Source organism: Dermacentor andersoni, chromosome 1, assembly GCF_023375885.2.
Source record: "Dermacentor andersoni chromosome 1, qqDerAnde1_hic_scaffold, whole genome shotgun sequence".
Taxonomy (NCBI): domain Eukaryota; kingdom Metazoa; phylum Arthropoda; class Arachnida; order Ixodida; family Ixodidae; genus Dermacentor; species Dermacentor andersoni.
Genome location: NC_092814.1, coordinates 318,412,343 through 318,484,431, shown reverse-complemented (window position 1 = coordinate 318,484,431; position 72,089 = coordinate 318,412,343). Strand labels below are relative to the sequence as shown.

The 72,089-nt window shown below is 46.6% G+C and overlaps 1 protein-coding gene and 1 long non-coding RNA gene across 2 annotated transcripts; both read left to right on the top strand.

Moving 5' to 3' along the window:
* Positions 1-21,746: 21,746 nt before the first annotated feature.
* Positions 21,747-26,671, top strand: LOC126548042 (uncharacterized). The gene is made up of 2 exons (XR_011892295.1): positions 21,747-23,017; positions 26,146-26,671. It is a non-coding gene; the product is annotated as an uncharacterized lncRNA (long non-coding RNA).
* A 4,290-nt stretch (positions 26,672-30,961) lies between these two features.
* Positions 30,962-37,506, top strand: LOC126548412 (uncharacterized). The gene is made up of 3 exons (XM_055063101.1): positions 30,962-31,535; positions 33,265-33,507; positions 36,961-37,506. Exons 1-3 carry the CDS (start codon positions 31,114-31,116, stop codon positions 37,019-37,021), a joined length of 726 nt encoding a protein of 241 aa, XP_054919076.1. The 5' UTR covers positions 30,962-31,113; the 3' UTR covers positions 37,022-37,506.
* Positions 37,507-72,089: the final 34,583 nt, after the last annotated feature.

Sequence of the window (72,089 nt, the reverse complement as noted above, 5' to 3'; positions counted from 1 at the left end):
ATCATCATCATCAATAGCATCATCATCATCATCATCCTTTTTATGTCCACTGCAGGACGAAGGACTCTCCCTGCGATCTCCAATTAGCCCTGTCCTGCGCCATCCGATTCCATCTAGCGCCCATGAATTTCGTAATTTCAATACTTGCCCTATTCTTCTGCCGTCCTCGACTGCGTTCCCCTTCTTTTGCTACCCATTCTGCAAATCTAATGGTCCAATGGTTATCTAAACTGCGCACAACATGACCTGCGCCACTCCATTCTTTACTCTTGATGTCAGAATATCGTAAATACCCGTTTGCTCTCTGATCCAAACCGCTCTCTTTTTGTCTCTTAACGTTATGCCTAGAAATCTTCGTTCCATGGCTCTTTGCGTGGTCCTCAACTTGTTCTCAAGCTTCTTTGTCAGTCTCCATGTCTCTGCCCCATATCTCAGCACTGGTAAAATGCACCGATTGCACACCTTCCTTTTCAATAAAGTACAAATTGTACGTAGTCCGAAAAGACCCTTTGATCAATGGCTGGCTGAACTCTCCGCACTCACCCTAGCGCTGTTCTCGAAAGCAATTTTGGAAACACAGTTACGCAAATTCCCATGGCACCTTCTTAATCCTAAGCTTATCATTGTTGCACCGTCGGAAGCAGATACCAACCGGTTTAATCGCACGCTCCTATCGCTGCTTGTGAAGTGGGTAGCGCTTCACTTCCCCGGTATGTTTTTCAGCCAGAAGCGACTTATTTCTACAGTCTCCCCACAAAAAACGGAAACAAGAACTCAAACTTTAGTTTCGATATTTTTTTACAGTGTTGCTGTTGAAATATTGTTATAAAATGTTGCTTTGGAAGAGACGTAGCAATCTATTGCACATTTAAAAAGTATTCGTGCTTATTTTAAGAGCGTATTCCTTCGCCAACATAACTAGGTACATACATGCGTCTTTGTGCTACGTATGTAAAAAATAAAGACAAAGAAAAGGTACTTTGCCATTTCATGAGCGAAATGCACCTAAATGCAGAATTTGACCCGGCCACTGAGAGCAAGCAAAATACGTTGCTCGAACGCTGCTTATACAGGCCTCTATAATTGCTGAAGAGAAGTGAAATAGCAAACGGGCGACCAATAAGGTAAATCTATTCCAATGTGTTTTTATCCAATCTCCTGACGTCATATTTACGTAACCGTCGACGCAAGCATTGTTCGGTGACCCATGGCGTTGTTTACAAAGGTCAATGGAAAGCTCTCGTAGTTATAGGAGGTCACATTGGTTTGCTTCTGAAGCGAATAGCATAGCCTACCATGACACCTTTTTCTTGTCTAATTAGCGGACTAGAGCACAGGAGTATATAGTAGTGGAGAGCGTTTCAGTGGGGCCGAGCTACCGCCGTGAAAGTATTTAACCGCACGAGGATGGAAGTGCCGGCGTCGGCGCATTGGCCCACTACCCTTCGCTTAGCTTTCGCTTTCTGGTAGAATAACGCGGGGACGTGCTACGGAAGGGTAAAAATGCCGCTGAAACGAACCCTGATGGTAACAAAGGTGGTAGAGCAATGTCGTATACCCGTGAACAAAAGTATGCGGAACACGGGGTCGCCAACAAAATGGCACGCGTAAACGGAAACTAATGAGAGCGCTAGAACACTCGTAATGGCAAGTTTGGACTGCTGTCTTCAGTTTCATTCTGCATTCACAGACACAGGGCAAAATGAGTTTTTTTCGGGAATCGCTTTTCCGTACAATTTTAGTCAAGGGTGTGGGTGCCGAAAGGGCTCGACAGAATCACCTGCCACGCATATCTTATTATACACTTACTATTATTAACTTATTATTACTATTATTATTATTATTATTATTATTATTATTATTATTATTATTATTATTATTATTATCTTATTATCCACTGCAGCTCTGAGCATCCAGTACCGTAGGTATCGGCGGGCAGCCATCATCTATTCATCTCGGAACGGGGGAGTCTCCACGTATTCCGAAAAAAAATTATTGTTACGTCACTTGGCAGTGGCGAATTTTCGTGGTTTTGTGAGATTGCGTGACTAGCAGGCGCAGTGGGCACAGCCCAAACACACTTGAGGCATAGCGGACGGCTGATGATGAAGAAGCGCAGAATCTGAAATGGGTATTCTTGTTTTATTCGGTCTAATCAATCATATTACGTCATATGAGTTGAAAAGTTTTCCTGACGTCACGTGACACACAAACGGAAAGGGGGTGGCCCCCCCAAAAAAATTCTGACCATTCGTGGAGGCCTCATTGCAGGAATGGAACAGAAGAATTTGGAATAGCGTTACGTTATTGCGCCCCTGCATGTTCGGGCAGGTCAGGGCCAAATGAAGCGAAGGCAAGCAAAGCGAAAAAAATAACAAATTAGTGCTAGGCAGTCGTACCTCAAAAGCACTCGTCGTACTTGTAAGAGAGATCGCTCTCTCTTAAGTGAGCAATACATTTTTGCGCCTTACCGCCTAAATCATATGCGATTTCATTTAAAAAAGAACCGCATGAAAACTTCGGGTCGTAAAAATGTCGTTTTTTAAGAAAGCGCGGGTAAGAGCAACTTTCGCGCAAAATATTATATTTTAAGTACAAGTAGGCGTTTTAGACACCGAAACCGATAAAAACGCCTCTCACTCGCTGAAATGAAGCAGACCTCAGATCACTGAGGATGAGCTCACTTGACCCTTTGACAAAATCTGAGAGTTTAGGCATCACGCGGGAACAATTGAAATATGGCAGGCCGTGGTTTGGGATTTGCGGCACGCGCCGTCACCTTAAATGCCACTTGCGGGCTCTAATACAAAAAAAAAAAAACGCAGACTATTACCGGCCAATCTTTTCAAACACTGCAATCATAGCCTGGTGCTACTCAATTAGAATCAACCTAGCCAAGTCGAGACTTCATTGCGGCTGGGCTGTAAACGGGACATGCAGCCTCATTTGGTTTTGAATACTTTAGTTTCGAAGCGACCTCGACGCCTCAGGCTGTACGGACTGTGAGTCAGGGCTCAGTTTTCCATCGGCATCCAGATGTATATATCTGCGCGAGGGACTGGCCACTCAGCTGAGTGTCTGGATTTTTCTCAAGACTAATGAACGGGAAGATCAGTTGCGCAATATTTAGTATGCTTGCTAAGAGAACCAAATAACTCTGTGTCGCGTTCTCCTGGGTGACGCGTTTTCTTCCACTTTCTGCTGTCTTCAGTACACCCACATTATACGCTGTGCATGAGGCTGTTGACATCGGAAACCCCATGTCAGCCAAGGCACATCACCTAGGCTGACAAAGACGCATGGGTTTCGTTTATCGCTTCGTTCTACAGTCGGGTGGCTAACAACTTTGCTTTACTTTCGCTCCTTTGAGGACAGATTGACAATAACTCGTAGTTTCCACAAGGCAGTACTTTTTCTGTAAGACCATGCTTGACCACCATATGGTCTAGCGACTGGTCTCACGTAAGAATACAGATTGCGAGGCAAAACCGCCTACAGCGACTTTTGGCTTTCGCGTATTATAAACACGGCGGACCGAGAACGCGCTGGAACACTTTCTCTATAGCTTCATCTTTAAGTTGGCGTGCTTGTTTGTTTTCCCTTCGAAATATTTACATATCAGTTGTATGATTATGGTATTTCTAAAATAAATAATTATGGGGCTTTACGTGCCAAAACAACGATCTGATTATGAGTCACGCCCTAGTGGTGCACTCCGGAAATTGGGACCGCGTGGGTTTCTTCAACGTGCACCTAAATCTAAGTACCACGGGTGTTCTCGCATTTTGCCGCCGCCGAAATGCGTCCGCCGTGGCCGGGATTTGATCCCGCAACCTCATGCTTAACAGCCCAACACCGTAGCCACTAACCAATTAGGGCGAGTGTATCCCACTTCTCTTTCTCATCCTGCGCGCTTTTATCTATAACACGTAGTTTCGTACGAATTTTATCGCATTTATTACTCCTGTGATATTGCGTCTTTTTCATGGTAGGCGTATATGGGTCAGGTGTCGATAGAGAAGTCAAACAGTAAACAAGCCCGCAGCCTCTTGCTTTCCTTCTCGTCTTCGCATTCACAAAAATTACCAGTGGTGCTGTCCGCTTTATGACTCAATACATGCAGATTTTAGAGATATATCTTTTATATGTCACTCAGCTACGAAGTTGAAGACTTGGTTCAGCTTTTTATCTTATATCTTTTTCTCAGCTTTCAAGTTTTATGTGACTGGGAGAAAAGACTGATTATGCGAACCAGAAATTTGCTCTTCACAGTCTGTATATTTATACATTCTCGCTCTCTATCTCCTCAAAGCTTTGACTGTAAGGCCAAATTGCCCAGAACTGGATGCTAACGAACAGGCTACATGCCCCTCTACAAGCTCCGACATCGGTATTTGACGAAACTGCAACAATCCATTTTCTGAAAGTATATTAACTTTGAAGGATTACGCTACATGATTACCTCAAACCGGCCTAGCCACTAGTTCATCGTGACACGTTGGCTTGCACGACCAAATAGTCGACTTCCAATCGCGGTGTCTCTTACGGGATAAGATGGCCTAACTGGAATAGTAATAAAATAGGCCGCACATTGACTGGGGTGTTTTAGCTGGACTGGTGTTTGGCCTACCTCGTGTGTAGCCTCCAAATGCAGCTGCTCGGTCCAGCCACGCCGTACGTGTCGCCGTTGCTCTCAGCCTTGAAGGCGTCCAGCATCGTCGACGCGCACGGCAGCGTGTCACGTGGGTGGATGCGTAGCCTACAGCCGAAGACGTCCTGGCGGTACTCGGCAGAAGGCACGTGGCCGCACTCGACGAACGGGCCACTCATGGTCGCGGCCGCTTCCACTCCACGCGTACTCCGATCTCGCGCACTGTGTTGACAACACATGACGACAATGAACACTGATGTTGAATTGCACATTCGTCTAGCAAGGCTCCGAGGAACGCTGCAGCTCGTCTCACAAAACGTGTCCTGCTTTATTCTAAGTAACCAGCGCCTTCCGAATCGAAACACTAACGGTGTCATCGTCCATCCGGGAAGCAGGAAAAATTGTGCTGAATGCACACAGTAATGTTGGTTCTGGAAATCCAACTGCCATGTATTAAGATACAGCATAATTTATTCTAACTCATCCTAACCTTACTGAAAAGGTTTTATGGATTGCCAAAACATTATTCTGCGAGTTCCAACAATTGCTATTTTCCCTTGTGTTTAAAGCTTGTTCTTAACGCGCGACCGAAAAGTGCTCAAGGAGCTGTACTCAAGGTTAGCGTTTTTCTATACGATTTTAGTTGTTCAGACACGACTTCATTCCAATCAATAAAGAAATTTACAAAAAATAAAAAAGTGTCCTAACACAATACTTCCCAGGTGCACTGAGATCACTACCTCCATGCACCACTCGCTTTACTGTCAGTTTTTTCTGCCGTTGTTGTGTGTTAAACTTTGGAATTTTTTTCATAAAGGGGCAAAAGCCTGCACTTCATCCTTTTATACGCCGCATTTGTCTATGGGACACAGTGAGGTGTCTCCTCTAGTTAAACTTACTCTTACGGAATGGAGGATTTCAACAGGGACAATAGCGTAGACACCTCGAATTATATAAAGCAAGGTAACATGAAGTACCTACGCTTCGTCGTGATGTTTGCGAGGCATGTGACGTTTTACCAGCGGCGATGCATCGAGGATAAAATGAAATGCTGCGGTTTTACGTGCCATAATTCCGATCTGATTATAAGGCACGGCGTAGTGCAAGAAACTGCAGATATACAGATTAATTCTACAGTCTATGGACTAATTTCAACCACCTGAAGATCTTCACCGAGGGCCCAATGCATGGTACATGGGCGTTTTTGCATTTCTCCCCCATTCAAATTCACCCACCGCGTCTGGGATTTGATTCCGCTACCTCGTGCTTAGAAGCAGAATGCCAAAGCCGCTAAGCAACCACGGCTGGCGCAAACGCAGAGGATAGGACGCACGTCAAAGTTACGGTTAATAAGCAATACACGTGTCAAAGCCACACAATTCGTGGCAGTTGCATACTCTGCCTCGGAAACTGATAACGATCAACGCATAGTTCCAGATGCTGAATGACCGCACATCGATGTTCCGGCTAATCGTGCGAGAGACTAATTTAAAGTGACTTTTACTGAATTCGCGTAATAATCATCAGGGCATCTAAACATTGCGCTCCGCTGGATTATGAACGTATGCGTGCAATGTTTGCGGCTGCCGACGCATTTCATTTCTTTAAATATCATAAATGTTCTAATATTAAGCGTACTGTTAAGAAAGTGAATTCATTGAAACCATACAAAAACCGTCTGTTAGCTTAACGTGTTACAACGTGTACAATCTCGCCCACCGATCGTGTTATTGCGCAATAACAGCTGAATTATGCGCTACATGGCCTATTGCTACATCAGAGGTATTATTGATTTGTACTACTCTGTACTATGCAACAAGTTAAACGCTTTCTTTCTATTGTTTAGGAGGCACAACAAGCTGTCAGTGGGATTTTCACTACAGTATAGAAACAAAATAAAATTTGTCGGTCGACTGAGGATGTTCGCAGCGGTCCTGATATTTGACATAAAAAAACACCGAATTCATCGTTACCTCTGTATGATTAGGAGCACGGTGAACGTCGAGGGTACCACCGTCTGGTGCCAGGCTCGTTGCACGGTCCGTGGTACTTGCATGGTCTTACACTGAGCCACGGTGTCCTTGACGCCCATATCAACGAGAGAGTACCACTCGGCCCTCGGGAACAGCCTGCTGGGATGTCCTGTGAGGCTGCCGCAAGTGCGTTCATCAACCTTGTACCACGGCTTGAGCACAAGGTTCCGATTGTCTGCGAGGACGTGCTGGATGGCCAAGTTGCCGAACACGTAGGACACGTCATCCTTGGCCGCATCTGGAAGTGCGGCGAGTGAAATCGAGGAAGGCGTTTTGCGGGATGGCGTCTCTTCCCACATGGTTGACAGGCAGCCTTGCAGGAGACGGTGAATTTCGGTGCCGCGAGGTACACCGATCCCCATGACAGGCAGTATAGGACGATGCCGTTCCTTTCTGCGATGGTTCTAAGTGCGTCGGCCACGATTAGCTGCGTGTTCGAAAGCGCGAGACAGATTCTCGTTTGTCGCGTGGGCCTCGCGTGAGAGCGCGCGAGAGAGTCGCCTCCGTGTCCTTCTTTTTCCTCTCTTTCATTTCTAAACCTTGTTTAGCGAGTCATGGCGCTTTGCTGATAGGCTCTTTTTTGGCCTACTCGCGAGCTCTAGCGGTGAGTGAAATCAGCTGAATTAAGAGGGTGTGAAAACCGGCCGCCAGTAAAACAAAAAAAAAAAGTGGAGGGGGGCGACAAAATGGCGCGCATATAGACTATTCGGATTTCCGTATTGAAAGACATGTAAAACGAAGAAATACTTTTATGAGGCAACCGCTTTGGAGATTTGGGCAAAATTTGCGGCATTTAGTAGATAAAGTTACAGGCTATCTAGTTCACCAAGCACAATATCAATTTATTGCGGTGCATATTTCTAAATATGATTGATAACAACCGCTAAGTCGGAAAAGAATACACACGCAAATTTTATACATCTATAATTCTCCAGCACGAACACACAACGCACTTCTATCCAGCGCATCTCTTAGAGCACATAAAGCGTGCAAACGGGATGTATGAAATCATAGTGGTATACGGGAAATTGTTCCAATGTTTACAAGTCTGTTGCGAAAGTCATCATAAAGAATAGTGGTAGAGCTCAGAAAGGTGTGTCATAGACCACGTTTATCTGCTCTAGGTGTATTATTAGGTGTAGTTTAGTGATTGGTAATATTGTTTTTCATTGCAGAATTACATAGTTGTAAACATGTCGCTTGGCTTTCTTGTATTTTGATAATATCTCACAAAATTGATATTACCTTTTTCTTTGAAATGCAACAAACCGCATCGAAATTACTGTTGTGGTTGCCGAGTAAAAAGAAATCTGGCAGTTACGCACGAGGCGAAGCATCGATATCGATAGCAAATTATTAGGCTGCTATACGGAGGGAGGATAGTAAGTACTTTTATCGGCAGTAAACTTCTAAACATTCACGTATTGACTTAATTCACAAGGATGCTTTTATGCGCGCACAGGGAAACATGAACACATCTCACTCGATGACCGCGGACACTCGCTGTCAAAATGTTGGCGTCAAGAAGAGCGGCATATGCCACAGGAGCGAAAAAGCGCGAGCAGACGTGCGATCGAAGGGCTCCGTCGACTACGGCCGCTCGAGCACAAGTTGGATTCGACGGTCTTGGTTTCTAGCTGGAATCAACAGCACTCGACGAACGGACACCGAGGATGTCAATTTTTCCAAGGTTGGCCCTCGTTTTCCCACGGTTCTGAGACTTTGAAGTGTTCGATGCGCTGCATGGAGAGCTAAGCCTAAGGTTCGGCAAAGCGACATAGCGGCATAGCGACGCGCCTGACAGTGTTACATCCGACCACTTGATCTAGTTCATAGCCCAGGAATACGACTGGAAAGTGGTGCTTACAGAACATCACATGCCGAGAGCTTATTCGTTTAATTTAATGAACCTCCTTTACAGCATCGCAGAGCGCTACTCTTTCCTACATTCTAAAAAAGCAGTCCTCACCATAACACATATGCATACAACCTCGCCGCACAGTGCAACTCACGCTTACACTACACAAATCAGAACTCTTCTTCTGCGATAGGATGAATACTGTCGGATTTATGACATTCCTCATGTGCTCCTTAAGGTTGCTAACAGGCTACGACGACTACCACCGTAGTGCGAATTCATACATTTGAATGATTGCGCATTGGTACCTCTAAAGAAAAATGACACCCCGCTCGAACACATCTTACAAGAATTCCGCGCTCATCAGGACAAATGTCAAAATTACATGAAATTATACACTGATGCCTCGAAAACAAAATAATACGTGGGTGTGGGTGCCGTAACGGAAAATTGGGAAAAAAGTATTCGATTACCACAGCATGCCTCTGTCTACACAGCCGAACTTTACGTAATATCTTCTGTAGTTAAAAAGATCATCGCTGGCAAACACGAAAACACAGTCATATACACTAATTCGTTAAGCACACTGAAGCCTGTAGACGCGAAATCCGTATGTGAACCCCTGCTAGGGATATTTTAAACATAGTGACTACAAACAAATACGGCAGATCAATTAGGTTTTGCTTAGTACTAAGCCATGTTGGGATACTGGGTAATGGAGCAGCGGATAGATGCGCATCAATTGCATCGTACAGAGACATAACGAACAAAACTCTTCCATGTATAGATACTATCACTGCGATTAGGAAGGCCCTGAGGTCAAAATGGCAACATGGATGGGACCATTGTATAAGCAACAAGCTACATCTTACTAAACCAGCAATTGGCGAGTGGAAGCCGTGCACTCACCAGCAATAATTTTAGGTGGTGATCTTGGGTCGACTTTGGATTGGACACGTGTCTTACACACAATTTTCTCCTTCGAAAAAAAGCCCGTGGACTTGCGAAAAAATGCCATGAACCATTTACAGTGATTCACGTCCTTATGACATGTCCATAGATTGAAACACACAGACGGAAGCTTTTACACAACATATATAATTTATATATACCTTTACACCCTGCCTTATTACTGGCAGAAGAGCCGCTACTGCCATTTACTAACTTGTTTTACTTTTTAGAGACAACTCGTTATATACATAAAAGAATAAAGTAAGGCTGATCTATCTGTTTCATCGTTGCGTTTTCTATTTTGTTGTGACCTACCTAGCATTACCTGAGTAGTCTTTGCGCCAATAAACCCCAGCTAACCCCAGTTGAAGATGACAACAGAGGTTGCCCTTAGTACTACAGAAATTTCTTTTGTACAACAGCATTTTGCTGTAGTAACTACAGATTCCTGATGGAGCGACATATTTTTATTATGTACAACAGACATTTCTTGTTGTGGCTACAGAAGTACACTCTGTCGTATGTCTGTTGTTAGAACAGAATGCTGAAGCTCTACAACAGATTTTTGTAGTACTACAGGAAAATTTGTCATCTCAACAGGCACCCTGTTGTCCCTACAGAAATGTTCCTGAAGCTACAGAGAGCTGTTGAACTACTTCAGAAGCCTATTGTGGCAACAGGACCCCAATTGTCACAACAGAAGTGTTCCTGAAGTAATGCGACCAACTTCTGTTGTACTACAGAAAAATGTTGTTGTACGACAGAACCCTATTGTCGCAACGTGTACCCAATGATGACAACAGAAATGCACTGAAATTATGCGATGCGACAAGCTTCTGTAGTGGCCAGTTGATAAAGACAACAGGAATTCCTGTCGCAACTACAGAAATTTATGTTGTACGACAGAAGTTCCTGACGTTTCTGTAGTTGCGACAGACATTTCTGACGTTACGACAGAAATTCTGATGTCGCAACAGAAGCGTTCTGTCGCGAAGACCAAGAGTTCTGAAGTCGCAACAGAAACGTTCTGTCGCGACAAGAGTTCTTAAGTATGAACAACAGCTTTCCATCGTTACAGCGACTCTGAGGTTACGACAGGAATTCTGACGTCGCAACAGAAACATTCGGTCGCGACGGCCAAGAGTTCTGAAGTCGCAACAGAAGCGCTTTCCGTCGCGGCCCTTAAAATTGTATCTCAGTTTCGCATCAGTGGTGTACATTGTACTTTTCTCTTGCGCGGTATTCAATCGTGCTTCTCTGAAGCCTGCAATGCTGACAGCACCGACACCGGTGTCGAATTCGACGTGGCCAATTGTTATAATTATGCCGTGACGACGTGGCACCAACAACGCCCTACTGGCCTCCTCAAAATCGGCCGCTGATCAAAATCATACCATCTGCGGGAATGGCTGCGTATCCATTTTGTTTTATTTGGTAAGATGTGGCACAGAGCCCTGTGGACTTACATAATTACTTACTTATATAATTATAATACAAAATATTCAAAAGCATACTTCTTTCATGCATAATACTGCGCTCAAATTTCGCATTAGGGAGTATCGTAATGATCGGTGAAATTTTCGCGTGAGGACACTGTCGCGAAATATCCCGAAGAACTAGAGCGTAATATCTTCGGCGTAAGAAAAAAAGAAATATATCAGCTACCACTTTTTTTTTTCGCATCCTACGCAAAATAGCGCATCTCCTTGGAGTTGACACGCAACGAACGCCGATAGCTCGTGGTCCGAAATGGAGAGCGCGTGTTGAGGAGTGTGCGGTCTTCAGTCCACGAGTCCCGCGGCTCTGTCTTCTCCCGCGCCCGCCACACGAGCTCACTTTGGTCACGTGGGTGCCACTATACGAGTATGGAGTTTGTGATGGGGGAAGGAAGCGGGGGAGGGGGCCGAGTGAGTGTGTGCGTAAGAAATCCACGGTTGTGTGATTAAAGGATTGGGCAAGCGTCATAATGTGGACATTTGTAGAAGTGCAGGGTGGCAGGCATTGTAGAAAAAAGCATTACATAGGGAAAGGGGTTTGTAAATGTCGCCAAGGGCGATCTGTTCTTTAAAAAAAATATTAAATTACGGGGTTTTATGTGGCAAACCCTCTTTCTGATTATGAGGCTCGCCATAGTGGGGTATTCCAGAAATTTCCACCACCTCGGGGTTCTTTAACGTTCACCTAAATTTAAGTACACGGGCGTTTTCGCATTTCGGCCCTATCTAAATGCGGCCGCGGTGGCCTGGATTCGACCCTGTGACCTCGTGCTTAGTAGCCCAACACCATAGCCGCTAAGCAACCACGGTGTGCCGGTGTCCTCTTGTGTGAGAGACTCTGAAGGCGGGAATAAATTTGGCCTGAGAGGCAGTATGCCCGTCGAATAGGTTTTATTGGGGGAACATAGGTTCCATTGTTATGGCAGCGGGCTCTTTTTTTACGGTCCTCGGCACCGTGTGTTCTAGCTACAGCGTGTACGCGCTAGTTACCGTGACAAGATTCGTGTTTGCTGGTCCATACAGTGATTATGTCAGGTTTCGTTGGTAATGCGTGCTGGAAAATACTTTGGACCTCGATATTAATGCGACTACGGGAATCATTTCTGCAGGTAGATTCAAAAAGGCAGATTCTAAATATTGTAACTGGGTTAAATAGTTGTAATCTGTCTCTCTGAATCTGCATATCTATATTCATGAGAAATAAATCGAGGAAATATGGTAGGGAGAGCATAAAATAGCAACAATGAAACACAATGAAAACACATGAAAATAACAATGAAATCCCCTTTCGCAGAAGTAATCGGAGACGGATTAGAAAACGCTTCAATTGCTGTAGCCCAACACCGATGTTAAAGGCGATGTCGGGCTACATTTTACTGCCTAATGTCCTACCCAAGTTAAAGAAGAAAAAAAAGAAGAAAAAAACCACTATGAAGTCTCAAAACCACATTTTCTTACCCTGTATTGCGAACTTTGCTTTTGTGCGTCTCCATTTCTGGTCGTTTCCCTACTTTTCTTCCACCAATCTTCTACTCTCCTCTTACTAATCTCTATTGCGGACATGTTTACTTTTCCCCTGCTCTCGATGAACCCAAGAGCTTCAAGGAGTCGAGTGGAGCCTAAATCGAACTCTGGGCAGACGTTTTCACATTCTAATAAAACATGCTCCGTCGTTTCCCTAGTTTTACCATGGCCAAGTACCATGCTTATTCTTCCTTCGTATATCTCGCTTTATAGGTGCTGCTTCTATGGCATCCTGACCTTGCCTCGAAAATTCTTGCCTTTGAGTTATCATACATTGTTTCATTTGGTATTTGACCTTTGGTACCCAGCACACACCGTGACGCCGTCACCTTTCACCATCGCCACATGAAAACGCTGGTGGATATTCGTTTAATAGCTTCACTGCAAAATTAAGCGGTGGGATGGGCTACCAGACCAAGCTAAGGTTTATAATGAAACTGCACATCGCCTTCTGGGACGTATAATGTAATATAATGTATATGTAGAAATACTATGCATGCTGTTAGTTACAGGCATTTCCTGTCCTCGTTAAAAAAAAACTTTCGAATATGAAATTAAAATAAATTCCGGGGTCCTATGAGCTTTAACCACGTTCTCATTATGAGACGCGCCATAGTGACCCGAAGAGGTCGATAAATTTTGAGCACCGGGGATTCTTCATCGTGCACCCAATGCGCGGTGCACGGGCGTTCTTGCATTTTGCTCCCATCGAAAGCTATGTATATCTAACCGGCAGTGATATAAGTAATAGTTGGAACGTGGAAGCATAGTGACCACCGTGCGATGAAAAGCACGTGCAGGTGAAATGGTCATTCCCTTAAGATGAATTGCTCGGTGGCCTGGTAGCCATAGTAAGTGAACTAAGCAGAAATGATGTGAAGCTTATGAATAACGTGTTCCAAGGGGCCGAATTTTGGTCTTGTCTATTGCACTGCATACAAAAACAGAATCTGTGACAACAATGTTTCTCGTAGCTTTTATGGGGAATTTTCAAAAGCTAAAGCCATATAACCAAGTGTTCTGCCTGGAAAAGTGCGCGTGCATTCAGGAAGACGAAGCTTACTAGATAGGCTAGTGTAGAGAAGCCGAGTACAATCCTTCGACTGCCTGCTCTTCACATTAGGATGCTTCAATCACTTTCTCATGCGCTTTGAGCAGCTATAGAAAGCCCTTTCATAAGGTTTGGTGGCGCTGGCGTGAAGTGAAATCAATCCAATCTTCCAGTCACGGATGCTTGAGACGACGACGGAGTACACGCGCCTCGTATGGGCTCCATATATTTCAAACTCTTGTGGCCAAATAACCACCGCTGGACCCAAACTAACGTCGGAACCAGTTTTCGGAAGTGGTTAGCTACCGATCAAGACCAGTTCCGAGGCGAGGGACCCAGGACAAGGGTTTCTACGACCACAAGATTGCTAACCCTAACGAGATCTTTAGCTGCACCGTCTGGCCGAGAAACAGGTGCGCCGCAGCTACGAAAGTGCGCGGTGTCGCTGTCGCCATCCCGGTTCCCGAGGACATCGCCCAACGAGTCGTACCCCTGTCAAATCAAGTAAGCGCAGCCCCTCCCATCGTTATGGAGGTAGTAGAGGCTGAAGGCACGGAAATAGCCCCTGAAGAAATTTCCCTTGAAGCAGGGTGGCTTGTCAGCCACCGTAAGCAACGACAGACTACGCAGGCATCATCCCTACTCATACACGAATCCTTTAGTGCAACAGCAAGCGCACGCACCGAGAGTACCCAGCAGTCCGCACTACGCCCACGCGCACGACGGCAACCACGACTTCCGAAGAACGATATCGAGATCGTAATTCGCCCAAGGGACGATTTCAACGTATCCAAACTAGGAGAAGCAATATACGCGACTCATTACTACAGATCACGGGCATTACAACCAAAGAGGCAGAAGACGACATTTACCGCTCATGCACGGATAATAACGTCATTGTAGTTAGCACGCCAATCATGTCTAACGCCGAAAAATACTGCCGCATCCGCAGTCTCTCCATCGGAGCAGTCCGCTACGCTGCCACAATATACGCCACACCGCCGGAGGACACAGCCAAAGGAGTTATATATAATATCCCTTCATATGACACGGAAGTAGACATTACCAACAGTCTCGTTTACAAGAAGAACCCTACGACTCTGCAGGCCCGACGCATGGGCAATACTAATTCAGTGCTCATCGTATTCGACGGGAAGCAAGTACCGTACCATGTCTACTACCGCGGAGCAGAATGCAAATGCTAGCTATATAAGAAGCGCATCTAGGTCTGCGACATCTGCGGGACCGTCGGCCACAGGGCCCATGTATGCCCCACTCCAACCCAGAAGAAATGCAAGAGCTGTCACACTGTAAATCAGCCGGCTGATCACCCCTGTCGCCCTTGCTGCGCGCTCTGCGGCAAAGAGGACCCGACTGGGGATAAGGGCTGCCATCGCCGCTTCCAGACACCACACCTCCTACTCCAACGACGATGGGAACGCATACTACTGGAACCGCAAGGAGTGGACCAGGAGACGGGGCCATCGACTTCTGCAAGTGGAGACTCAGCTCTGCCAACACTGAAGTCGACGCCACAACCGCAGACTCCCGAACGCAGCAACTCACGAGGACGCAGTCGGTCTCGTGGGCGCAGCCGCTCCCGGGGTCGCAGTCAGTCACGGGAACGCAGCCACTCCCGGAGCGGACCGGATGAACACCGACGCAGCAGCAAGGAAACGCCAGCCTTAGAACGACCACAGTTAAAGTGCAAGATGCACCCCCAAGGTAAGCTGGGCTAGCATTGTCTCCCACACAAGTCACACCACACAACCTATAGAAACCCCAGTCAACACAGTTAGTGACGCTACCATGCACAGCTTCATGCAGGAGCTCCGATCCTTACGTGCTGAGGTACAAGACCTCAAGACAGAACACGCTAAGCTGAAATCACAACTTGCAGATACTCAACCCAAACACTTACCATCAAATGCAGACATCCTTCCTGTCCCTGCAATAGATTTCCCGCAAACCACCCAACAACCAACCCCGGACAAACGCAACGCGCTCGAACAAATCTCAAAAAACAGCAACACCAGCATACAGTTAAGAAGGAAATTTCAGCTGTGAGGCCCTCACTCAGCTGCAACAGCGGATAGAACGCAACCTCAGCGAAGCATTAGACTGTAAGCTTGCTCGACGCCTCCACATTGCTCGACGCCTCCATTGCAAAGGCTCTTGAACACGCAATGGACACCCTCCTTACTGCGAAACTCGAAACGCTACTAGTTCCCAGAATTGAGCAAGCCTTTGCGGCAAGAGAACAACGGCGACAGGAAAAAATGGACGACATGCGCAAAATGCTTCAATACATGGTCGCGCCTCTGGGTGAAAATCATAACACCCATTTGACAGAATTGGAAAGCACCCTACTCCATCCCAAAGCAGGTCCCCTAAAGAAGCCGTACTCGCGTCCCGACAAAGATGGCTGCGAGTAATCCCGAACGACTTACCTACTGCATTTGGCAGTGGAACAGCCGGAGCTTCCGGCAAAAACGAGCACACTTCATTACCTCTCTCGCAATACATTACCTCTCTCGCACCACATACTTCCCCCGATGTTATCGCATTATAAGAGACCGCAGAACCGGCTAAGCTGTCGGGATACGCGGCATACACCACAGTTTGCGTGATAACCGCAGGCCCCAAGTAACCACACTGGTTAAGCGAAGCATTCTGGTTATACAGCATCACACAGGCATTGATACAGCAGCCCACATTCTCATGGAGATCATCCCATCTGCAAGGCGCACGCAACAGAGGCTCTTCATCCTCATTGTGTACAGCAGCCCCAAACCACAACATAGGTTTCTACGACTTTTCACCAAAGCGGATCAAGTAGCGAGGGGAGCCCCCCTGCTCACCGTAGGGGATCTAAGCGCCCCTGTGGTGGCATGGGAATACCCAATGGACCGCCGAAAGGGAAGACAACTATGGCCTGACGGACAGAATCTAGGTCTTACTCTTGTCACGGATCCAACTTGACCCGTTCGTATGGGAAGCAGCGTCGAAGCAGGCGTTAAGCGCTCCCCATACGTGGGCCGATCCCGAAGATAGTGAAATACCGGCTCGACCCACGTCGAAGGTGATGCAGGCGTTAAGCATTTCTCATACATGGGCCGATCTCGAAGAAAGTGCAATAAGGCGGAGGTGAGCAGGCGTTAAGAGCTCCCCATACGTGGGCCGATCCCGAAGATAGTGCAATACCAGCCCGACCCTCGGCGGAGGTGAAGCATAAGCGCTCCCCATACGTGGGCCGATCAGGAATATAGTGCAATGCCGGGCCGACCCAGCGGCGGAGCTGACCAGGCGTTAAGCGCTCCCTATACGTGGGCCGATCCCGAATATAGTGAAATGCCGGACCGACCCGCGGCGGAGGGGAAGCAGGCGTTAAGCGCTCCTCCTACGTGGGCCAAACCCGAATATAGTGCAATTCCGGGCCGACCCGCGGGGGAGGTGAAGCAGTCATTAAGCGCTCCCCATCCGTGGGCGGATCCCGAACATAGTGCAATGCCGGCTCGACCCACGTCGGAGGTGAAACAGGCGTTAAGCATTTCTCATACGTGGGCCGATCCCGAAGATAGTGCAATACCGGCCTGACCCTCGGTAGAGGTGAAGCAGGCGTTAAAGGGGCCCTGAACCACTTTTCAATCGAAGTGGAGAAGAACATTTGAAGGGAAGATAGGCTATTTCAGAATCACTTTGCCGCAAAAATACTTCAATGCGTTCAGCAGAAGGGGAGTTATCGGCAATCAAACACGGCCTCAGCTGTGCTCCCCTTCCTCCTCCAATGCCTTGCACTGCGAAGGCTGTAGCTACGGCGGACACTTCACCGTGGCGCGCAGTTAAAGTTTCGGATTTTGTGCGTATGCCGCGCTAAACGTAAGGCAAATGCGGCTGTCCTCAAAGAGCCGCAGTGCGCTTAGTTACTGGACTCGTGGCGGCACCTCGCAGCGGCCGCGGTGTAGCCGAGCGCAGCGACCAATAGCAGCCACGTATTGGAGTGTGCTTTATGACGAAATAAAGCGCACAAAAAAGAGCGAGGATCATGGGTTTTTTGAAACGAGAGCGTTTGAGAGAAAGGTGACTTCACGCTCCGCTTGCGAGCTCCACGGACCGCGTACGACAGCAGAACTTGGCTGGAATGTTCACAGCAGCGTATGCTACCCGCGGACTATGTTATTTCACCAAGCCCGAGGGGTGGTTCAGGGCCCCTTTAAGCACTCCCCATACGTGGGCCGATCCCGAAGAAAGTGCAATGCCGGGCCGACCCAGCGGCAGAGGTGAATCAGGCATTAAAGGGAAGCGGAAGAGACTGTCTAATTCAATAAGACGCTCACATACGGATGCGGGAACCTTATAAACCATGTAGGTAAAATTTGTGGATTTTTTTTCAATTAGGAGCGACGTAATCGTCGATTGAAATTGCGCTGTAGCTCCGCCCCCCATCGAATGCCGCGCGCTGCTGCTGACGCTGACGATGCGAGCGGAGACCGGAAACCGCGGTGTTGTGACGTCAACTCTAGTGTTTCGTTCCTTCGCAGAGTCCGCGGCCGTGCCTGATCGCGCTTGTTTCTGCGTGCGTGCCATCGTAATCTGCTTCGATCGACCCTGCATCCCTTTGTTGGTGCGTCTGCGTGTATGTAGAGTGGTAGTCAACGTGCGTGGTAGTCAACGTGAGTGGTAATCAATGTGAGTGGTAGTCAACGTGGTAGTCAACAGATGAAGGTCGCTACACGTACTATGTGAACCGGGAAGCTTTTCACGCGTTTAACCCGTCTTTGTAGATTGCCGACAGCTTTGGACAGCGCACAAATGCCGATGATCGCATCCCCGCTTACGTTCCACGAAGAGGCATGCACGAACACAACACTACAGTTGTTTGACCGGAAACGAGCTCACTAGATCGGCGAAAGATCGGCGAGATCACTAGATCGCTTTGCAAAAAACATACTCGCCAAAGAGCATTTCCAACACGAAGAGACCCCAAGACTTTGCTTTCGTTCGCGTCGGAAGCACTGCTCGCACCAGCATCGTTTGCTTCTTCGAGAGGCCGGCTCTTCGCAATCGGCTCGTACATGTAGGGAGTAACGCCGAACTTTTCAGAAAAACGCAGTCTCTCTAAATTTGCCATTACCGTCTAAGAAAAACAGCACCAAACTACCTGGCACCGCGCTTCATGTGTAGCGGCAGCGGTCGGTTACTAGTGTTAACGTCACGAGGCGCCCTACCAATCACAGGCGGAAACGAGACGCGCGAGCTGGGCGTGTCCGCTGCTGCACTTTTCGTCGAAATAAAATATATTTGCGCTTTCTTTCACTCAATTTCGATACGATATTCGAATTCGGAGGGTTGAAAACATTATGTACAGATGTTCACTCATTTTTCCTGGAAAACCTTTCAGCTTCCCTTTAAGCGCTCCCCATACGTTGGCCGATCCCGAATATAGTGCAATGCCTTGCCGACTCAAAGCGGAGGTGAAGCAGGCGTTAAGAACTCCCCCTGCGTGGGCCGATCCCGAAGATCGTGCAATGCCGGACCAACCCACGTCGGAGGTGCAGTTCGCCATTAAGGGGCCCATATACACAGCTTCGCTGGTGATCCTTCTTCACTGAGTGGAAGGGCACTGAGATTTTTTCCTCTTTCCCATTGGGGAGTAAGCTGCGTGGTCGCCGCCGAAGTTCGTGGTATGCAGTGTGCCATTGCAATTGTCTGAAGGGTTACCATGGTCAGCACACATCGGGCAAGTTTCTCGATGGCTTTGTGCCTGGACCCTTGCTATAAAGTTGGCATTTCAGTCCCTTGCGAGGTGTCCGGGAGTATGGCCTGACGCGTATCTTTCTGCATTCTGCCCCAATACTCTCGCGCAGAACGCTGGGTGCGAATGTTTGTAGGATATGTTCTGTTGAAATATCTTTGATTTTGTCCTTATTTTTATTTGTTGGGTAATTATCACGTTCTCGTCTTTCCGTCTTTCTAGAAGCTCTGCCTCCAGTCCATGAAAGCTATTATCTGAAGGTGGTGCATATTGAAATCCGGGGCGACAAGCAATCCCCAACTTGTTTTCCTGTAAAGCTAGTGCCACAACTAAGATGATCACAGTGGATTCTTCTCCTACCACAATCGATATCAATGGCAAGTTCTCCGTCGTCTCAGTTCTTAGTCATTATTATCATAAGATACAGCTAGAGAGAAAGAAAACAAGAAGAAGCTGTTGGAACTGCGAAGCAGATTTCCCGCGTAAAGAAGCGCACTTTATATTGAGCAAGAAATTCTTATAGGGAGTGTAAAACGTGACCTCACCCATGTGCTATTTAACATTACAACATAAAGGAAACATCCAAAATTATTTCGAAATTTATGCAGCTGGAACTTGGGCAGTCGCATCGCTGGGGGGTCACCCTCAAAATGTAATGCATGCTCTTGGGGTGCATTACCAGAATGAAAAGAACGAAATACAATATGGCAGACTACCGCATGTGAAGTCGGAGAACCATCATGTACCAGCACCATATATGCAAATCGAGCGTAAACTAGGAGTATGATTCAACAAATGCCACGATATGGAAAACAGCGACTAAAGACCACGGCAACTAAATGTAACATGTTCAGGTGCCAAGGCTTGGTACTCTTAATTACCGTGGCAACTAATTTGGGCCCGTCAGAATGGGACTCCTGGAGCTGACGCCAACACCGTGTCATTCACTTAGCGTCAAAGAGTTTTAACATAAGGCCCGTGAAGACATCGGATAGCGTCACTAAAGAAAGTTTAAAACGGAGTAGAGGAAGAAGAGAAACGACACTGATGCCATGCCCTCACGTGCTAGCTCAAGAGGCTCACGTGGCATTGGCCATCCTGCTCGCGCTTTAGAACACGTAGCTAAGCGTAGCGGAGCCATTTAGCAACATCGCAGGAAAGAACGGCATCAGCATAGTTTCAGCCATGGGCATCGAAGTTCGCCGGCTCCTCCTTGGCAGCGCATCCATCATCTCGGAAGAGTCGCCATCGTACAAGACGCCTTCGGCGATTTTGCTTGTCGTGCGTCCACAGGAGGCCAAAGACGACCAGTTCTACGTGTCTAGCAACCTGACCATGGAGGACGTCCTCCCAAACCACCGGGACCTTGAGGTCAAGCCGTGGACCAAGGGCGACGAAAGCGGTGGCAACAGCTGCGTATGGCGTCGTGGGAGACTGTTCTCGAAGGCCGAGTGGGACCTGCTCGCTGAGATGCGAGTCAAAGGCACCGTGCCTCAGTGCAACACCAAGCAAGCATTATGCAGCGTGCAACGAGCCAAGCACCAGACTGTAGCCGGATCGAGGGGCAATGGAAACCGGCAGATATACGGGTGCAGTTGATTTTGTTTTGTGATGATACAGCTGTTGCGTTGGAAACACACAGTGGGAAGGTCGAATATGTTATTTTATACTAAAGAGAAATCACATTTACGGTTTCTTTTGTCTCATGAAGGAAAAAAAATGCTGTTTAATTTTTTTACAGAGTTCTACAATGAAAGAATAGCTTAAGTGTAACAGGCAATGGGCGGCAATGTAGCTCATTATACAACCAGTTTTCCGATGTAACACAATTGATGGCCGAGTTTGTACATGTTCTAACGCATTAGACTAGAAGAAGGTAGTTACATGATCGGATTGAATTAACTGTTATAGCAGTACATTCATTATTTTCTCAGTGATCCTTCTTTAAATAAAGAAATTCGTCAACAACGGACATTGCTCATTAAAATTTCTTTCTGGGCGATTTGGTGCATACTTGATTTGAAAATTATAACAGCTCTAACACATGCATCCACAAAGAACAAGGGCAGCGCTTGCGTGTCGTCCTTGTTCCTTTGTGGATGCATGTGTCAGCGCTGTTATAATTTTTAAACCCACAATGCACAGAATTGTTGCGCTAGTTGGTATAACATAGTAAATTGCATATAAAGCGCAAAAAATACACACGCACATGAAGACACGAAAGCCGCGGACAAGCGCTTGTGTGCGTTTTTCGTGTCTTCTTTATGTGTATGTGCATTTTTTGTGCTGTATTTGGAATTTACCACATTGCAGAGTTGCGTTCATATTCTACCGGTGGCACGACGAATGTCGCATATGCCCCATTTAAGCCCTTCTGACGCATGCGTTTGCCGATGCACCCAGGTGGGGTTAACAAGCTTGTGAAACTCTGCATTCATTGTTATAGTGTTCTAAAGTAATTTATCTGCAACTTACGCACATGTTGCGGCTTGTGCCACGTGTGCCGGTTTTTTAACCTTCACATTGTTGTGCATTTTATCGTTCACCATTTGCCCCTCTTTGAGTCACCTGCCGCGCCAACTTTACGATGATGTGTATCTTTTCCATACTCTTTCGCTTGATTAGTTTCTGGGTGTCCATGCTCCAGCTCTGCTTAAATCTCCCGTTTCCTAATAGGACAGTTTCACCTCAGTAGGTCCTACTGAAATACATGTTTTGATTTGTATACAATGGACCGAATTTGATAATTGTGGCATTTTAATGAATATGTTACAATATCTACACTGCCTGGAGCACATCCTTCAAGCATTAGAACATTTTTTGAAGGAGGAACAAGTAGCACGCGTTACCGAAGGGTAGGATACTGTGGCACAAGAAAGTGCCCAGGAAGCAAAAAAAAAAAAAAAGCACGTGGAATGTGATGTAATAATCACATTTAACTGGGGACGTATTATTTATTATTTTATGTATGTTTGTACGTTTCTTTTTTCATTGGTTTGAATAAAGTGTGCCTGAATGAAGACAATTGAAGAGAATAATCACGAAGTATAATACGGCTGCCTGAGCACTTTGCAGTCGCAACTTGACATGAAGCTCGTAACAGAATGGCAAACACATAGTTACTTCTGGCACACATTTTTCGGCTGTCTATAAACCTCTTGAATTTATTTTCTTATTTAGATCTTACTACGTGGCCGCTACACTTGAAGAAGTAAGATTAAGAAATTCTGCACATCGTGATTTCTGAAATATTGGCATGGTAAGCAACGAAAACTGAGCAGCGAGAACTGCTCGATTTGTTTTTCATCTTTCCCCAATGGCTTATGAAATCAGTGTTCTGATTAGGTAGACGCTATTTACGTAGATTAAACCAGGAAACGTCTCACCGGAATAGCGGCACCGTTAAGCGAAGTCTTGCTTGATGTGTTCATTATCGTCATGTGTCGTCAACTCAGGTCGGAGCAGCGGATTACACATGGCGTGGAAGCCTGCGTGGGCAAGATTCGCCAGGTTGTCGAGCGTGGCGGAGTGGCCTCTCCCAAGCCCAGCGTCGGCGTCTTGGGCTGGAACCGGCACATCCACCTGCGTGACACGCTGCCGTGTGTGTTGCGGATGCCAAACTCCACCAATGCTGTGGGCAACAGTGAGACGAACGGCGTGGCGACTCGAAGCAGCTGCCTTAGGAGGCTACACGCGAGGTAAGACTAACTTCTTTACAACAAAAACACGGAAGAATTCTGCTGCCTTAATAGATAACATTTCATTTTGTCCGACTGCTCTCAAAAGAGACACTGGAAACTGAATCCAGGTATATACGTGTACACCGAATGCGTCAGCATGAGCAGTGTAAGCCGGAGTGTGCTATTCCGTCAGAATGGAGGCTCCGGATGCTTCCCCAAATTCAACACAATATGTTGAGCTGTGGAGACCTCTGTAGGCTGGCGTATGAGCGTCCGCTCCCTGGCTGAAAATATAATGTACAGAAGAAAGAGAATGTGTAAATCTACCAACATTAAGAGGCAAACTTCCGATTGGGGTACTGCAGGTTTTCCTTAAGTCCCATACAACTTTGAATAGGCGAACGAAATAGGCGTACAACTATTTTGCAGATATTTAGAAAAGGAAATAAAACAAGGCAGGCTACCTCAAAAAAATTTACCGACCTTTCACTACTGTGAAGAGGGGTGCAAGCGAAGCTCGGGATCCATGGCTCTTCGTTGTCGTAACGTTGCGGCTTCGCACTCCCTCACGGCCAGGTCGGCACGTCAATGAGGAGCGCTTTCTCGAGTGAGTTCCCGGCGGCGTTCATCGAACGTCGCCTGTTCTTCGGCCGAACCCACGACGAGCGGCCCGCTCCCACTGGTGTTCCTACAACCCAGCCTGCTCTTCGGCAGAACGAATCAAACGCGGCCTCCCCATCTGACTGTCGGGCCTGGGGCGCTATAACGTAAAACTATTCCAATTGTGCTATCAGCCCTCCACGATTGGTCAAAAACTTTTTCGACAACCCCCAGTTCACCTGTCTATCACGCGACGTCACGAAAACCGCGATACCTCCCCATCTGATATGATGTGTACACACTGATTATGCATGATTTGGCAGAAAAAAGAAAAACAGTTATTTCTGATTCGACCCCTTTTCGACATTAGCGCTCGGCTATTGGTAAAAAGTTTTCGGGCTGCACCCACTTCATCTGCCTGTCACGCGACGTCACAAAACCGCAAGAACTCACCGCGTCAAAGTGACGTGTACGCGATAAAGATGCATGAATATGCCGAACAAAACTGAATTTTCTTCGGAATAGCCGCAGGCTGCCCCGTTCCGAAAGGAATAAAAGATGGCTGCCGCCGATCGCTCAGACGCTGGCTACTCGCACCTGCCGGAGAGCATGGGTGTATTTGCGTATAATAAAACTTCTTGCGTGGCCGTGTAACGTTTTCGAGCACTTTCGACACATTTACCCCCTTATTCTGCCAACTCTTCTTTGTTGAGGGTCCGTTTTAGCGTCATTATTGAGCTCCCGTTGCATGCCGCCGCGATTTTCGACCAGCCACCGCAAGCTAAGTAAGGGAAAGCCGACCAATCGTAGACGCCGGCACCACCCTCTTCATCCGGTTATCGACTTTCAGTGCAGTGGCTCGGCCCCATCGAATCCCTCCCCACTTGAGCGTTCTCCTCGCCTCTTGTCAACCAATTAGATACGACAAGCCGCTCAGTGTAGGCAATGTTATTCGTTTTTCAAGCAAACAAAAGTGACCTCCTATGAACGAGGAGAGCGTTTGATTGGTCTGTTCAGACAACCCTGCGGGTGACCGCCCGGTGCTTGCGTTGGTGGTTACGCAAAGTTGACGTCAGGAGATTGGAATAGAAACATATTGGAATAGTTTTACGTTATAGGGCCCCTGAACTGGCGGGAAACGACGGGCGCGAGGCGAGCGAACTCGTGATTCCACCCTTTCCCACTTCCGGAGGGAGGGAGGCGCCTATGACAGATTCGCGACTTGCTCTGCGTCTATTTCTTCATGCATATAAAACCCCGCTTTAATGGTCGCGTATGATGAACCGACAGTGACTGAATCGGCTAGCGTAGTGTTCTCGCAACCCGAAGGTGGGTGGTTCGAATCCGCAGCCCCACAACAAATCTATATTTTTGTGCAGCTTGTGTCTTTTCGTACGGTAACACCAACACCGACGTAGACACCAGTGACGCAATTGAAGCTTCGCTTTAAGAAATAAGCCGTAGTAAGAGACACCCTGCTGGTGCACGTTGGGAACGCTCAGCCCTACATCGACGTGATGTGTGCCAACCCAAAGTCACAATACAATAGCCACCTTGCTTCCGCATTCTTGCGCGAGCCCAGTCCCTTGACGATAAGGCAGTCAATGATGTTCTTACAGAAATATTACGATCCTATGATAATAACGAGTCGCTGTAAGTCGGCAAAGCTTAGTAGGAAAGGGAAAATCCTCCACACTGTAGCACGAAGTTATACAAAGGAAACCCACATGAGCTTCTGAGAAAGAAATCCTCGAAATCGAAGAAAAGTTTGTCCTGGTCCGAGGATCGACCCCGAGTCCAACTCGTTTAAGTGGCAGTCGCTCTACCATTTGAGATATTTATACTAGAAGGCAATCAAACTGCAGCACAAAGGCGAACTAATCGCCAAGTCGAAGAACATGGAAAGCTTGTAGCTTCACTCTACAGTCTGGTGTATGACATTTTCCCCTCTCATAAAGTTTTCTCCTTCATACCGGGGTCCGCAGAGCTGATTTGCCATATCAGCAACGCTCAACAACTCCTAATTGCCTTCCTCATAAAATGCCTTGCAGCTAGCTGAAAGCATTAGTTAGAGCGTTTCAATTCACCGTTCATGTTCTGATACGAGATTGTTCGAAGTAACCAGGAGTACACGCACGGACCGGTGTCAAGTATGCTGCCCTTGTGTATTACAAGACCCGTCTCTTCTAGAATTACTCCACCTAATGTTTCGTCATCAGCTTACTATTCCTAAGGCAAAACTACTTCCTTAAAAAACTTTCTTTCCTAGATTCACTTTAACTTTTTTCATTTTACTGATTTTAAAGTCATGTAAAGCATTATGGGCACTCTGAGTTATATTCGATTAACTGTGCTGAACACGTCGTCAGTAGCTTCAGTAAAGCCGGAACCCTCAAAAAGTAGTTCACTACCATAGAGTGTTTTGGATCTGCTGTAAGAATTTCTCGCTTTCCTGTATCGGCCAGAGATAACGCGTGCAGTTAGGGGCGCTGAATCTATTCGTGACTCAGGCACACGCAACCGTATCTTTCCTTTTCTGCTACCAGGTTCGCCCAGCCCAGAGCAGACGGCATTTCGGCGGCGCACGCGAGCAACGGCGCACAATGACGACTGAGGATTCGCTCGTCGTCTCGTGCAGCCGTCACGCTTCCATCTTCTCGGCAGCACCCTGTCCAGGCTGTTGCTGCAGAACAACTCGCGGCTCTCTAGGCAGCCTTACTGTCACCTCAGCTGCCTTTGTCTTAAGCTGAAGACACGACGGTGCGGTCACTGCTTGCCTGGTGACAGGCGACCTTCACGTAGACTCCCTCTGCTGGTAGCGCGGGTTCGATGGGCGCATTTGGAAGCGGACTGGGGCCCCCCCTACATTGATGTACCAGTCTCTTTGGCCGCAGTAAACGCTGCGAGCGAGTCTCCGTGTCGCCATCTGGGGGATGATCGTGCAGCGAAACAGATTCGCCACTAGCGACGAGCGCCGGCATTTTTTTTCTGTAAATTTTTGGACTCTTTCAATTTATTTGTGTGTATGTAGCATTGTTAAATGGCTTTCAAATATAGTATATTGTGATTGAAGTGTGTTGCTGAGTTAATTCTTTGAACACCATATTAGTGGGTGATGGAATGTTCCAAACTAAATGAGGCCTGTACTCTAATTCCTTTCCCACTGGCATTCTCTTAACATTAGTTGCGAGAGCCTAACGTATTTATAGGCAACAACGTGATGTTGACAATAATACTTCATCAGGTACATGCCAGGTAAGACACGTAATTTGTTCGATTGCTCGGCTACAATATAGTGAAATTGATGTCAATTCACGCTAGCATTGAGTCCGCTGGCATTTCACTAAAGCGTTCTTCACAAAAACACTTTCAGGTCAAGTGCAGCAAAACGCGAAGACAGCCTGGCATACGGAAACAAACAAAAAAATCCCAGAAGCACCAACCCTAGCTTGACACATTTCTGAGCGATAACTTCGTAAGCGGCCTTCAGCCTTCCGTATTATGCAGTAACGCACACATAGACACATATACCTATATTACATAATTACGTATGCATATGTGTATTCTTTCGGAATAGTTTCAATTAAATGTACATACCTTCTTTCCTTCCTATTCTGATTTTCTCGTAATCGATCTTAAATCCAACGTGAGGCGTGGGTACTCGTCCCGAAACTTATTTTTCCTTCGTCGACAGCTATAAGATGCGGGCGCTCACTTTTCCATGCGTTGATTGCGGCCATGCGATGCACCCGAGTCGCCGAGTAAGAGCTATTTTTACTCAGGATTAGGCTTTCCAGCCTAGAATTTCTATAACAAGCGGAAATTCGTTTTCTTAATTTCTTATTGAGTTAATACCGCCTGGAAAACTATGTTCATTATATTTGAGTACCGCATCAGTATAAGTTAAGGCGTGCACGCCGGCGTGGCCTAGGCCAGTGGCGTGAGACGAAACTGGAAGCAAATTGCACGCGCTTTTCGAACGACGACTTCCGATCACGCCCCACGTCAACTGCGTAAGTTCGCGAAAGTGCGTCCAGTCGCCTCAATTAAATTTCCATCTGGGAACTTGTACAGAACATTCATCTCGTTTTGTTAGGTTTAAAGCAATGGCAAAGTGAACCCTTCCATAAGGGTACTTTATGACGTTCACTCTAGTTACGGCATGAGTGCAGCTGACGCTATCTTTATGTCCATCGAGGAGAATATTTAATGTGCACCGCTATGGATTGTTGGCTCTTTCTTTTTGAGGAGGCATACACCTGAGCAAAAAAGGAAATATTTGATTAGGCGGCCTCTCGCATCACAGCTACAGTAAGATAAAACTTTAAAAAACAGCAGTTGGCAACCAAGGCACACGGACGAGCGGGGTTGTGTTACTCCGCCAACCAATCAGAGAAGCAACCGAAATCGTCCTCATGCGACCTTTTCAGAATGGCGTCTGACCTTCTTGCAGTCTTTTCATCGATGTGCGATGAGGTGTGCAACAGAAATTGACATAGGCTATGCAGTCTGAGGGTTTCACTCTTCAAAAGGCTGCGGTACAGTTAATTTTAATGAACTGCACCAGGTGCTACGCATGTTTAAATCTTTTACGAATACACCCACCCACAGACACACACACATATATATATATATATATATATATATATATATATATATATATATATATATATATATATATATATAATACGCATAGGCGACGTAAACGCGTACAGCTTCTGGTCAGGCGACTAAGGGTCCGCTAGTTTAATCGATAAGACGCTGAAATTCTGTTCTGTGAAGGTTCATCGCTGGGTCAGATTTTAATGGAAGTGACTTTGACCAGCTTATCGAATAGCAGTGCTTGGACAGGAAATTCCCTCAAGGGGCGTTCAGAGTGGTAATTGCTGGCTGACAACACCTTTATCTACAATTTATATATGGACACACCAACCGACAAGCCTAGAGCACCGCCGCGGCGTTTAAGAAAAATCGCATATTGTCCAATAAAAGTATGTCGGTGTACATTTTAGGTGTGTTTCCTGTACACATAGCACCATTAGACTTAATTTATAAAGGTATTTGACATCAGCTACAGTTTGCGTAGAAGTCCCCTAACGTTCCAGTGCAATATGTGTGTCCATGCTCCAGAAGAGGTTTGTACAGTAGGTCTTATACAGGAAAGCTAACCTAACTCGCAGAGCTATTTTCCGACACTGTTATGCGGGGTTCCTTTTCTTTTTTTTTTTCGAGTGGTCGACAGACTCTCGCCGCTGTTTAGGTAATGGCAACGCCGTTTGAGTGGGAATTGTGGCCATCGCCTCTGACGTGGCGCTGAATTCCCGCACATGCGAGCGGTGCGTTCACCTTGAATGGCCGTCTTGGCGCTTCATTGAAGATGCGTTCTTTTACGTTTGAAGTTATGATGTCTTTTTCTCTTGCCCATTCGGGAGTAAGCTGTGTGGTCGCCGCCCTAGTGTACGTAATGTAGTGTGCCATCGCAGTTGTCTGAAGCGTGATCATGGTCACCACTCCTCGAACAAGTTTCTCGGCAGCTTTGTGCGTCAACTGTGGCCACGATGACATCTGAGGCCCTTGCGAGGGCTCGGGGCGTATGGCCTGACGGTTCGGGGCGTATGGCCTGATGATTCCAAATGTTAGTAAGAGATTTTTGGTTGGAATATCTATGATTTTGTCCTCATTTTTATTCGGTGGATATTAATCACGTCCTTGTTTCTCAGTCTTTCTGGAAGCTCTGCCTCAGCGAGTTCATGAAAGCCATTATCTGAAAGTGGTGCATATTTCAATCCGGGGCGACAAGAAATCGCGAACTTGTTTTCCTTTAAAGCTGCTGCCACAACTCACAGCGGTTTCTTCTCCTACCCCAATCGATACCAATGGCAAGTTCTCCGTCGTCTCAGTTCTTAGTCATTATTATCATAAGAGACAGCCAGAGAGAAAGAAAACTAGGAGAAGCTCTTGGAACCGCGAAGCAGATTTATCGCGGTAAGAAGCGCACTTTTTATGAAGCAAGAAATTCTTGTAGGCAGTGTAAGATGTCGCCTCACCCATGTGTTGTTATGTAATAATACAGCATAAACAGAAGCATGAAAAACTATTTCTAAATTTGTGCAGCTGGAAGTGTGGCATTCACATCGCTGAGTGCGCACCTTCAAAATGTAACGCATGTTTTTAGGGTTCATTAACTCAATGGGAAGAAGGAAGTACAACATTACAGACCGAAATGCGAGAATATCGCGTGTGAAGTGGGATACCTATCATATGTCGCCACCATAATTGCAAATCGAGTGTTAACTAGGTCTCTGATTTGACAAATGTCACGTTATAGAAAACAGCGACTAAATACCGCGGCAACTAAACGTAACATGTTCAGGAACCAAGGCTGGGTACTTTTAATTACCGTGGCAAATAAATGGGGGCTTCTGAGTGGGACTCCTGGAGGTGACGCCAACGCCGCGTCATTCACTTAGCGTCAAAGAGTTTTAGCGTAAGGCCCTTAAAGATATTGGAAGGCGTCACTTAAGGGGCAATAAAGGAAAATACAAAGTGAAAATAAAGTGATAGATTAGTGCTCGAGAATCTCTAATTCGTCAATATTATAGCGAACAGAGCTTTAATGATCGTGAAATCGAGGGAAATGAGGTACATGATTAGACACTCCCCCAGGACATTCAAGCACTTGCCCGATGCCGAAAGCACTCCTCAGTTCAATTCTGTCACTAGTACTCAATTGCTGGTTGCAAAAAAAAACATGCGTGTTTTGTATTATAAGATGAAATAATGCGCTACTTGTCGAGTTCGATTTCATGCTAAAAAAAATGATCTCATTGAAATTGCCATTAACAACGACGCGGGCGGTCGAAAGGTTTCGTTTTCCCTCGACTCTGCGCCGCCCACGCTTTCGCGTTTCAGTACATTCCTGATCACGTAGAGCTGCGTTGGTTTTGCTGGCTCGCGAAACTCGCAGGAACTGCAAGTAGCCGAGAATTCAACTTCCATGTGATGTCGCGGGTTGCCCGAACGGTCTACGCCACTTGACCAAAAAGCAGCTGCAGCTGCGAACACGCCGCTCTGTCTTGGCTCGGTGCAGCCGTCATTCGGGCACCGTTTTACTCACCGACGGCAGCAAAGGGCGGCAATGGCGTATGCAACGTTACCACTTCCCCGGTAGGGCGGCGGGAGAGTTGAATTTCGAAAAAGGTATTCGGACCCTTCAGATACAATTTTCTCGTAAACGAAGCCTCTTCTTGGCACTAAACAAACGTTTCGAGCTTTCTGGAATGGTTTTGAAACAGTCCACGTCGGCTTAGTATTTGCCTTTATTGTACCTTTAAGAAAGCTTGAAATGGGGTAGAGGAAGAAGAGAAACGACACTGATGTCATGCCCTCACGTGCTAGCGCAAGAGGCTCACGTGGCATTGACCATCCTGCTCGTGCTTCAGAACACGTAGCTAACCGCAGCGGACCCACCTAGCAACATCGCCGAAAAGAACGGCATCAGCACAGTTCCAGCCATGGGCATCGATTTACCCAGATCCATCGAAGTTCGAGGGCTCCCCCTTGGCTGCGCATCCACCATCTCGGAAGGGTCGTCATCCCACAAGACGCCTTCGGCGATTTTGCTCCTCGTGCATCCAGAGGAGGCCGAAGACGACGAATTCTACGTGTCCAGGAACCTGACCATGAAGGACGTCCTCCCAGACCACCGGGACCTTGAGGTCAAGCCGTGGACCATGGGGAACGAACGGGCTGGCAACAGCTGCGTATGGCGTCGTAGGAGCCTGTTCCCGAGGGCCGAGTGCGACCTGCTCGCTGAGATGAGCGTCAAAGACGCCTTGCCTCAGTACAACACCGAGCAAGCAATATGCACCGTGCAACGCGCGAAGCACCAGGCGGTAGCCGAATCGAAGGGCAATGGACACCGGCAGATAAGCAGGTACAGTTGATTTTGTTGTTCTGTGATGATACAGCTGTTGGGATAGAAACACTCAGTGGAAAGGCCGAATATGTTATTTCATACTAAAGACGAATCGCATTTACGGCTTGTTTGTCTCACGAAGAAAAAGAATGCTGTTTATTTTTTTTACGCAGTTCTACAATGAAGGAAGAGCTTCAGTGTAGCAGGCAATGGGGAGCAATGTAGCTCATTATACAACTGGTTTTGCGTGGTAACACGATTTATGGCCGAGTTTGTACATGTTGAAACGCATTAGGCTATCAGAAGGTATTTACATGATTGGTTTGAATTACCTGTTACCGCAGTACATTCAACATTTTCTTAGTGATTTTTTTAAATAAGGAAATCCGTTGACAACCACCACTGCACAGAACTGTTGAGCTAGTTAGTCTAACATTGTAATTTGGAAATAAAGCGCGAAAAATACACATACACATGAAGAAGACACGAAAGACGCGGACAAGCACTTGTCTGCGTCTTTCGTGTCTTCTTCATGTGTATGTGCATTTTTCGCGCTTTATTTGGAATTTACCATATTGCGCAGTTGCGTTCATATTCTACCACCGGTTAAGCGAATGTCCCATATTCCCCATTTAAGGCATTCTTACGCATGCGTTCGCGAGTGCATCCAGGTGGGGTTAACAAGCTTCAAACTCTGCGTTCATTGTTATAGTGTTCCAAGGTTGTGTACGCAACTTACGCGCATGTTGCGGCTTTTGCCATGTTTACTGGTTTTTTTAACCTTAACGTTGTTGTGCATTTTATCGTTGACGCTTTGCCGCTGGTTGAGTCATCTGCTTCTCCAACATTACGACGATGTCTAGCTTCTCGGTGCTCTTTCGCCTAATTAGTCTCGAGGTGTCCGCGCTCTAGCTCTGCTTAAATGTCCCGTTTCCTTAACATAGTTTCACCTCAGCAGGTCCTAAGGAAATACACGTAAACGAAGAAAGTGTTTTGATTTGTATACGATGGATCGACTTTGAGGCTTGTGCCATTTTAATCAATATTTTATAATATCCCCACTGCAGGGAGCAGATCCCTCAAGGCATAATAACTTTTTTTTTAGGGAATGCCAAGTAGGACACATTACTGAAGGGGTGGATACTGTGGCACAAGAAAGTGCCCTGTAAGCGAAAAAAAGCACGTGGAGTGCGGTGTAACGATCACAGTTCACTGGGGATGTATCATTTATTGTACCTTCGTGTATGTTTGTGCCTTTCATTTTTGATTGAATTGAATAAAGTCGTGCTTGAATGAAGAGAATTGAAGAAAATAATCATGAAGTATAATGTGGCTGCCTGAGCATATTGCGGTCGTAATATAACATGAAGCTCGTAACAGAATGGAAAATAGTTACTTTTCGCACAGAATTTTTAGCTGTCTATAAAGCTCAACAGCTTATTTTCTTATTCAGATCTTACTACGTGGTCGCTGCACTTGCAGAACTAATATTACTAAATTCTGCACTTCATCATTTTTTAAATATGGGCACGGTGAGCAACGAAAACTCAGCAGTTGAGAACTGCAGGATCTATTTTTCGTCTTTCTCGAATGGATTATGACATCAGTGTTGTGATTGTGTAGACGCTATTTTTGGACTAAAGCAGGAACCCTTCCACCGGAATAGCTGCAGCCTTCAGCGAAGCCTTGCTTGACGAATGTCCGTTGCAAAAATTGTGTTCAGTATCGTCACGTGTCGTCAACTCAGGTCGGAGGAGCCTATTACAAATGGCGTGGAAGCTGGCGTGAGCAAGATTCGCCAGGTTGTCGAGCGTGGCGGAGTGGCCTCTCCCAAGCACAGCGTCGCCGTCTTGGGCTGGAACCCGAACATCCACCTGCGTGACACGCTGCCGTGTGTGTTGAGGATGCCGAACTCCATCATGGCTGAGGGCAACAGTCACACGAGCGGCGTGGCGACTCGAAGCAGCTGCCTTTGGAGGCTTCACGCGAGGTAAGACTAACTTCATTGCAACAAGAACACGGAAGACTTTCTGTTGCCATATTAAATAACATTTCATTTTTTACGACTGCTGTTGAAAGCGACACTGTGAACTGAGTCCGGGTATTTATGTGTACTCCGAACGCGTCAGGATGAGCAGCGTAAGTCGGAGTATGCTATTCCGTTAGAATAGAGGCTCCGGATGCTGCCCCAAATTCAACACGATATATTGACCTGTGGAGACCGCTGTAGGCTGGTGTATAAGTGTCCAATCCCTGGGTGAAAATATAATGTACAGAAGAAAGAGAATGTGTAAATCGACCAACATTAAGAAGGAAAATTCCGATTGGGGTACAGCAGGTTTTCCTTCAGTCCCATACAAATTCAAATAGGCGAACAAAATAGGCATACAACTATTTTGCAGCTATTTAGAAAAGGAAATAAAACCAGCGAGGCTCCCTAGAAAAAATTGACCGCCCTTCCACTACTGTGAAGAGAGGTACAAGTGAAGCTCGGGATCCGCGGCTCTTCGTTGTCGTAACGCTTCGGCATCGCGCTCTCTCACGGCGAGGTTGGTACGTCGACGAGGAGCCCTTTCTCGAGTAAGTTCCCGGCGGCGTTCATCAAACGCCGCAAGTTCTACGACCGAACGCGTGACGACCGGGCGGCCGTAGCCTGCAGCCTGCTCTTCGGCAGAACAAACCAAATGACGGCGTGCGCGAGGCGAGCGAACGCGTCATCACCCCCTTTCCCATCAGCGGAGGAAGGGGGGCGCCTCTAATTGGCTCACACCTTACGCTGCGTCTACTTCTTCATGCATTTAAAACCCCGCTTTAAACGTCGCGTATCGTGAACCGACAGTGGCTGAATCGGCTAGCTTGGTGGTTGGTCTCCAACCCGGAGGTCGATGGTCCGAATCCACAGCCCTACGAGAAATCAATATTTTCGCGCGGCTTGGGTTCTTTCGTATAGCAACACCGACGCCGACACGAGTGACGCGATACAAGGTTCGCTTGAAAAATACGCCGTACTAAGAGAAACCCTGCTTGTGCACGTTGGGAACGCTCAGCCCTACATCGACCTGATGTGTGCGAGTTCAAAGTCACAATAGCGACCTTGCCTCTGCAGGCCTATTAGCGGCAAGAATTTGGAGTGGCGCGCTCTCGCGGGTGACGTGACGGCCAGGATGCCGCTCGCTTCTGCTCGCTCGGCTGCCGCGCGCGCTCGTTCCCTTCGTGCATGCTTGGGGTATGGGTCGCTCAAGCCGTACTTATTGAAGGATATGCGGGCTTCTTTCTGCTGCCATGTCTGAACCAGAGTTGCTTCTCCAAAAGCGCGTGAATCGAGAAAAGTTGCGGCTTGGATATCGCAAGCTAAGTAGCGTTGAAGGGTCTACTGGTTTTGCAATCCATATATGCGCCGTGTCTGTCCATAAATTTTGCGTACAAAGAATGCCTGCAAATTCAACACGCAACGTTTTATAGTATGCTTTGCTAAACAGTTAACATTCCCGTAGCACTTACCTATGAGAGACATTGCATATTCCATGGAAGAAATGTTTTGGTATTTGGTGTCAACATGTTATCCGTGTTAGAAAAACGCTGCCCAGCGAAGCTGTCATGATGATTCTTATTACTATGGTGAGTTGTTCTAGTCAAGTATGGCCACTTTATTATAGAATAAAACAAATACTTAGGTGCGTTTAGTATGAAAATGTTCACTGCTACTTTCACTCCTTTCTGAAACAGGCCCCCATAAAACGAATATCTGGTAACACGATGGCGGGTCGTATGTAGAGTATTTACATATATAGTGAACTGACATATTCCGCAGTAGCAATGACTGAAAGAAAACGTTTCCGGTTAAGATCGAGAGCCAATCAATTGCAAGCGATGAAATGTTTCATGGTGGCCTTCAGTAGGCTTTATCGAAAATTTGGCGCACCCCTCACGCAACGGTAGCAACCGACTGTCGGTATGGTGAGACACGCATTGTTCGCTAAATCCATCAGTTCACTACAACTTCGAATTGAAACCATGAAGCAGTTTTTGACAGCGCTAATTACAATGCCGAAAGTATACTCGAGGTACTACTGCTCAGCTTAGGGTTCCTCGAATAGGACAGTTCAAGCACCTTCTGCCTCACCACGTCTCGATCCAGCGTTGTTTAATTATTGAAACGGAGAACTATTCCCCTTGTCACTACATGAAAGAGAGCCTCGCGAACCTTCATCGGGAAGACACCACAAGCCTTACATATTTCACTTGATTTTTTACCCTCCAGCAGCAAATCTTGATATCTTCAGTATGACCCATACTAATGAATGGCGCTTCAGCTTCTTTCTGGATGCAGCCATACGGCCCATAAGGCATATTTAAAAAAAAAAGAAATATTGGGCCGAGCCGCTTGTTTCACGCTGAGCCGCTGACGTAGCGTGAGCGGCGCTCACAGCGCCCCTCTAGTTCGTTCTCAGGGCTAATAGTTTTGCGCGAGCCCAGTCGCTTGACCATAAGGTAGCCAACGATGTTCTTGCGGAAGTCTTACCATCTTATGAAAATAACGAGTCGCTGTCTGTGCGTGAAGCTGAGTAGGAAAGGGAAAGCCCCCTCCCAATGTGGCATGAAGCTATGCAAAAGAAATCCACATGAGCTTCTGAGGAAGAAATCCTCGAAATCGAAGAAAGGTTCGTGCTGTTCGGAGGATCGACGCCGATACCAACGCCATTCCGTGACGGTCGCTCTACCATATGAGCTAACTAGAAGGCCATCAAATCGCTGCACGAGGGCGAACTAATCGGCAAGCCGAAGAACGTGGACACCTGGTTGATTCGTTCTAGAGTCTGGTGGATGACATTTTTCCCTCTCATAAACCTTTCTCCACCTTACCGGGCTCCGCAGAAATGATATTGGCCATGTCAGCCACGCTCAGCAACTCGTAATTGCCTTCCTCTTAATATGCGTTACAGCACGCTAAAACTATTACTTATAGCGTGTTAATTCACCGCTCATGTTCAGATACGAGCTTGTTCGAAGTAATTAGAGGAGTACACGCACTGAGCGGTGCTCAAATATGCTGCTCTTGTCTGTTACAAGACTCGTCGCCTATTGAGTGATGTTATCTAATGTTTCTTCATCACCCTCACTATTCCTAGGGCAAAACTTCTTCCTTCAAAAAACCTTCTTTCCTAGATTCACTTTCACTTTTTTCACTTTACTGGTTTTTAAGTCATGTAAAGCATGATGGGCACTCCGAGCTATATTCGATTAACTGTGCAGAAGACGCCGTCAACAGCTTCGGAAAGACCGGAACCGTAAAAAAGTTGTTCATTGCCATAGAGTGTTTTGTGTCTGGTGTAAGAATTTCTCCATTTCCTGTGTCGGCCAGAGATAACGCGTGCAGATAGGGAGAGTGACTCTCTTCGTGACTCAGTCACACACAACCGCACCTTTCCTCTTCTGCTACCAGGTTCGCCCAGCCCAGAGCAGACGGCAGTTCGGCGGCGCACGCAAGGAACGGCGCACCATGACGACTGAGGATTCGCTCGTCGTCTGTTGCAGCCGTCACACTTCCATCTTCCCGGCATCGCCCTGTCCAGACTGTTGCTGCAGAACAACTCGAGCCTCTCTAGGCGGCCTTGCTGAGACTTCAGCTGCGTTTGTCGTAAGCTGAAGAGGTGACGGTGCGGTCGCTGCTTCCCTGGTGACAGGCGACCTTCACGTGGATTCCCCTCTGCTGGTAGAGTGGGTTCACTAGCCATGTGGAAGCGGATCGGGGCCCCCGCCACGCTGAAGTTACCAGTCTCTTTGGGCAAGGCTCGCCGGGCAAATCCGCAGTAAACGCTGCGAGCTAGTCTCCTTGTTGCCATCTCCCGGACGATCGTGCAGCTAAACAGAAAGGCCACTGGCGACGAGCGCCAACATTCTTCTTCTGTGAATTTTTGCACTCTTTCAATTTATTTGTGTGAATTTAGTATTGTTAAATGAGTTTCAAATATAGTATGTTGTGATTGAAGTGTGTTTCCGAGTGTATTCAATGAGCACCGTTTTATTGGGCGATGGTAATGCGCAAAATTAGATGAGGCCAGTACTCAAATTTATTTCCCACTGGTATTCTCGTAAAAGCAGCTGCGAGGGCCTAACCAATTTAAAGGCAACAACGTGATGTTGACAATACTATGTCATGAGGTACTTGCCAAGTTAGACACGTAACTTTGTTCGAGTGCTCGGCTACAATATACTAATGTAGAAGCTAATTCACACTAGCATTGAGTCTGCTGTTATTTGACTAAAGCGTTCTTCGCAAAAACGTTTTGGGGTAAGTGTAACCTCGCATACTTAAACAAAAGAACGAACAAACAAAAAATCGGAGAAGCACCAACCCTAACTTGACACATTTGTAAGCGATAACTTCGTAAGCGGCCCTCGGCCTACCGTATTATGCAGTAACGCAGACATAGACACGTATACGTATATTATATATTTGCATATGCAAAGTGTATTGTCTTTCGCAACAGTTTCAATCAAATGTTCATAGCTTCTTTTCTTCCTATTCTGATTTTCTCGTAATCGATCTTCAATCCAACGTGACGCGTGAGTACTCATCGCGCAACTTATTTTTCCTTCGTCGACAGCTATGCGATGCCTGGGCTCACTTTTGTATGCGTAAATTGCTGCTATGCGACGCGCCCGATGCGCAGAGTAAGTGGTATTTTTATTCAGCATTAACCTTTTCAGCCTAGAATTTTTTGACGAGCAGAAATTAGTATTCTTAATCTCGTATTCAGTTACTACCACCTGAAAAAAAAACTATTCATTCTATTCGAGTACTCCGTCAGTATGAGTAATGGCGTCATGTCATAGTATAGGACCCCAGGGCTTAGTGGCTGTAGAGAACAATACGAAATATTTCGAAGTTGCAGATTATCATCGAGTGTTTGCACATTATTATATGTTGGAAAACTTGCATCATGGCTATCAGATAGTGGTTATTGTGAGTGAGCGGTCATGAAACAATTCTGTGTGCTCGTTATACACAACTCGTGATGGCATCCGATTGGCCTCTATCTTATTGATGATCGCTTGGTCGAATTTATTTTGCTCATAGACAGGGACGATACTTCGTCTATACTGCGCAGCAATTACATTTCCGCACACTTGCAAAAGCTAGCTGTCCATCTCGCACTTCATCGCCATCATCTTCTACTTCCGACACGCACCGTTCTTGTAGTGCAGCAAACATATCTGAGTTTTTGATGCACAAACCATTCGCTATAAGAGTCCCCTTGCCACTGAGTACAGAAACCCAGGATGATATTTCATCTATATAAAAATAAAACAAGAAATCGGAAAGGTTTTCACAAGCAACGGCGCCGTCAACCTACATTCAACACTTGGAGTGCCAATGACACTGAGGCCTGGTGTGCTATATTTAGGGCACTCATCGTGGTGCGCTTTGGGGCTACGCGCAAATGAGAGGCAAAACTCTCCGATTTATATGTGGGAAAACTTGCATCATAGCTATCAGATAGTGGTTATTGTGAGTGAGAGGTCATGAAACAATTCTGTGTGCTCGTTATACACAACTCGTGATGGCACCTGAATGGCCTCTATCTAATTGATGATCGCTTCGTCGAATTTATTTTGCTCATAGACAGGGACGATACTTCGTCTATACTGCGCAGCAATTACAGTTCCGCACACCTCCGCTCCGCTCCGAACAGGCCGAAGTGCCTACTGGCACTCCGGCCTGTTCAGTTAACTCTGGATCAGCAACCACTACTCTAGGCTTCAACTCTCCGTGTACTTGGCCTTGAAATTGATTCCTCCGGATCTGGGGGACCATGGGTCAAGAATGCAAAGTTCCAAGTTCATACGGTATGCTATCCGGTCCTGCAGGTGCCTTGCGTGGCTTCCACAGGTCTATTGCCGCTAAAAATTCCGCCACAGTGAAGACAGCTTGTATACCCTCGATGTCGGAGAGCGTAGGCGGCGTGCCTGCGTTTGCGGGAAGGCAGTTTTGAAGAAGGAAAGGAGGCGGTGCTGTGTGCAAAGCCGGAAAAAAGGTGTGGGCGACAGTTTCTGCGAATACTGCTGGTGTCTGGCCCGATGCTAACAGGGCGCAGGCTGCGGGTTCTGGAGGGCGCCGACCATGTTCCATTACTCGGAAGGCGCGCCAAATAGAGGCATTGGACGACGAATGTCCAAGAGAAGAGCACCAGTCTATCCAGCGGCCACGTTCTAAGCGGTGTTCATGGCACCGAGCTACTGTAATAAGGCGTTGGGCCGCTAACCGAAGAGTATTTGATGCAGGGTCACGTTCTGATGCAAGTTCTGCTTGGCGACGCGACGCCAGAGTCGCAGAAGTTGTAAATCAGGAGCCGATCGCGATTCATCAACCCACGACGTAGGTGTTGCCTGAACTAATGCTGCCTTAAAACAATGTGACGGGTCCCGCATGGAGTTGGATACATTGCTTTCTCATACCGCCCTGTACCGATCCCAGTCCACCACTCGACATAGTCGGCGGAGGCGGCCTGTTCCGCCCGAAGATAAGCCAAGGTGAATCGGATGATGGTCGCTACAATAGCAGTCGGCTTCACATGACCACGAGACGGTCATCCTTCCTAGTCACCAAGAGAAGTCCGGTGAGTGTGGCGGCACGCGAGGGTGGTCACGCCGACGAGTAGGCACTGACACATTATTAAGCAGAGTGAATTGGGCGTCCATAAATGTGTCCAGCACACACGTACCACGCACACTGGAAATGGCGCATCCCCATGTGATGTGGGGCGCGTTAAAATGTCCTGCTACCATAATGGGGCTACCAGGATGCTTCTGTCGTAGGTGCGCCAACCAGCCTTAAGGCGCCAATACACTTCGACGTGACCCGGCGCGCGCGCGCGCGGTGGTTGCGCTACGTCACGCCAGGTCGGCTACGCCGCGTCAGGCGTAACCGTCCCCCTACAGTACAACGCCGCGCCCCTGCCGCAGCTGGAGTAGCGCATGCGCAGAACACCGCGCCGCTCCGTGGCGCCTGTCGTAGAACATCGAAACAAATCTTGCGCGCGCTTTCTCTGTCGGTAGCGACCGCGGAACGGATTGTTGCTCGGCGATGGCACGGATGTAGACACATTGCGCAAGACGAAATTAAGCAGGAGACACACGGTACGATTCGGCGTCCGATCCGACGTGCGGCGCCACATGCTCCGGCATGCGGCATACTACGATTCGGGGCACACGGTGCGTGCATCCGAAAGATTGAGCAGCGCGTAAGCTCCGCCCAGATACAGCCCCCCAGCTTCACTTCATATCCACATCGAGAAACACAATACAAACAACTCTGCACAACACTGTTTCGCTTTACGCGAATACTGTCAATAAAATAATGCCCCTGCGAGTGACGGAACACTTCACGACGGCGCGTTGTCTACTGACGGCTCCGCCAACAACCAGTGATAGGGCCGGGAGGCCTAGCTAGGCGTACGCTGCGGCCGACGGCGCTGGCGATCAAACGCGAGCTCGTCAAAGAGCGCTTATTTTTGCCAAAACAATTAACACTTTACATTTAGGTCGCCCGTAATTAAATACGATGGTTTACTCGACGCAGTCATTGCGAAGGGCAAACGTGCAAGCGAAGCGAGCATCCTCGCTCGGACGGTCGGTGTGTGCTGTCTGCCCGCGAAATGCCCTCGCGTCACGGCTCCCGATCTCGCCAGTAGCTTGGTGCTAGTGTATTAGGCGCTGCTTTGCTTAACAGGCACACGTTCGAGATAATTTTACTGAACTGGTAACTATTTCATGTCGGAAACAAACTGCAGCAGGCAAAGAAAAAAAAAAAAGGACTGCGAGAAACCGGCCAGCCAGCGCCGCCTCCGTGGAGGGAACGTCAGAGAACGTCACATGCCAGCCACGCTGTCATTGGCTGCGGCCAAACGACGGTGCGGTTGTCGGACGCGTCGGACGATGAAAATCTGCCCGGTTTGTCGCACGCCGGACGTCCGGTCCGGCGCTTCGGCACAGCAGAACACCTCGATTCCAGCTGCCGTTCCTGTGCGTCGGACGCCGGATCGGCCACCGAATTGGACCGTGTGTCGCGTGGTCTGCGTCGCAAGAGGAACAGGTCTCTCTACATAACACAGACACGTAGCCGCTGCCACTCCTTTTCGTCGCTTCAACAGCATTCAGTTCACGAGCATAGCGGTCCCTCAGCCGCTTCCATAGTTTCAGGCACTCTTCGACTGAAACAGGGAAAACAAGACAAACAAACAGGCGCTGAATGAATAGCATATCCGGAGACGTATACACACACATGCGTAGCATTGACGCTCCTGTTGAGAGGCCAGAGTACATGCGTATCTGCTCCCGCGCGTTGTTTTCCCGCTCCGCATCCCAGTAGTCCATTCTTTGTGTGTCGTAGACACACGGGTGTTGCTGGACGACGTCCAGAAACCTTTCGATTCTGGAGCCGCACAGGTCGGGCACGCTTTCTTGCGAAGAGGCCATCCCGGCGCGGTCGGCGCGAAATGCAGTCGGTTGCATTCGGCGCCGGACGACGTCCGAGCGCGCCGAGTGCCGCCGGTCGCGTCGGCGCCAGATGCCGCCGGACTGTAGAGGGTCGTGTTTTCGCCAACGTAACGTCGCCATGACTAGCGCGCGCGCGCGCGCGCGCGTTACGTCGGAGTGTATTGGCGCCGCACGACCGCTGTAGGCGCGGGCGTAGTACGAAACGATGATAATGTCCATGCGTTCGAGACGAACCAAACGGCCTCGACTTCTTGCCATAAAGTACACCACCGTGATGGATCAACGTGGGTCTGATGAAGAGTGCATCTCACATAAGCTGCAGCCTTTCCTGAGGGACATCGGGCGTAGGACTCCTACGATCCAACATTGAAGGCGATGAGTATGCCACAAATCCTGAAATGGGTAGCAGGCCATAATATTCTTGAAGCAGTTCAGTCCAAACACGCAGCTTCCCATATCTGAGACGCTGACGCAGCTATCCGGCCTTCCCCGCGATGCCGCGACAGTTCCACTGTAAGATGCCTTCTGGCTCTCTGGAAGACGTAGCAGATTGATCACTTCAATGCGAAATAATCGCTGGAACCGACAACAATAGCTGGGCTATATTGGTGGGCATCGCTTGGTATTTTTCCGCTGCCGACTCACAGTGAACGATCGCAATGAGAAGTACAGACACCATTTAACGCGTATCAGCCGCTGCAACGTTATTTGGATATTTAATAAGGCGAAAGTTTTACACGGCTCATGGGCGGAAAATTCTTATGTCCGGCGTTAGGCGGTCCGTCGTTTGACACCAAAATTCATAGGGAGTCGAACTCACTACCTGTGGTGGTAATTAAGACGAATTTAATTAAGACCCATGGCCTTTCGTCTTAATTATGGCGAATTAGGTCATCAGTTTCTTTATAACAAAGCGCGAAGACTAGGCCGAAAAGAAGTGTCAGCACAACCTGTGGTGTTAATTAAGGCAAAATAAATAAGGTCAAATCAAAGCGCCGTAAGACAGAGTTAGAGTTAATTAAGATACTTGAAATCACGGTATTTCGTAGAAGTCAAACCCATGACCGTTTTTGATAATTATGGTGAATTAGGCCGTCAGTTTCCTTTATAACAAAGAGCGAAGACTAGGCGGAGAAGAAGCGTCAGCACAACCTGTAGTTTTAATTAAGGCAAAGTAAATAAGGTCAAATCAAAGCGCCGTAAGACAGAGTTAGTGCTCATTAAGATACTTGAACTCACGGTATTTCGTAGAAGTCAAACCCATGACCGTTTTTGTTAATTGTGGTGAATTAGGCCGTCAGTTTCCTTTATAACAAAGAGCGAAGACTAGGCGGAGAAGAAGCGTCAGCACAATATGTGGTGTTAATTAAGCCAAAGTTAATTAAGGTCAAATGAAAACGCCGTAAGATAGAGTTAATTAACGCACTCGAACGCACGCCCTTTGGTGGGAGACGAATCCACTAAAAGATACGGGCGAACCGGCCATACATCGAGTTGGACTCCAACTTACATCGTTAAGGACGAGAGTCGACCCCATGACCTCCGGTGGGAGTCGAAGCAGCGACTTCGGGGTTAATTAAGGCAAAGTTTATTAAGGCACTTGAACCCATGATCTAACACGGAGATATAGGCGAACCGGCCATATCTCCAAGTTCTATTACAAATGACATCATGAAGGACGGAAGCCGAATACACTACCTTTAGTGTTGAGATATAGTTAACTGAGGAACTAGAACCCACGACCTTTGGTTGGCGTCGAACTCGCGAACTTTGGTGGGAGAAAACAAGTGATAGGAAGTGACAACGCATTATAATAAAATTTAAAGCAATGTAATGAATGCGTCGTCAGCGGGCAGGCTTGCGCCTTCACCCTCTTAAGCATCCTCTTAAGCATACTTTTTAAACAACAAGTAATACAAAAAACTTGTCTATTGGGTTATAGATATTAGAATAATTTTGCCCTCTTTGGTCACAATAACAGCGACTCTACCGACACGCGCTGCCATCTGCCTCCTTATAGCTCCATGTAGCGCGAGCCAGCGAACATTCTACTTCGTGCGGGGTATTGGTGATTAGCTCAATTCAATATTTTATCGAAGCCTAAAAACGTAATCTCGAGTTACCTTTTTTGATCTGATACTGCAAGTATTTCATGTAGAATTTGGTTTAGCCCGGTAACCGTTGAAAAACACCGCTGAAAAACGTGTTGATATTTGGTGATACAGCCGATGTCTGTTCAATATTGTTTTATACGTTTCGAAAGAATGTTTTTTCTACGTTACAAAATGTATACAGTAATGCGTGTGGTCAGTGGCTGAGCATCACAATTCTTTAAAACAGAAATTATCTTGCTAATATTTAGATCGGGAGGAACTGCACCAGAACCGACAGATTTCTGACACATCAAATTAGAAACAATTACTTGGAAATGTGGACTACGCCTACCGTTTGAGGAATGCGCCGGGAATATCATCTGGACCAAGCTGCTTTAATGTCTCGAGATTTACCAAAATATTCCAAATTAATTTAGTTGACAACTGTTAATCGCCAGGCGCTGAATTCACAGGACAAAAAGGTATCCGTGCATGTTGAAGGTCATCTCTGGTGAAGTTGCTCGTTTTTATGGTAAAGGAGGATATGCGTCATTAACACATGAACATACATCATATTTGCCACAGTTTTTAAATACAAACTACCACGACGACAACGATGACACATGGATGTCTTTAAAACTAAATTGTTAAAGCTTATAAATGATTTTGTGCCTTCTAAACTCATGGCACGAAAAGGCACCAAGATAAACAATGGATGAATAACGAGGGTAGAAAGCTTATTAAAAAAAATAACACCTTGTTCCTTCCTAAAGGAAAAGTCAGAACCCCCGGGTGTATGAAATAATGAGAGCTATTGGTGAGGAGATTGAGACAAAGTTAAGGTTCCTTAAACGATGCTTTCTTGAATAACTTTGTTAAAATCTTCAAGACAACTGGAAGGAGTTGGGAAAATTTTTGAAAACTAGTGGCCGGGAGCATGTATTTGTTCCGAGTTCGGAGATGGATGTTGCTACAGTAGTAGTCTGTAACAAGAAGGTATGCTGTTTTAATAGCTACTTTCAGACTATTTTCACAATCTAACTAATGGAATACACGGAATTAATTCTGGAACTTATTTCTGAAGTCCATATGGCTTATATGTTGCCGTAAAATCAATTAGAAGGCTAATAGTTAAGTCTGCGTACGGACCTAACGGCATCCTGACGTTTGTATTGTAGCCATGTTGGGATGTAATATCCGTTATTTATTTATTTAATTTCACATAACATGAGGCACTGGTTCGTTGCCTATGGAATGTAAAGAGGCTGACATTATTGCGATGCAAAAAGACTGACCCAAAAACTTATACGCTAACTATCGCTCGATATCACTCGCACGTGTATGTTGCAAATCACTGGAACGCATTATTCACAGCGCGATAATGAACTATCTAGAACAAAATTATTACTTTGGGAACGTCCAGCACAGCCGGCATATCCTGCATTACACAAATGTTTAGTTGGATTCAGAAATGACCTATTTTATCCTTTTGACCTCAGTGAGCATATTCACTCAGCCGTATTGACGGCACATTCCATTCTTTCAGGAAAGCTATCCTCTTCGTCGCTAATAGACTCTTACTACACAAGTTAGCCTTTCTTGGTACACACCCCTCAAGAGTATCTTGGATCCATGACTACCTATCGGGGCGAACTCAACATGTACTCGTAAATGGTTCTCTCTCTTACGGCGTCAATGCATCATCTGCGGTACCCCAGTCACGTTTGAGGTCTCTATAATTCTCAGTTTATATGAATGACATAGCTCATGAAATTCAAAGCGTAGTGCGATTGTACGCAGATGACTTTGTCGTTTACGGCAATCTTAAAAATGTATCTGTTGTCTCCTCCAACATGACTTGGACCGTACACAGCGCACGTGTGAGACAATGGAAAATCCGTCCAAATCCTCAAAAAAGCCCTTGTGTTTCATTTACACGTAAGCTTTTTCTTGTTATGCCCACTACAGTCACTCAAAGCGCTCCTGGAAAGAATGTACGGGATTACAAACACCTTGGTATCTATTTTTTCCCATAATTTCACTCGATATAAACAACTCAAACGGCTAACTAACCTTTAGAAAGTCTTGTACTTGGGAAATTTAAGAAGAATCGTTGAGTAAACGCTTGTGCGGTATAAGATCCGCGTTCAAGTACGTCACCTTCCGCTTTAGAGTGTGTGCAACGCCGAACCGCATCTGTTGCAGGAAATAATTATGAATTCGGCAACAGTCTTACAGCTATGAAGCGAAGCCTAAGTCGGCCAGTTTTTCAAGGAGGTTAAACATAAGACTAGCGTTCCTTTACCGCATTTATTTTAACACGTTTAATGTTACTAAGACGCGATATTTGCCAGTCAAGAGTCGAGTTGGCTACCCTACGCTGGGAGAAGAGAGAAGGGAAATAAAAATGTATTCAGGATGGAGTAAAAGAATTATAAGGTCGGAAAGGAAAGGCGCTACAACACATTCTCGGGAGGCATGCAAAGGAAAGCTCTTTAATAGAGTTCCTTCGACTGGCATTCTTTGTTAGTAATACTGGAACGCGGGGATGAGGTGTTGAATGCTCTGATTATGAGCATTGTTGCTGGTGGGCTGCCAGTCCAAAAGCATACGTATATGACGGCAGCATAATAGCAGAGCCGTCATTTACAAACTAGGATAGAGTATTTCAAACAAGAAAAGTGGTCCTAAGACATATGAAGTATTCGTACAAAAATTAGGAAAATGTTTTACATAAACCTTGTGGACATTACATGGTCTCTGACCGGCAGCACTTGCGAGCGGGAATTCAAGTGAAACTCACATGCACAACGTTTAACAGACTCCGTTCGGGACGTTGTGTCGTAGGGGTGGGAGGGCGATGACGGCATCGAGCTCTGGATGGCTCACCACTTGCATTTTGTTTCGCTTTGAATCACGAGGCACTGAACGACGTACTGATGGATTTTCATTCTCTTAAAGTCTGCTGAAAGGTGGCGCTGGGACGAAGCAAACGCAGACAATTCCAGAAACGCTAGATTCACCTGCAGCCAACATCCTGCTTGTCATGAAGATCGTAGACGAACCTCCATGCCGTCTTACAAAAAAAGACGGGATGCCGAACATTTTTACGTCGGGCCAGTTGGTACGACGCTGTTGCAAGGCCACCGATACTTTCAAGAAAGACATTCCGCTTAATGCCGGTTGTAATCGGTTTCATTCTGCAACGACGCGGCCAGCTAGGCATTGTCGGCAAGGCTAAAGCACAGCTCCACGAATCCAGGACCTCGACTACTGCGGCGGAGCAGGCCCTAGGGCGATGCGGTCTGCGTAACTCTATGGGAAGCATTCTTGTAAAACTTGATTGCTGAGCAATTTGTCGCAGATTGCACTTTTGGCACTTCATCCCGACAACGTTCTGACACTATCTGTGGCGTCTAGTTTAATTTCATGGACTGGGTTTTTTGCCCTGGGCCACTTTTATAGACCCATTACAAATGCATGCGGTGATTTTTTTTAATGCTGATTGCCGCGCCGTGATAACTCATCGGCTAATTTCACTCTAGTGGCAAATAGTCTGGGTTTCCCTCTATATGTAGAGCCAGTTTGATTTTATTCCGCATGCGCTATTTTTTTTTTCCTGGGGCATTTTTGTTTGGATGGTACGCGGTGAAGCAGCACTACAGAGGCAAAATATTCTTGCGTCGTTGCTATGAGGAAAAATGGATCGTCGATAATGTGAAAATTCAAAGACTCGAATGTACAGCTATGATGCACATTCGTACACAGATGTATAACGATAGATGACGCTGTCAGATTCTACAACAAGCAGCGGACCGAATGGCTCTATGGTATGGCATTGAAGCATTAAGCCGACCTACGCGCGCCATTTCTCCTCAAATTTCGACGCATGGTAAAATGTTTTATTTGGCATTTACGAAGACAAAGATACGTCCTAGCTTAGCATATGAAAACTAATAAGTAATTACACTGAATTAGTGAGAAATAACAATTCAAATACACAATACAGCTATTTATTAGAACTATAGTAACTATGGTGATCACTGGTTGCTAACGCACTATGCATAGTTCTCTCGGTTTCACACACCTGCAATGTCATGGAATCAAATTAAATATCATAAAACAAGCAATTCCACAATGAGGCCTGCTGGGAACTGGTATTATGAAGTCAATAGGGGTAACGATCATTTATTTTACTGGTATACAACAGTTGTTTTGATTCCTGCACGTCGTCATCTGGGCCATGGGCTTTTTCTAAATTAAGAAACACCGACACGAAGAACTGTTTGTGAAGAAAGGCTTGAGAAATGTATGCTTAAACTCGCTCAAGGTGGTCAATTGTGCATCGGCCTTCTCTAAACCCATATTGATAAGGGTGAAGTCAGTTGTCTGATTCGAGGAAGTGTAGGAAAAAGTGTAATAGAAATGACGTTTCAATTAACTTACAAATGGCAGCTTGTTAGCGCCATAGCTCAGTAACTTACCCCAGAAGATGCATCCTTAACCTGTTTCAAAATAAGGATTACAATAGCCTCTTTCCATGCTAATGGAATGTATCCGGGTGCCTAGATAGTGTTAATGAGTAATTACAGAGTAATTCGAGTGATGTTTAACAGGGTGAAGGTATTTTATCATGACGTACATAACGAGATGAGGTCCCGGAGCAGACCTCTCACGATTATTTAAAGCAGCTCCAAGCGCGGTTATACAGAAAGTATCGTAGTATTATTCAGTTCCACTGCACTGGCGATTAGATGCCTTACTTTCCGATATTTTGTTTGCTTAATAAAGGTACTGAACTAGAAAAATGCTAGAAATGCTCTCCAAGGGCATTGGACTGATATTCAAGACTATTACCTGGATCATCGACCAAAGTCAAATAGTAAGAAGGGGCCCTATAAGGTAAAACTATTAGAATATGTTTGTATTGCAATCTCCTCACGTCAAATTTACGTAACCACTGACGTACGCAAGCTTTGGGCGGTAACCCGCCGCCTTACTTGAATAGCCCAGTCAAACGCGCTCCTCTTTTACAGGAGGTCATTTTTTTTTCCTTTCAAACCGGATAGCGTTGCCTACATGCAGCAGATTTCCCCATCGAATTGGCTGACAAGAGGCGAGCGATTCGATGGGATTCGATGGCGTCGAGCCAGCACAGTGAGAGTAGATAACCGGCCAGGAGGTTGGCGCCGGCTTTTGGGATTGATCCGCCTCTCCTTAGTTAGCTTGCGGTGGCTGGTCGAAAATCGCGGTGGCGTGCGACGGAACATTAAAAATTCCGCCGGAACGAATTTTCAGCAAGGAAAAGCTGGAAAAGTGATGTCGCATGCGTGCGGAAAGGGCTCGATAACGTTAATGTGCCAGGGAAAAATGTTTATTATGCGCAAATAAATCCATGCTCCACAGCCGCTCCCAGTAGCTAGTGCCAGAGCAATCGCTGTGCAGCCTTATTCTATTCCTTTCGGAACGGGGCAGCTTCCGGCTGTTCAGAAAAAAATTTAGTTTGGTTCGGCATATTAATGCATCTTCAACGCGTACACGTCATTTTGACGCTATGAGTTCTCGTGGTTTTGTGACGTCGTGTGAAAGACATGCGAACTGGGCGTAGCCAGAAAACGTTTGATCAATGGCAATGTATTAAGGCGAAAAAGGCGTCGCATGATAAATAATTATTTTTCTTTCACTTGGTCTAATCATGCATATTCAGTTTGCACATACCCACGTCAGATGGGGCTTTTTTGCGGTTTTTGTGACGTCGTGTGAGACTGGTGAGGTGGCGGTGGCCCGAAAATTATTTGACCAATCATGCAGGGCTGATTGCAGAATTGGAATAGAAAAGTTTGGAATAGTTTTACGTCATAGCCCCCAAGGTCGACCAAACAATTTTCTTACCCTCTTCCACTCATTTGTTTCTTGCGTATATGAAATAATACCTGAAATGGGGGGGTACGTACTTTCGGCAAATTCCCCTTCTAGCAAGTACGTCATGTTGGCCTGCCTTTTGATTTTATATGTTTAAAGCTTGTGAGGTTTTCTTCCGTTGGAGAATCACCTAGGAGACATCACGCCTTATTCTGCCATCTATTTGTGCTTCCTTACGTTCCTCATTCCACCAGGGACTGCGTCGTTTACAAGCCGAGCCTGTAGTTTGTGGAATACGTACTGATGCGGCATCAATTAAAACACTGTTAGGCACGCCACTACATCAGCAATACCGAGAGCATCCACGTCATCCCAGGGGCGCGATCTGAGATCATTAGGATTAAAGCAATGGAAAAGTGATCACTTCCATAAGGGTACTTTATAACGTTCCACTTTAGTTATGGCATGAGTGCAGCTGATGCTATCCTTAAGTAAATCAAGAATATTCAATGTGCAACGCTACAGATTCTTGGCTCTTTCTTACTGACAAGGCATATACCGGAGAAAACAAGGCAGTTTGTTATTAGGCGCCCTCTCGCATCACAACTACAGTAAGATACGACTTTAAAAATACCGGAGCTGGCAACCAAGACACACGGACAGCACGGGGTCGTGTTACTCCACAAGCCAATCACAGAATCAAACAAAATCACCCCATGTGACCTTTTTAAATCTCGTCGTACTTGACACCTCAGGAGCGCCAGCTGTTTTTGAAGTCTTTACATCGGCGGAAGCGATGAGGTGTGCAACAGACATGTACATAGCGTATGAAGTCTGAGCGCTTCAATCTTCAAAAGGCCGCGGTAATGTTAAGTTAAATAAACTGCACCGGGTGCAACGCGTGTTCACATCTTCCACGAAGATATATATATATATATATATATATATATATATATATATATATATATATATATATATATATATATTCGTTGGAGATGTCAACGCACAAAGCACCTGGTCAGACGACGACGACTATATAACTATATATATGGTTAGGGTAGTTCGTCGATAGGGTACTGAAATTCTGTTCTGTGAAGTTGATTGCTGCAAGGGATTTAACTGGGAGTGACCTTGACCAGCTTATCAAACAGCAGTGCTTGGACAGGAAATTGCCTCAAGGGGTGCGGGGCCACACTCACTACAACCGCGGCCAAACTCTTTGTTGGCCGGGCTGAAGCCGGAGTCTACTGTGGCAGCGCTACGTGCCGCATCATCATACCCTGCACTAGGGCGAATATGGAGGGTACTGGCGCTTTATTGAAGAAGATGCTTTCTTTTACGTTTGCAGTTGTGATGTCTTTTTCTCTTGCCCAATCGGGAGTAAGCTGCGTGGTCGCCGCTTCAGTTCGTGCAGTGTAGTGTGCCATCGCAATTGTCTGAAGCGCGATCATAATCGCCACACCTCGCACAAGTTTCTCATCAGCTTTGCGCGTGAACCGTGGCCATAACGTTGACATTTGAGGCCTTTGCGAGGGCTCGGGGCATATGGCCTGACGCGTGTCTTTATGTATCCTGCCTCAACACTTTCGCGCAGTATGCTCCATGGGTCCGAATGTTAGTACGAGATGTTTGGTTGGAATATCTTTGATGCTTCCTCATTTTTATTCGTTCGATATTAATCACGTTTTCGTCTCTCAGTCTTTCTAGAAGCTCTACCTCATCCAGTTCATGAAAGCCATTATCTGAAAGCGGTGCCTATTGCAATCCGGGGCGACAAGAAATACGAACTTTCCTTTAAAGCTGCTGCCCCAACTAAGCCGATTACACCTGTTTCTTCTCCCACCACAATCGATATCAATAGCAAGTTCCCCGTCGTCTCAGTTTTTAGCCATTATTATCACAAGAGACAGCCAGAGAGAAAGAAAACAAGGAGAAGCTGTTGGAACTGCGAAGCAGATTTCCCGCGTAAAGAAGTGCACTTTTTATTAAGAGAGAGAGAGAGAGAGAAACAACTTTATTCGGTCCACTATAGACGTAAGCAAGCTCCACGTCACCTGGCTAGGCCCACTCGGGGACCATCAGGTGAAACCTGACGGCCCTCTCGCGAGCCCTCTGGACTGCCAGGATTTGAGAGGTGTGATCCTGGGCTTTAATTAACTTCATCATTTCCTCTTGAGTGAAAGGGGGACCGGCAGAGGCAAATTAAGAAGCAAATTCTTGTAGGCAGTGTAAAATGTGACCTCACACATGTAATAATACAACATAAACAATACACTTAAACATTATTTCGAAAGTTATGCAGCTGGAAGTTGGGCAGTCGCATCGCTTGGTGCTCACCTTCATAATGTAATGCATGCTCTTAGAGTTCATTAACTGAATGAGAAGAACGAAGTACAATATGCTAGACCAAAGTGCGAGATTATCGCATGTGAAGTCGGATACCTGTCATACACCACCACCATAATTGCAAATCAAGCGTTAATTAGGTCTCTGATTCAACAAATGTCACGTGATTGAAAGCAGCGACTAAAGACCGCGGTAACTAAAGGCAGCCCATTCAGGCTCCAAGGCTGAATGGGTTCCAGTGGCAATAAAATGGGGGCCTCAGAAGGGGACTCCTGGAGGTGACGCCAGCGCCGCGTCATTCACTTAGCGTCAAAGAGTTTTAGCGTAAGGCCGGTGAAGACATCGGAGCACGTCACTGGAAAAAGCTTAAAAAGAAGTAGAGGAAGAAAAGAAACGGCACTGATTCCACGCCCTCACGTGCTGGCACAAGAAGCTCACGTGGCATTGACCATCCTGCTCGTGTTTTAATCGCGGAAAAGAACTGCATCAGCGCATTTCCAGCCATGGGCATCGATCTACGTAGCGTCATCGAAGTTCGCCGGCTCCCCCTTGGCTGCGCATCCACTATTTCGGAAGTGTCGCCACCGCACAAGACGTCTTCGGCGATTTTGCTCGTCGCGCGTCCACAGGAGGCCAGAGACGACGTGTTGTACGTGTCCAGCAACTTGACTATGCCTGCCGTCCTCCCAAACCAACGGGACCTAAAGGTGAAGCCGTCGACCAGGGGCGACGAACGCGCTGGCAACAGCTACGTATGGCGTCGTAGGAGACTGTTTCCGAGGGCCGACTGCGACCTGCTCGCTGAGATGCGCCTCAAAAACACGGTGGTGCTGCAGCGCAACAACAAGCAAGCATTATGCACAGGGCAACGAGCCAAGCAGCAGACGGGAGCCGCACTGGGCAATGCACACCTGCAGATACACAGGTACGGTTGATTTGGTTGTTCTGTGATACAGCTGTTGCGCTGGAAACACTCAGCGGAAAGGCCTAATATGTTATTTTATACTAAAGACAAATCAAATTTACGTCTCACAAAGAAAAAAAAAAGCTGTTTATTTTTTTACAGAGTTCTACAAAGAAGGAATAGCTTAAGTGTAGCAAGTAATGGGGGTGATGTCGCCCATTATACAACTGTTTTTCCGTAGTAACACGATTGATTAACACGTCCGTTGCAAACATAGTGTTGATTATCGTCATGTGTCGTCAACGCAGGTCGGAGCAGCGGATTACACATGGCGTGGAAGTTGGCATGAGCGACATTCGCCAGGTTGTCGAGCGTGGCAGAGTGGCCACTCCCGAGTACAGCCTCGGCGGCTTGGGCTGGAACCGGCAGATCCACCTGCGTGACACGCTGCCGTGTGTGTTGAGAATGCCGAACTCCGTCGAGGCTGAGGGCAACAGTGACACGAACGGCGTGGCGACTCGAAGCAGCTGCATTTGGAGGCTACGCGCAACGTAAGACTAACTTCTTTGCAACAAAACACGGAAGACCTTCTGTTGCCATTTAAATAACATTTCATTTAGTCCGACTGCTGTCGAAAGAGACACTGTGAACTGAGTCCAGGTATTTGTGTGTACTCCGAACGCGTCAGAATGAGCAGCGTAAGCCGAAGTGTACCATTCCGTCAGCACAGAGGCTCTCGATACTTCCCCTAATTCAACACAAAATGTTAACCTGTGGAGAGTGAGCTGGGCTGGTGTATTAACGTCCTATCCCTGGGTATGAAGAGAATGTACTGAATGAAGAAAGAGAATGTGTAAATCTAGAAGCAAAGCACTGGTCCGGGTACTGCAGGTTTCGCTTCAGTCCCATGCAACTTCAAATAGGCGAACAAATAGGCTTACAACTATTCTGCAACTATTTAGAAAAGGAAGTAAAACAAGCGAGGCTATTAAAAAAAAATTGACCACCATTCCATTACTGTGAAGATGTATGCAAGCGATGCTCGGGATCCGCGGGTCTTCGTTGTCGTCACGTTTCGGCTTCGCGCTCACTCACGGCGAGGTCAGCACGTCAACGAGGAGCCCTTTCTCGAGTGAGTTCCTGCCGGCGTTCATCAAACGCCGCCTGTTCTTCCGCCGAACGCACGACGAGCGGCCCACTCCCAATGCCATTGCTGCAGCGCAGCCTGCTCTTCGGCCGAACGAACCAAACGGCGGCGTGCGCGAGGCGAGCGAACACGCGATCGCACCCTTTCCCACCACAGGAGGAAGGCGGCCGCCTATGATTGGCTCACTCCTTACGCTGCGACTACTTCTTCATGCATATAAAACCCCGCCTTAAAGGTCGCGAATGGTGAACCGACAGTGGCTGAATCGGCTGGCGTGGTGTTCTCACAACTCGGAGGTTGGTGGTTCGAATCTGCAGCCCGACAAGCAATGTATATTTTCGCGCGGCTTGGATCTTTTCGTACGGCAACACTAACACCCACGCCGACAGGAGTGACGCAATAGAAGCTTCGCTTGAAAAATACACCCTAGTAAAAGAAACCGTGCTGGTGTACCTTGAGAACGCTCAGCCCCGCACCGTCCTCATGTGTGCCAACCCAAAGCCTGAATAGCATCCTTGCCTTTGCAGGCCTATAGTTTCGCGCGAGCCCAGTTCTAGACCATGACGTAGCCAACGATGTTCTTACGGGAATCTCACCACCTTATAAAAATAACGAGTCGCTGTCTGTCCGTAAAGCTGAGTAAGAAAAGAATATTCATCCCCCCCCCCCCCCCCCCCGAAGTAGCACGAAGCTATGCAACAGAAGCCCACATGAGCTTCTGAGAAAGGAAACCTCGAAATCGAAGAAAAGTTCGTCCCGCTCCGAGGATCGACCGCGAGTCCAACTCCTTACCGTGGTGCTCGCTCTAGCATATATGAGCTAACTCGAAAACCAGAAAATCGCAGCACGAGGGCGAACTAATCAGCAAGCCGAAGAGCGTGGACCCCTGGTAACTTCGTTCTACAGTCTGCTGGATGACATTTTTCCTTCTCATAAACCTTTCTCAACCTTACGGGGCTCCGCAGAACTGATTTACCATGTCATCAACGCACAGCAACTCTTAATTGCTTTCCTCTTAAAATGCGTTACAGCACGCTGAATGCATCAGTTATAGCGCGTTAATTCACCGCTTACGTTCTGGTATGAGATTGTTGGAAGCAACTAGATGAGTACATGCAGTGTCCGGTGTCCAAGTATCCAGCTCTTGTGTATTACAAGACCCGTCTCCTTTAGAATGACGCTATCTAATGTTTCTTCATCACCTCACTATTCCTAGGCCAAAACTCCTTGCTTCAAAAAACCTTCTTTCTTAAGATTCACTTTCACTTTTTTCACTTTACTGGTTTTGAAGCCATGTAAAGCATGATGGGCACTCCGAGCTATATTCGATTAGCTGTGCAGAACACGTCGTTAGCTGCTTCAGAAAAGCCGCGAACCCTCAAAAAGTAGTTCAATGCCGTAGTGTGTTTTGGATCTGCTGTATGAATTTCTCCATTTCCTGCGTCGGCCAGAGATAACGCGTGCAGATAGGGAGACTGACTCTCTTCGTGACTTAGTCAGACACAAGCGCACTTTTCTTCTTCTGCTACCAGGTTCGCCCAGCCCAGAGCAGACGGCAGTTCGGCGGCGCACGCGAGCAGCGGCGCACAACGACGACTGAGGATTCGCTCGTCGTCTGTTGCAGTCGTCACACTTCCATCTTCTCGGCAGCACCCTGTCCAGGCTGTTGCTGCAGAACAATTCAAGGCTCTCCCTAGGCGGCCTTACTGAGACTTCAGCTGTATTTGTCTTATAAGCTGAAGAGGTGACTGTACGGTCACTGCTTCCCGCGTGACAGGCGACCTTCCCGTGGACTCCCCTCTGCTGGAAGAGTGGGTTCACTAGGCATGTGGAAGCGGATTGGGGGCCCCGCTACGTTAAAGTTACCAGACTGTTCGAGGAAGGCTCGCCGGGCAAATCCACAGTAAACGCTGCGAGCTAGTCTCCGTGTTGCCATTTGCGGGACGATCGTGAAGCTAAACGGAATCTCCACTAGCGGCGAGCGCCGGCATTTTTCTTCTGTAAATTTTTAGACTGTTTCAATTTATTTGTGTGAATGTAGTATTGTTAAATGGCTTTCAAATATAGTATATTGTGATTGAAGTGTGTTGTCGAGTTAATTCCATGAGCACCGTTTTAGTGAGCGATGGTAATGGATAAAATTAGATGAGGCCTCTACTCTCTTTCCCACTGGTATTCTCGTAGCAGCAGCTGCGAGGGGTTAACCAATTTAAAGGCAACAACGTGATGTTTACAATACTACGTCGTGAGGTACATGTCAAGTCAGACACGTAATATTGTTCAAGTGGTAGGCTACAATATAGTGAAAGATTGAAATTAACGCTAGCATTGAGTCAGCTGGTATTTCACTAAAGCGTTCTTCGCAAAACGTTTCTGGGGCAAGTGCAGCCTAGCATACTTAAACAAACAAACAAACCAATGAAAAATTCCCAGGAGCCCCAACCCTAGCTTGACACGTTGGGAAGCGATAACTTCGTAACCGGCCCTCGGCCTACCATATTATATAGTAACGCACACATAGACAGATGTACGTATATTACATATTTACATATGCACATGTGTATTGTCTTTCGCAACAGTTTCAATTAATTGTTCATACCTTATTTCCTTCCTATTCTAATTTTCTCGTAATCGATCTTCAATCCAACGTTAGGCTTGGTACTCGTCCCGCAACACATTTTTCCATCGTCGACAGCGATAAGATGCGTGCGCTCAATTTTTTATGCGTAAATTTCAGCTTTGCGACGCGCCCGACGCTCAGAGTAAGCGGCATTTTTACTCAGGATTAACCTTTTCAGCCTAGAATTTTTTTAACGAACGGAAATTTGTATTCGTAATTTCGTGTGGAGTTACTATCGTTTAAAAAAATATTCATTATATTCGAGCACCCCGTCAGTATAAGTAATGGCGTCATGCCTTAGTATAGGACCCCAGGGCTTAGTGGTTGTAAAGAACAATACGAAATATTTCGAAGTTGCATATTATCATCGAGTGCTTCACACATTTAAATGTTAGAAAACTTGCATCATAACAATCAGATGATGGTTATTTTGAGTGAGAGGTCATAAAGCAATTCTGTGTGCTCGATATACACAACTCGTGATGACACCTCAATAGCCTCTATCTAATTGATGATCCCTTCGTCGGATTTATTTTGCTCATAGGCGGAGACGATACTTTATATTGCGCAGCAATTACAATTCTACAAACCTGCAAAAGCTAGCTGTCCATCTTGCACGTCATCGCCATCGTCTTTTACCTCCGACATGCACCGTTCTTGTAGTACAGCAGATATATCCGTGTCCTTGATGCGCGAACCTTTCGCTAAAAGACTCCACTTGCCACTGAGTACAGAAATCCAGGTTGATTTTTCGTCTATAGAAATATAAAACGAGAAATTGGAAGCTGTCACAAGGCATGGCGCCCTCAACCTATATTCAACATCGGCAGAGGCCATGGCAACTACAGACGCCTGGTGGCCTATATTTAGGACAGTCATCGTGGCGCGCTTTAGGGCTACGCGCAAATGAGAGGCAACACTTTCCAATTTTCCAAGAAGGTTTGTTTTATCTGTAGGGACCTTAAGTAGACACGTGCCACAGCGCCACAGTACGATGAGAGACGCACGGCGAATTTGGGGCGCGGAACTTGAAACTTCATTCGTCATGGTTAGCAATGAGTGCGCACGCTCACTTTTTGTAAGTAAAATGTTGCTATGCGACGGTCTTAGTGCGCCAAACGCCACAGGAGCTGATGTGCCCGACTTTATTCCACCACTTCAGAAATTGGTCCATGCTTTAATGGCTATGCAGGGCAAGTGACATGAACTTTTCATATGGTGGGTTACAGGGATCTCTAAAAGGTGCGACAGGTACGCTGAACCACCGCGAAGCACTCGGTCGTTTTTTTTTCTGGGGGGGGGGAGGGGGGGAGGGGAGGGGAGTGCAATCTGCTGCGTGTGCTCGTAGTCCGTACGTTGCGGGAGAAAAACCGTTGGACTGAATGTCTTTGTTGGGCGCTTGCACGTGCTCGCATGACTTTTGACGGCGTTTCCGTCTTGTTAAATTTCTGTAGTGCTGTGTTTTTCTGAAAGTTCTGCTCCCATGCAATAACAAAAAAAAAAAAAAAACAAGCGCCCCTGATTTAATAGTCAGAGTCTCGAACTTCTATGCTAGCTAGGGCTCAGGGCTCAAAACCGACCGTTTAACATGTTTATCATTTGTTTCATTTAGTTCGTGTTACAACTAATGGACATCTAGTGTGCTCACCTGTCATATAGAGCGACCTGTGATAGATCGTTGAGTGGGCCCCATGTGTGATGCTTGTCCACGGGAAAACGGCGATGACAGGTGTACGCACAGAAAGGTGCGACACAGATCGATCTATATTGATGGGAAAGCGTCGAATGACTCATTGAGGGAAAAATCCGGCGTCCGTCGTCTGTAGCTGCGAAACGGCACCTAAATTCCCATTGGCTGCGACGCCACGGCACAAGCGCGCCAGGTTTTGCGTGAGGGGAGACAGCATCGCCGCGACGCCATATCACCCTCGCTTTCGGAAGCCTGTGTTATCCGCGCGTTACTTGGCCACGCGAGCTTTCCCCTGCGATCTAACTGCGTCTCGGTAAGGCTAAATCAAAACGCGCCAACCGTCGTAACGTGCTCGCCTGCCCGAGAGGGGTTCATAATTCAAAGGACCACTCAGCAGCGTTCAATAGGACAATAATAGTTTCGCATTCATAACTCATAAGAAGTGCTTAGGTGTCCTCGGATTTTTGAGGGTTCTGTACCTCTTGTGTGTCAGACGCATATAATCCTTTAGAAGGATTGACCAAGGATGGACACACATCCAGTGGCACATACCGAATGGCTAAATAAAAAAAAAATAAAGCAAGTAAAAAAATTAACTTAGTAAAGGCTCAGGCCATGGCCAATGATGTGGCCTTGTCAGATATGCCGAACACCGACGCCGGACGCCCTCAGCAAGCGGCGACGAATTGTGATGTCATGCTCTGGATTCCGGTTCGTCTCAATGTGATGGTGGATAAGTTGTGCAACCGTACACGAAAAGAAATTCACGGTTTCCACCCAACTACCCGCGTCATACAGTTCCTATTACCGCGTTTTCGAGAGAGCTTGGCCTCATGGAGGATCGGCGCAACTATATTTGAATGCACAGTCAGAAATAAAGAATAAGAGACGTGGCAATAGGTTGCATGCTGCAGCAGCTAGAACTTTAAGCGAAGCGGCATCAGACATTCTGCTTTCTCGCAAATGCAAGAAAAATATGCGGCCATGTTACGTATGCATGTTGAACAGTACTCGACCAACAGACAATCATAAATCCTTCAGGTGCGTCTCGAAGCAGGCATTTACGTGATTCGTGATACTGTTCTCTTAGACTTCAAATGTCAACATGGCGATTCTCCGGAGTTTTTGGAAGGAAAGAAGCTGCCAGCATCAATAGTAATTTCGGGCTATGTCTTAAAGGTGATTTCTGCGCATATAACGCCTAAAATGACAAGGAAGAAGCGCTTTTAAAAGCCGGAAACGGTCAGCGGTGTCCCTCAGCGTGACAAATTCTATGCTAAGGGGCCGCCATCTTCTTATGTTTTGAGAAGAGCGCGACAATCTCTGCCTCCCACGTGGAATCCGTGAATTGTAATCTCGCCTGACTTTCATTCATTCTTTTGAGCAGTGACACAATTTTAAGATTAGTCACTTCCGTTCGAAATAATTGCTGGAAACGGCTACAATAGCCGGGCTATACTGTTGGGCAGCGCTTGGTATTTTTCAGCTGCGACTCGCATGTGAACAATCGCAATGAGAAGTATAGACGCGATTTAACACGTGTTAGGGACTGCAACGTTATTTGGATATTTAATAAGGCGAAAGCTTTAGACGGCTCATGGGAGGAAAAATCTTATGTCCGGCGTTAGGCGGTCCCTCGTTATGGCACCAAAATTCATAGGAGTCGAACCCACTACATTTGGTGGTAATTAAGATGAATTTAACTAAGACCACAATCTTTGGCAGCAGTCGAACCCACGACCTCTGGTGTTAATTAGGGCGAGTTAGGATATCAATTTCTTTATAAGAAAGCGCGATGACAAGGCGGAGAATAAGCGCCAGCACGACCTGTCGTATTAATTAAGCCAAATAAAGGCCAAATCAAAACGCCGTAAGATAGAGTTAATTAAGGCACTCGAACCCACGACCTTTGGTGAAAGTCGAACCCATTGAAAAAATGGGCGAACCGGCCATATCATCAAGTTGGATTCCAAATGACGTCATGAAGGATGGGATTCGAGCCGACGACCTCCGGTGGTAATAGAACCGGCTACTTTGGTGTTAATTAAGGGAACGTTTATTAGGGCACTTGAACCCACAACCCCACTTGGAGATACAGGCGAGCCGGCCATATCTCCAAGTTGGATTCCAATTGACATCGTGAAGGACGGGAGTCGGACCCACGACCTCTGGTGGGAGTGGAACCGGCGACTTTGGTGTTAATTAAGGCAAAGTTGATTAAGGCACTTGAAACCACTACCCCACTTGGAGATATAGGCGAATTGGCCATATCTCCAAGTTGGATTCCAATTAACATCGTGAAATACGGGAGTCGAACACGCGACTTTGGTGTTAAGGCAAAGTTGATTAAGGCACATCAACTCACTACTCCACTTGGAGATATAGGCGAACCGGCCATATCTCCAAGTTGAATTCCAACTGATATCGTGAAGGACGGGAGTCGAACCCTCGACGTTTGGTGGGAGTTCCACCCACTACCTGTGGTAGTAATTAAGGCGAATTTAATTAAGACCCACGACCTTTCGTAGGTGTCGAACTCATGACCTTTGGTATTAATTAGGGTGAATTAGGCCATCAATTTGTTTATAAGAAATGGTGAAGCCGAGGCGAAGAAGAAGCGTCAGTATGACCTGTGGTGTAAATTGAGGCTAAGTTTTTTTCCGAAGGGAATTTTCCAGGGCTTCTGCTGGAGAAGGGAAACCCACCTGAAGTTTCGCTGACTTTAACCTGGATGTGCTCAGGGGTCCTTCAACATAAAACCATTACCTGTTTTTATTATAATATCCTGACGTCAAATTTACGCAACCGCCGACGCAAGCATCGTGTATTGACCCGCAGCTTAGTTTGAGCAGTCCCATCAAATGCTGTCCTCGTTGATTGGCAACTCCAGAATCCGTTACTTGCGCCGGCAACGCTGTGGATACGACATCTAGGTACACGGCGGCTCTTTCGCTGGTTGGTGTGCTCAAGTTTCTCATTTGTGGGGTAGAATCGAAGTGTTTTCTCAAAGCCGAAAAAGTCCTTGCAGACGATTAGTTTATTTTGATTGCTGTCAAGGATTTCAGCGACGAAACCACGGAAATCGTTGCGGAGTGCCTGGTAACGTCCGTCCTGCCTAGCGAATCGCATCAGTCCTTCTTAAAGATAAAAAAGCTTTCAAGCGAACCGGAGGTTAAGAAATGGATGTATTTCGACGTAGCGGGCCTCCGAAAGGTGCAAGCACTTGTCCGCGGCGTTGCTCTAGTGCTACAGGTGTATATATATATATATATTATGCTCGCAGTACGCAGTGTTCGAGGGAGGGTTCAGGTTTGGGTAAACAGAAGACGTCCGCCGCCCGTATGAATTTTAATAGCTCCGTGAAATGTGAGAAGTAATTAACAACCAACCGGACCAAGTTGCGTTTCTGCCAATAGGTTCCCGAAATTTAGCGATGGTTTTCTATTGAGCAGTGTCAGTAGTATTAGTGTAAATGCACGACTAGGAAACGACTCGATGCAGTTGTAATGGAATTTGGCTGTGCGCGCAGTGTCGGAAAGCCCACTAGCGGCACGGTGGACAGGCTGAATGCTCCAAATCGGGAATGATCGCTGCTTGTAGCTGCATCTAAATTTCTTGGGAGTGAATAAACTGGCGGCTCACCACACTCAATGAGAAAACAGCATCTTCTGCTTACACCGGTTAACTATAGAATGCTATAAAAATTATATGCGTCCGCATGGCATAACATGTTTCATGATCAACCTCAGACGTTCCGCGCTATAGTTATCGTTCCCGCTACCGGTGCTTGCGGACAAAAGTACATTAGCTAGAATATTCCTGCTGCTTAAGGCATTAGTAAGACTAATGCAGGGGCAGAAAACTATACTAACCAAATCAATTGAAGCTTAAGTGTACATAAAAAGGTTTATAACTGCCTGCCTAAGCAAAGTACATTTCGCGATTTGAAACGGCAGCAACAGATGTAAAATACAGAAAAAGAAAACAATGTTCTACGCGCCGGGAAACTTCTTGTTGGCCTAGTTGGTACTTGCTAAAAAACATGTTTTTGCCTCAAGTTAAAACACACACAAAATGAAGGCACATAGAAGAATGGACCGCGAATGAGCCGCCCGTGTTGTCTTCTGTGTATCTTCCTTTTGTGTGTGTTTTAACTTGCGGCCCACAACATGTCTTTCAATAAAAAACTCGTCCCGAGTGAAGTGTTTCGAACAAAGCACCACAGTGCCAGTCATCTTGTTCCTAATGCGCAAGTTCCTTATTAATCTCACTCTCCATGCGTGTCGTCTGCTACTTTCAGTAAACGACGAAACGATGAATTGCTGTCTTTCCACCTCGATGACACACCCTTAATGGTACACTGCAAAATTCTTTCGACATCCGTTGTTTTTTTTTCTGTTCTGCGGGCTTGTGCGCGGCGGCATCACGACGATTTGAGAAGTACGAGGCAACGGTGCAGCGCTTGTCGTAATGTGAGAACCTGCGACTCAACCTAGATCGGCTGGTTCTCGGCGCGGCCGCTAGGGGACGAGCGTTTAGTTTAGTTGGAGTCGCGAAGAGGAGGGTACTTTTGTTTGCTTAAAAAGTAAATAACATTGCTTACCGTGACATATTTTTCTTATCCCAATTGGCTCACAAGGGGCAAGGAGCACACAGAAGTGCAGAGGGCTACGGTAGGGCCGATCTAGCGCAGTGAAAGTAGATAACCGGATCAGGAGGGTGGTACCGGCGTCGGCAATCGGCTCGCCTCCCGTTGCTTAGCCTTCAGTGGCTGGTAGAAAAACGGAAGGATAAAAATGTCGCTAAAATGGATCCTCGGCGATTAATAATAGGCATACCGATGTCACGTACGTACTGAAAGGGATCGCCAACGTTATACATCCACGCAAAAATGTTTCTTATAGACAAATAAATTCACTCTGCCCGGCAGATTCCAGTAGCCAGTGCCACAGCGATCGGCGGGCAGTCATCTTCTACTCCTTTCAGATCGGGGCCGTCTCCGACTATTCCGAAAAAAAATTTTGTGTTGTCGGCATATTATTTCATCTTTGATGCGTACACGTCACTTTGACGTCGTGTCTTTTCGCGGTTGTTTGACGTCGCGTGACAGACAGGCGAAATGGGTGCAGCCCGAAATCATTTGACCAATATCGGAGGGCGAATGGCGGAAAGGCGTACAATTGTAAATAATTACTTTTCGCTTATTCGGCCTAACCACGCATAATCAGTGTATACTCCTCATATGAGATAAAGAGTTTTCGCGGTTTTTGTGACGTCTTGTGACAGACAAGCGAAGGCGGGTGGGGGGGCAAAAGGTTTGTGACCAAGGATGGAGGACTGATTGCAGACATGGAATAGAAACAGCTTGGAGTAGCTTGATATTAAGCGGCCCCTGCTTTGCGTGCGATTAATGTGAATGCGCTCGGGCGTCTTTCCAGATGCGACAAGGATAATAGACGGAAAAGTGTGCGAAAAGGGAGCGACTGTAATGCTTATAATGTCGCGTCGCGGCTGTAATATTTCAACAATAAGGAACATTGGGAATATTCGTGGCGACTTAATTTAGCTATTTCTGGCATCTGCGTTTCCCGATGCTGATGCCTTTCGGTGCTTTTCTTCTTTGTTAGTCGTCAAGCGACGCTACGCCACAGGTGGAGCATCGAACACGGCCACTCACGAACACGAAAAGCACTGCAAGGCATTAGCATCGAAAAAGGCAGTGATACAAAAAAGCAGCCCAGACAGGCGGTCACTGCACAAAGATTGAAATGGAAGAGAGCAAACACAAGAACGACACTGAAGTCACGCCCTCATGTGGTGCCATGTGAGGCCTATGTGGCATAGGTTGACCTTGCTCGCACTTTTGAATGCGCAGCTAATCGAGGTAGACGCACTGGGCACAATCACGGGAAGAAGCGACATTGTCCTACTACCAGTCATGGGCTTCGGTGCACCCAGCGGCACCGTAATTCGCCGTGTCCTCATATGCTCTGGGAGTGCGGGTCGCTGAGCCCGAAGTTCACCAAGGAAGAGTGGGACGCGCTCCTGCGAAGTGCCGTCTTTGAGAACCAAATCCTGGCCGTCCAGCGCGCCCGCGATCAGGCCGGCAGACTAGATCTGTCACTCCCGTCGTGGGATGAGCCGGGTGCGGGTTTTATCGCGTTTTGCTGGACCAAATAAAAGTTTATTCACTCACTCACTCCAAGACAGAATATACGCCTTCTCGGGAACCTCGCTATCCCACAAGACACTTTCCTCAATTTCACTCGTCACACCTCCAGAGGCGGCAACGGTCGACGTGTCCTGCATGTGGGGCAACTTGGCCATCAAAGACGTTCTCCCAGACAATCGGGACCTTGTGCTCGAGTCGTGAAATGGGTGACGAACGGGCCTGTGGCAGCTGCATAAGACATCGGAGGAGGCTGTTCCCGAGGGCCCAGTGCCACCTGCTCGTTGAGGTGGGCGTCGAGGACATCGTGTCTCAGCGCAACACCATGCAAGCGGAATGAACCGTGCAAGGATCCCGGCGCCAGACGGTGGTCGTATCGAGGGGCATCAGATGCCTGCTGATATACAAGTAAGCATCAATTTGGTATTCTGTGTAACATATTTAACGGCCGCTGCGAACATCGTGAGTGGATAGGTTGATTTTTTTTTCCCAATATAGTAATGAGAAAATCAGATTTACGGCCCATTTTGTCTTGTAAAAAATAGTGTTCCTTTCGATTTATTATTTTTCACAGAGTCCTACAAAGAAGGAATAGCCGTAACTCTCTATAGCAGTTAATGACCCTATAGCGCATTATTCAGCTGAATTTGCGTAGAAACACGACTGATGGCCAAATACGTACACGTTGTAACGCTTTGAAATAATAGCAGGACTTTCCACGGTTGGATTAAACTGGCTGTTATAGCAGTACGCTGAATAATCGCTGAGTAAACTTTTGAAAATAAACAAATGCGTCAGTAACCTTACGCATTACACACTTGCGTTCATATTCGAGCGAAGCGCAATGCAGTATAGTGTCGCCCCCTGTCCGATCTCTGCGTCATCGTGCATGTATGTTTTGTAGTTGTTTAGCTAGATGGCGCACCCCCCTTCTGTCATGTGACGAGCTTGGACCAATCTGGAGGTGTCATCTAGCGTGTGAAGCCTTTATAAGTAATAAACGGCCGCGGGTCGGCCGAGTCTTCGTTCCGGTTTTCATAGGGAGCAGTTAGCTCCGTGTCTCCTTTACTGCGCCGGCGCTAGCCGCGCGTTCGCCCGTCGGGGCCCCCCGCTTGCCTGCCGCTGCCGACACAACACGCAATTACCACATGCTGAAATTATTGTTAAGCCAATACCCGATATGCGCCTTTTAAAATGGTCTCCCGCAAGATTACCGGCGCAACCAAGTGCTGTTATCAAGCTTTTGAAACTATGCGTGCGGCATTATATTATTCAGATGGCGTGCGCTACGCACACGCACGTGTCTGCTTAGCCACGCCTACAGCCTTGAACTTGGCTTTCACGTACGTCTTCGCGTCGATGCTTTGCCGCTGGTTAAGAATCATCTGCCTCGACAACTTCACGACGACGTGCAGCTGTTCCATCTACACAACTAGACATTGTAGCAGCCTTGAGGGTTTAAAATCAATTTGTCGCAAGACGAACACCTGTGAAGTAATGTGGTAATACAAGCACCCTTATTTCATAAACATCCTTAAGGAAGGCTGTCTGACTGAAGCAGAAGCGACATAAAAGAAAAAAAATTGCCTCGGGAAATCCTACGTCCTCACGTACATCGGGCAGATGAGCCGTTGTATAAACGATGGTTTGCAAGGGCACGCTAACAACTATGGAGCGAAGACCAGCAGCAATTAAGCGGTCTATTGTGACTTGTGCTGGATGCAGATCTCACTTTCACCAGACGCGTATCGCACGCAGCTCCCACAATACTCGTGCTCGGGAACTCTATCTGAAGCGTTTGTGACGCGTTCCACAGGGCCTCCATGCGCCAGTTAAAGGGACACTGAAGCGAAACAATAAATCAGTTTAGACTAATGAAGCATTGTTTGAGAACCCTGCAGGCAGTCATTTCAAAAAAATAGTTTGATTATTAGATGAGAAAATGAAGGTCCAAGTATCAGTATTTGAATTTCGCGCCGAAACCCCAGCGCCTGCACGTCAGCGTGACGTCAGGGATTCCAAAGTATGTTTTCGCATTTGGGCTGCGTTGGCTGAATAAACATTCTCGAAACTTTGCATGTTTAATATTTGGTTCCTTTAGAACACAATGTAGCCAATCGGTACCGTTATATATAATTAGTAGGCCTTAGAAGATGCCATCAAAATCCAAGACGTCACAGCCCCCAGGTGCGGGAACTATGTAGGCGTCGCCACCCGTATTTCGTTCTTGCGCTTTTTCTGGCTTACCAAACATCTTATCGTTGTAAGAGTGATGTTTTTGGTGTTGTATAGCGGTAATTTACTGATGCAGAAGAAATCATTTTTCACTTTAGTGTCCCTTTAACCATCAGTTGCATTAACAGACCAATAGAGTAATTATCTCCGCTATTGAGCGATTCACAGTCCGACACAGGGTGGGAGGCGTGCCCGTATTTTCTGCCTACCTCTTCTGGTAGGCGCAATATATTTTTTTTCTAGGAAAAATAAACGCAAAATGTTGGTAGGCAATGCCTTTACCGGTATCTCTTTCATGTCACGTTTTTTTTTCGCAGTCTTTACCGTAACGAGGATCCCATCTGAATAACTGGGAACGAAGAAATAGTTTCGCTTTGCATCCACTGAACCAAACTTCAAGTTGGTTGTCTGTAAATGAAAGGGCCTAAGAATCTCCCGACGGCCTGAAGCAGATTCTTGATTTAAAAAATTACAATATGGTAGGGCTATGATTAGTACGAAAAGACACGTATGTTCGCCCAAGCTAAATCGGATAAAGAAACCTCACACTCTAGTAACGATAAAGATGGTTGAATAACACCTGTGGGATCTCTCACTTTGATATGGAAGGCCTGAATAATCTCCCTCGTCACTTTAACTCGCTGTTTAAACAAAATAGTGTTGTTTTAAAGAACGTGGGTTGCAACCGCAACCACAGCGATGAACTGACAAATGCGAGTATGCAGGTCTCTTCCGAGAACTATTATGCTCTCGCAATGTAAAGTTTAGGCCATGACCTCCTTCTACAATATAGATTAGACCGCGGGGAAATGTAATCGAGTACACGGCGTTACGTTGGCAGATCACAAACTTCAAGCTGTGTTCAATATTGCACGCTTCACTGACTGAACCAACCTTAGATAGGGAACCGTTGAGAACTGTTGAACAGATGCTGCTGAGCCCTTTTGTTGCCGAAAATGCTACGTTCACTTCGAACTTTGACGCCACTTTCTTTAACATGTTGTGCAATTCAGTGGGAGTAAGGAATTAGAACTACATTCTTCGTGTATTGTCATTCGGGGAGTTTTTCAACTATGTGCCTTTTAGTGTTTCAACCAGTTTTTGCACGCTAACGAGACGACTGCGTTTGGGTAACCAGCCTCCGCTCACCTGCCCACTGGACTTATGACGGCCTGTTTGCATTTTTCCACACCGGTCAGTAAAACACCGCTAGCTTATAAGTGGGAAGTTTGCGAAACCATCGTAAATATTGCAAACATTTCACGTAAGCTATGTATTAACAGAGCACATTTGTCTGTTTCAGGAACGCATGCCAACAGAGGCAGTTTACAGAAAAGGGAGAGCGTGTTTTGCTCCAAAGCCAGCAATTTGTAAACTTCGTGCTTAGGCTTTTTCTGCACCGTGTCCACGGTATTTCTTACACATTTTTCGACCCGATAATGAACATCATAGCTCTGGCAATCAATAGAATTCAGCTGTATGCCATAAATGCAACAGATTTGATATATACCCGTGACCTCTGCTGTTAATTTAGGCAATGTTAATTAAGGGGCAGTTAATTAAGATAGAATTAATTAAGGCACTCGAACCCACGAACTTTGATGGGAGTCGCACCCATTTTGAGATATGAGCATACCGGCCATAGCTGTAAATTGTATTCCAATTGACATCGTGAAGGTCGAGAGTCTAACCCACTACATTTGGTGTTAAGACGAAATTATTTAAGGTACAATTTATTAAGATAGATTTCACTAAAGCACTCGAACCCACAACCCTGGCGTTAATCGAATGGTGTTTATTAGAACGAAATCAATTAAGGCACAGTTAATTAAGGTATAGTTGTTGAAGGTATTCGAACCCACGACCTCTGGTGGGGGAAAACAAGTAACAGGAAGTAAAAACGCATTCGAATGAACATGTCAAGTAATGTAATGAATGTCTCGTGAGCGCGCAGGCTTTCGCCTTCATTCTCGTTACTGTATGGTGAAGTGACTGTCAACTTATTCCTGGATGCTCCTCCACATGCGAACGCAGGAAATAAAAGATGTTTCGATAACCTAGTACGGTCGCATAGCAACAAGAAAAAAATATAAGATTCTTGATACGTGCGCGAATGGTGCTCCAGTCTATAGGATGCAGGTGATTTCTGCTGCTGTGTAAATGGCTTAAGAATAAAAAAGCCAACATAGAAAAACTGACAAACAAATGGGTATTAAGAGCCTTTTCTCTCCAACTATAGGCTGCCTTTCCGACAACACAATGAGTCACATAAACAGAAGGCTATAAAAGGGCAACTTCAAGGCATTTGCCTTATTTTTTTCTTTGAAAGAATACCAAAATTGAACACAAAGCCGAGGTGCTGTGATCACATTGCACTGGGGTCGTATTATGTTAGAATATTTTGTCCGAGTTTCTGTAGCTTTCTTTATTGGTTCTAGTAAGTGCATGAATGAAGAGAATCGAAGAATTCTAACTGATATAACGGTTCCTTGAGCACTTTACGGGTGTGGCTTAACATCAAGCTTCTAACAAAATGGAAAACATTATTTTTGGCACTTGTGGAATATTTTCTCCGGAATCAAATAACGTTGTCAGTGTATTTTCTTCTTCAAGTTATCCTACACGACCACTTCATTTGCAGAACTAAGATTACTATAGTTTGCACATTGCCAGTTCTTAAGCTATTGTTACGGTAAGGAGCCGCAACAATGCAGCAGCAGGAGCTACAGAATCAAGTTTCCGTCTTAATTTCTAGAACCGATCATGAAATCGTCAGTCTTTTGATTCGGAGGGCGCCGTTTACATAGCATAAAGCGGGAAACGTTCCACTGGAAGAGCTGCAGCGTACCGCGAAGTCTTGCTAGACGAATGCGCGTTTTAAACACAGTGTCGATTATCACCATGGATTGTCAACGCAGTTCGCAGGAGTCGATTACACGTGGTGTGGAATCCGGCGTGCATATGATTCGCCCGGTCGTCGAGTGCGATCACGTGCCTTCTGCCGAGTACAGCCTCGGCGGTGTGGGCTGCAGGCCGCCCATCCACCAGCGTCACACACTGCCGTGTGCGTTGACGATGCTGACGTCAATCGAGGCTGAGAGCAACGGCGACGCGGACGGCGTGGCAACTCCAAGCAGCTAAGTGTAACGCTAGCTGCTGTGCCTGACGTCTAACGGTAGCTGCTGGGCACGTTTGGGCACAGCAACTACCATTAGACGTCGCTCGCTGGCTCCTGAGTGATACAAGGGTGACGTCAACTGTACATATATTAGCCTCTTCCCCTACAGTTTTGCTTGTTCTGGGGTGCTATGCAGGATGCGCCGAGTTTGGCGAAACTCGGGATCTTCACGAGCTCTGGCGACACCCCAAGATGAAAGCACAAATGGTACCGAGACACAGTTTATCTTACGAGAAGTCTCCAGTTTCATTGGTTTATCTAGATTCACTCTGGGTGGCTATCATTCTTTGGGCGTTGCCTTCTGGGCGGTCGACAAACTGGGGCTCACGTGATCATACCGTCGGTGCATGGTCGCGCCTTCTTTCACTTGTTTGTCGTTCCACCGAGTGCATTACACGCACAAGCGAGTTATAAAACAAATGCATTTATTACAATATTATTAGTTAGTTTAACGTGGTTTAAAAGCATTTTAAAGCTTACAAGATGTACACTGAATGTGTATTCGACTAATTTGTAATTTAGTACGCTTCGCATTATACCACGAGGGAACGCTGTGGTGGCATCATCACGTACACGACGTACGTACATTCATCGGGCGAGCATGGCGGCTAAACACCGAAGAGGCCCAGTGTAAACAAACTCGTACAACGAGCTTGCAGTGCGCGACGTAGTGATCAGGATCGACGATGACCACTATTTCTTGGATAGTTCTGTTCCTCCGTGAGCAATCTTTCCGTGCACCCCGAAAGACTGCGAATAGCTTAGGCGATTTTACAGATCGCAACGCGTACTTACTGTTCACGGCACAATCCTGAACAAACAACTTATCCGGTGCTGCTTCTGTGAGTGCGCTGAGTTCCTCCACTCTGCGTGACTGCGAGTGTCACGAATATTGCATAGTGTGTGCAAAAGGAAGATAGCCGATATAGCTACGATGCGACAAGGATGTGGTGCCGACGATGGATCTCGCAACCAACACAGTGACGGAGGCATCGACAAACTGCAGATAAGTATATTTCTACTGTTTCATATTTAGCATAATACTAGTGCACGGATTAAGTCACTTTCGTAGTAAGGAACTGAATGTCCTGCAGTTTAAAAAAGGCATTGAGAGCCAATGAGTGTTCGTCCTTTTACATGTACGTGGGCCCGCGAAAATATGGAAAAGATAAAGGTAACCTTCACTAACTTCGTGATATAACAGAAGTTCATCAGTGACATTCAGCCCGCAGAATCTATGGAAGAGTATCTTTATCCAGGTGAAATATCAATAGCAGGTACTGATATAAAGCAGGAAACTTATACAAAAATTTCATGGATTGAACAGCACATGGGAGGCACTACCGAATCGTGATCGCCACGTTACCGATATCCTTGAAAAATGTTTAGAATCGTTGCATTCTACCGGTTATGCAATATGGGACATAAACCTGGAGGTTAACAAGGAAACTTGAGAAGTCGAGGACTGTGCAGAAAGCGAAGTAACAAAAATTGTTGGAGATAGCATTAAGGCAGGAAGACAGTGGCGTAGTAAACCGTGGCAACTGATATGCTAGTTGAGATTAAGAAAAAAAACATGGAATCGGTGGGCAGGCCATGCACATCTTCAATCACTTGTTGCCAATTTATAACAGGTGATTACATAAGCGTGACAGAATGGATGTCAAGGAGAGAGAACTGCAGCCGAGGATGGTAGAAAATTGCGTAATGGGACAAAAATATGATATTTGTAGGCATAGGATGCAATCAGCTCGCATAAGACGGGGTTGTAGGGAGAGGCATTTGTTTTGCAGTCAACAAAAATAGGTTTGCGGTGCTGACAGTAGAG

Excerpts from the sequence above, each read along its gene's own strand:
- LOC126548412 (XM_055063101.1), top strand. The coding sequence starts at position 31,114 with ATGGGCATCGATTTACCCAGATCCATCGAAGTTCGAGGGCTCCCCCTT. Across the intron at positions 31,536-33,264 it reads GGACACCGGCAGATAAGCAG|GTCGGAGGAGCCTATTACAA; the intron begins GTACAGTTGATT and ends TCGTCAACTCAG. Across the intron at positions 33,508-36,960 it reads CTTTGGAGGCTTCACGCGAG|GTTCGCCCAGCCCAGAGCAG; the intron begins GTAAGACTAACT and ends TTCTGCTACCAG.